The sequence below is a fragment of the Equus asinus genome, chromosome 20 (assembly GCF_041296235.1).
Source record: "Equus asinus isolate D_3611 breed Donkey chromosome 20, EquAss-T2T_v2, whole genome shotgun sequence".
Taxonomy (NCBI): Eukaryota; Metazoa; Chordata; class Mammalia; order Perissodactyla; family Equidae; genus Equus; species Equus asinus.
In genome coordinates this window covers 41,280,278-41,352,366 of record NC_091809.1, presented here as the reverse complement: position 1 = coordinate 41,352,366, position 72,089 = coordinate 41,280,278, and the positions used below count along the sequence as shown (strand labels likewise).

The 72,089-nt window shown below is 36.7% G+C and overlaps 3 protein-coding genes and 1 non-coding gene across 4 annotated transcripts; 3 read left to right on the top strand and 1 right to left on the bottom strand.

Annotated features, from left to right (window-relative positions):
• The first annotated feature begins 7,523 nt into the window (after nucleotides 1-7,523).
• LOC106832800 (olfactory receptor 8D4-like) lies at nucleotides 7,524-9,812 on the top strand. The gene is made up of 2 exons (XM_070491511.1): nucleotides 7,524-7,547; nucleotides 8,865-9,812. Exons 1-2 carry the CDS (start codon nucleotides 7,524-7,526, stop codon nucleotides 9,810-9,812), a joined length of 972 nt encoding a protein of 323 aa, XP_070347612.1.
• Nucleotides 9,813-42,468: 32,656 nt separating this feature from the next.
• Nucleotides 42,469-42,679, top strand: LOC123279188 (small nucleolar RNA U3). Its single transcript, XR_006517107.1, has one exon. It is a non-coding gene; the product is annotated as a small nucleolar RNA U3 (small nucleolar RNA).
• Nucleotides 42,680-50,221: 7,542 nt separating this feature from the next.
• OR4D5 (olfactory receptor family 4 subfamily D member 5) lies at nucleotides 50,222-55,690 on the top strand. The gene is given in 5 exon segments (XM_044753051.2): nucleotides 50,222-50,319; nucleotides 52,119-52,161; nucleotides 54,710-55,363; nucleotides 55,365-55,449; nucleotides 55,452-55,690. Coding segments are annotated over 5 exon segments (1,119 nt in total).
• A 4,471-nt stretch (nucleotides 55,691-60,161) lies between these two features.
• On the bottom strand, nucleotides 60,162-61,124 carry OR6T1 (olfactory receptor family 6 subfamily T member 1). Its single transcript, XM_014843693.2, has one exon. It carries the CDS (start codon nucleotides 61,122-61,124, stop codon nucleotides 60,162-60,164), a length of 963 nt encoding a protein of 320 aa, XP_014699179.2.
• Between the last annotated feature and the right edge of the window lie 10,965 nt (nucleotides 61,125-72,089).

Genomic DNA, 72,089 nt, shown 5'->3' with positions numbered 1-72,089 from the left:
TCCACTGACAGTCTGATAGGGGCTCCTTTATAGGTTATTCTCTTTTTTTTTCTTACTTCCCTGAGTATTCTTTCCTTATCATTCCTATTTGCCAACTTTACTATTATGTGCCTTGCGGTGGGTCTTTTTACATTGACAAATCTAGGAGATCTAACACCCTCCTCTACACACATTTCTCCGTTGATCCCTAGATTTGGGAAGTTCTCTTCAATAATTTCGTTAAGCACACTTTCTGCTCCATTTTCCTTTTCCATATTCTCAGGAATTCCTACGATCCTTATGTTCTTACTCCTCATTGAATCCATTATCTCTTGGAGATTTTCCTCATTTTTTTTAATTCTTAGTTCTCTTTCTTCCTCTGTCTGGCGTCATTCAGCCTGTCTGTCCTTGATTATGCTGATTTTCTCCTCTATGTTGTCTACACGGGCATTCAGGGAATCCGTATTCTGTTTTATCTGGTCCATTGTGTTTTTCATCTCAAGTAATTCTGTTTGATTCTTCTTTATGATTTCAATCTCTTTTGTGAAGTAACTCCAGAACTCGGCTTGTTTCTCTATCTTTCTCTCTACCTCATTGAGTTTTTTGATTATAGCTGCTCTGAATTCATTATCACTTAGTTTACCTAATTCCAAGTCCTCAGGACTTAATTCTGTGTCTTTATTGTTTTCCTTCTGGTCTGGGGCTTTTATAAATTGATGGATGGTAGAGGAGCGGTTTTTTCTCATGGTGGTAGAATTCAGTTGCAGTTACAGCCTGTCGCCACTAGATGGGGGTCGAGAGTGGTGTGTTAGCTCTCCGCATTGGGGCAAGATGGCTGCGCCCACTGGCTTCGCTGGGGGGGAGGGGCTGTTACTCACACGCGCTGGTCTGGGTTCAGATGAGTTCTGTTCTCTGGTCTCCCAAGGCCCTTGATTTATGGGGTCCCAGCGGACGGAAGCTTTCCCCCCGTCAGCGGGTCTCCACTGAATCAGCGGCAGGAGTCCTGGATGATCCCCCGGTCGTGTGGCCCCTCCCCCGCTCCCTCCTGACCCGCTCCCTCCTGACCCGCTCCGCAGCCATCGCAGACTCCAGGGGAGGGAGCGATGTTCTCTCCTACCGTTCCAGCGGCTCCGAAGGTGTAAAGCTAGGTTTAAGATCTCCGCCTTCTTGGTATTGTAGGTCTCTAACGAGCTGGCATTATGTTTATCCTCTGAAATTCAGTTCTTCCAATCTTTTGTTGTATTTTGGAGGGGAGAGAATCCCGGGTCAGCTCACCCCGCCATTTTGCTCTGCCCCGCCCCAATTAGCATTTCTTGGATAAACATCTAGCAAACTACAACTGGAAGGCCCTATGTAGGCAATGTGTCTTTACTCCACACCCCACTGGCTGTGGGCTCCATTAGGGCTAAAGTAGCAGAGTCTGGTGGAGGAGGAACGAATACCAGAGCTCTCTGGTGGAGGCTGCCTCCCACAGCTGGATGGTGGTGGAGCAGTGACTCTTCCTAGTTGGGTATTTTCCATTATTTATGGTAGTGAGAGCAGGATTGGGAGGAGGTGGTGTGTGGATCCTGAGTTGCTTTCCAAACCTAAATGCCCCAACTAAAGCCTTAGAAAACTCTAGCTTGAAAAGGATTAAAAAGCAAACAAACAAACGAAAAAAACCCCAAGTCAAAAAAACAACCAAAAGAAACAAAACTTTCTCTGTAACTGTCCTAGCTGTATTTATAATTTTCTTATTTCCTCTACCTTGCAACAGCATCCTGAATCTTGACATTCAAAAGTAGGAAAGTGAGAACAGGGAGAGAATTGCACTCAAATCATTCTGTCTTTATTCTGAACACTTACATCTCTGGGTGACTTCTTGATCTGTATGTCTTATTTCATTATAGAAACTTTCCCAGAGGAAGCAAGTGATGGATATAGAGTCAGCAAAATCTTCTGTAGTTTTATCCCCAAAGCAGTATCTGAGTTTATTTTCACATCGGTGATTTCACTTTATCCCAATACCCCAAAGTCTGTATCCTTTTTTTGTCTAAGAATTAAAGAGAACTCCTGTTTAGGGGTACATGTACCTGATAACATTTTTTTCAGATGATTTTCCCATGCCAATGATGGAAAATAAATAATGTATATGTGTGGAAATGAGGATCAATGACTTGCTGGGCCCCTCAGAGAAAGGGTTTGATACATTAGGAAGGATTATTCTAAGTCAGATGACATGTTAACACTTGTGTATAGGGTCTCAGCTCACCTTTCAGCAATGATAAAGTTAGAACAGAGTGAATCAACTAGATTATCATCTTCCAGATTGAGAGGAACTCTTGTTATAAATAGAAAACCATTGCTGTAGCTTAGTCAACTTTGACTTATCCACATTACACAGAAGAATACCAATCTGCACATTTCTCTTTACCTTTGCATTATATTTGTTCATTTGTATTTTGCAATCAGCCCACCCCATATAATATTTGCATAAAACATTACAAATATTGTGAGTGCCAAAACAAACTACTTGTGTGGTGATGGGGCAGTGACAAAACACACACACCGCAATCAAAATAGGCTGAAGTGAGATTTATTTTACTAAACACTATTCAGAATATATATGATTCATGGGTTGGTAATAGGTGTCTTGACTAAACTTGAAGTTTTTTGTTTAGAATACTTGACTCCAGTAGACCTCTATGCAATAACCTTGCTAGGACATGTAGAAGTAGAATAGATGATTATCTATAATAGCTGACTTTAAGGATAAGCAAGAATATTGCACCGTAAGTATCTACTCTTCTAATAACTTAAACTTCGTCATTCATGACTCATTTGGTTAAAAATTGACCTCTTAGCACATTTCAAGTACACAATACAATTTTACAAACTAGATTAACAATGCTGTAGATCCCTAGAATTTATCTTATAACTGAAAGTTTCCGAACATGGTAACTATGAGGTGATGGATATATTAATTAGCTTGATGGGATAATCATTTTACAATGTGTATGCATATCAAACCATTACATCGTACACTTGAAATATGTACAATATTTATTTGTCAATTGTACTTCTATAGCTGGGAAAAAAGCTGATCTTATTTTGCAATTTTTCTAGTAAATGAACATCCTTCTCTATAAGTTAGCTTATTTTCACCTGGTTTTCAGGTCATGATTTTCTATCTAGGGGAGAACAAAGTATTCTGATTGAACTAGATGCCTGGTGGGGATGAGTTCATCTATATGTTGAATATCCCTTTGTATCCTCTCAGCTTAAGTAAATTCTCCCCACTTTTGAAGACACAGTTTAAAATCTACCCTTCCATAAAGACGATCTTTATCACTATAGACTGTAGTGATCTGTTCCATCTCTGAGCTCAAATGATACCTACTGCTTATTACATAGAGCAATGTATATGGTGTTTCATTCATTCAACAGTTTGTCAGAGCAAGGCGTGGGTTGGGTAATACTCTCACTAGATTGCAAGGTTCTGAAGGAACTAATGGTGAGTCTTCTTTCAGTGTGCCCAATCTGTGGTAGATGGCCAGATGTACTTAATATGTAAATAAATAAGAGTCCATCATTTGTCATTTAAAAATATACAACTGCAAATCTACCTCTACAGTTTAAAATACTTTCTGTGACAAAATTATATTCTTTTTCTCATCCACTCTACTTCTTTATCATTGTCTTCTAAATATATTCCTAATGTTGGGCTATACTAATTGCATTACTCTGGACATATGACTACATTTCGTGCTTAGACCTCCTTATGTAAGAAGAATTTGATAGGCCAGCTCAGGGAGAGTTCTTACAAACATACAGGCTGCTAAACCTCAGAGACAAGAAACCCTTGGGGACTACTCATCTTTATATTTCCAGACGTAAAATACTTGAACTGAGACTAGAAGTCACAGATTCATTTAGACCTGGCTCTCGTTAGCTTAAGGATGAAAAGGTACAATTAACCCATCTTTACTCCTAAAGTGATGAGGATAGGTGAAGAAACACTCAGCTAGCATTTCAGAGGATATGGTAAGTTTCAGAGTTATGATGTTAGCATCTTAAGGTATAAAAACATGTTCTAAAATCAACTCCTGATTGTCCACACGAGCTCTAGAGTTTTTGGCGTTTGCAGGTCCCTGAGCTACAGGAGTAGAGGGAAGAGGCCATGGGCATCCATCTGAGACTCCATTGTGCATTGCCCACTCGCCTTATCTAAGTACCTTAGAGTCTAATCTGTGAATTAATCTGTGAAGTCACAAGCTTCTAAAATAGTAATTATAATACTATAAATATATTTATAGAGACCTTACAATGCACAAAATGTGTTCACACTTATTGTCTTATTGAATTTGCATAAGAATACTTTAAAGCGTTTATTATTTTTTGCAGGATAAAATGTGAAGCTCAGAGACAAATGTTTCACTGTATATCTTAGAGTTCGTATTGAAAGTAAATATTATGAATTTTAGTTCATTGCTTTTTCTGCCACTTCTGTGGTAATGCTTTCCTTTTTAAAAAAGAGGCAACCATGATATGACAATTAAGTCATATTTAGAAAAACATATTCTAGACCTGTGCTGTCCAATACTGTAGCCACTGGCCACATGTGAGTACTGAGTCTTTGAAGTGTGGCTAGTCTGATTTTAGATGTGCTGTAAACATAAAATACATATGAATTTTAAAGATTTGTACCAAAAAAAGAATGTAAAATACCTTATTAGAATTTTTAAATCATTACATGTTGAAATGATAATTACATATACCAAGTTATAATTACATAACACCAAGTTAAGCTATAATATGAAAAATTGACTCCAACTGTTTGCTTTTACTTTCTAAAAAATGGGCTTATAGGACATTTTATTTTATTTAAAAATTTTTTTAAATTGTAGTAACATTGGATTATAACATTATATAGCTTTCAGATGTACATCATAATATATTTTGAATTCTGTGTAGATTACATCATGTTCACCACCCAAAAACTAATTATAGTCCATCCCCTCACATGTGAGCCTAATCACCCCTTTTGCCCTACCCCCCTTCCCCTATGGTAACCACCAATCCAATATCCATTGCTATGTGTTTGTTTGTTGTTGTTGTTATCTTCTACTTATGAGTGAGATCATATGGTATTTGACTTTCTCCCTCTGACTAATTTCACTAAGCATAATACCCCCAAGGACCATCCATGTTGTCACAAATGGCCAGATTTCATCATTTCTTATGGCTGAGCAGTATTCCATAGTGTATAAATACCACATCTTCTTTATCCATTTGTCCCTTGATGGGCACCTAGGTTGCTTCCAAGCCTTGGCTATTGAGTATAATGCTGCAATGAACATAGAGGTGCAAGTATCTCTATGCCTTTGTGTTTTCAAGTTCTTTGGATAAACAGCCAGCAGTGGGGTAGCTGGATCATATGGTAGATCTATTCTTAATTTTCTGAGGATACTCCATACTGCCTTCCATAGTGGCTGCACCAGTTTGCACTCCCATCAGCAGTGTACAAGTGTTCCCTTCTCTCCACATCCTCTCCAACATTTTTTGTTTCCTGTCTTGTTAATTATAGCCATTCTGACTGGAGTGAGGCGATACCTCATTGTAGTTTTGATTTGCCTTTCCCTGATAGCTAATGATGTTGAGCATCTTTTCATATGCCTGTTGGCCATCCGTATATCTTCTTTGGAGAAATCTCTGTTCAGATCTTTTGCCCATTTTTTAATTGGGTTGTTGGTTTTATTGTTGTTGAGCTGTATGAGTTCTTTGTATATTTTGGATATTAACCCCTTATCTGATGTATGGTTTACAAATATCTTCTCCCAATTGTTAGGTTGTCTTTTCCTTTTGTTGATGGTTTCCTTTGCTGTGCAGAATCTTTTTAGTTTGACGTAGTCCCATTTATTCATTTTTCTTTTGTTTCCTTGCCTGGTCAGACATGGTACTTGAAAATATGCTGCAAAGCTGGAGGTATCACACTCCATGATTTAAAAATATACTACAAAGCCATAGTAACCAAAACAGCATGGTGCTGGTACAAAAACAGATACACAGATCAATGGAACAGAATTGAGAGCCCAGAAATAAACCCACACATTTATGGACAGCTAATATTCGACAAGGGAGCCAAGAGCATACAATGGGGAAAGGAAAGTCTCTTCAACAAATGGTGTTGGAAAAACTGGACAGCCACGTGCAAAAGAATGAAAGTAGACCGTTACCTTACACCATCACAAAAATCAACTCAAAATGGATTAAAGACTTGAATTAAGACCTGAAACCACGAAAATTCTAGAAGAAAACATAGGCAGTACACTCTTTGACATCGGTTTTAGCGGCATGTTTTCAAGTACCATGTCTGACCAGGCAAGGGAAACAATAGGACATTTTAAGTTACCCATGTATCTATATTATATTTCTATTGTGCAATTCAGATTTAGACTCCAGCACTGTAAAATACTTTCAATTACCATGGTTTTAATAGTACTGTGTGGTGCATTGAAATGTTTAAAAACACCTTTTAAAATGACAAATTGCTTTTGAATTCCAAAAATTATATGACTTGAATCAGGTGAGTCAGTGTAGTAGATTATTTTGGAAGGCAGTCAGACAGACAACATAAAAAAATTTAGCTCTAGCCTAGTGGTACTTAATGTTTAGTAAATGGCTAAGTAAAGTAGTTGCTGGTTAGAATTGCTCATTTATATGTGGACTAAGATGTAATTTGTTTAACAATTCTTCCTACAAACACAAAAGCACGATACAATGTGGTATTATAAACTATTGGACATATATATTACACTGTCATGGAACCTTTGAGTCTACATTATAGGTGGAAACATACAGAAATGTGAAATTGTACAGTTCTATCCTTCACCCAAAAAGGCCCTTCTTGAGAAGATGTTTTCAAAGATGGGCTTTGCATGCTCATGTAATGCTTTCTGGCACAGAGAAGAAGCAGAGAGAGGGGTTCAGAGGAGAACACAAGAAGGAAGAAAGATGGTTTCAGCTTTAGGAGAGAATAAACTAAAATAGTGTCTCTTAAACTTAAATGTGCGTACCCGTCATGTGGGGATCTTGCTAAAATGTAGATCCTGATTTAATTGGTGTGGGTTAGGTTCTGAGATTGTGCATTTTAACAAATTCCCAAATGATGCTGGTGCTGGGTCTGTGGACTACACATTGAGTGGCAAGGTCATAAGGTATAGAAATGTTTGGGAAGTAGGAAGTATAGGAGAGAGAAACCTACCTGACTTGAATAGAGGGCAGAAGGGTGCAGAGCACTGAAACAGAACACGGAACACCGGCAGGATGGAAGACATTTCACTTTGATAGAGAGCCCAGCAGGAATTAGCTGAAATGACTGAAAATTGGATATGTGATGAGAGTGGTTATTCTGTTTGTGACACTCAGGAATATTTGAAGGCATGCATGAAAAGAGATTAAAAGTAAAAAACTGAGAATATGACTCTTCTTGAACATTCCTTTGCTATTTGCCTCTGTGTAGTCTCTGTGACTAGACTATACTTGTGCATCGTAATTGGTGAGGGATGAAGGGAAAGGAAGACTCCAAGGTATTTCAGCCACACGGTAAGGGCAATTGGACCATCTCTCTTTTGCACATGACACCCCTATCTCCATCTCCCAGGATGAGAGAAGAGCAGATACAAAAGTCACGTGTTCTCTAGAATTGGAAACCTGCTCAGAGAACATAAGGCTCTGTTGAGCAGCCCAACAATAAAAGAAAAATGGTGATATTTTTCAGAGATAAGACCTTGGTTGACCCCAGAAGAGGCAACTCCAAATTGTGTCATCTTTGCTCCTTCCTAGAGGAATTCTGGGTGGAAGACAGGAAGCACTGCATGGGAGTCTCTTATGGAAACACCAATATCTGCGTTGTTTGCATTGCCAAAAGTGGCAGCACTAGCAGTAGTGCATTAAGTTGTGCTCAATGGCCTTGATGGGATAGGTAGGCTTAGCCCAGAGGACAGCCAGAGATTCAGAAGGCAGAAACAGTTTTGGGAGGTCTCTTTACTGAAGTGTAAGAAGAATAAGCTTCCCACTTGGGAATCAACTTATAATTAGATTAAAATAAAACAAACACACAAACGCAAACACAATTTCCTAAAACATGTTCTGAGCCAAATATTGCTACAATATGCATTTTTAAGTTTGTATGTTATGTAGTCCTCTAGGATATCCTGAAATATCCTTCAGTTAAGAAATCTGTTTAACATTGTGTAACTCTGCCTGTCTGAAGTCATGTGATTCTGGGCTACTTATTTCATGTAACACCTTGGAACGAGTCCCTAGAATTTATAATATTCTCCTGAACATCCTGGAAAACCTTAAAGTGGAAATCACAATTGACCTTAACAATAGACATCTGCTCTGTAGGAATTCCTGGAGGCAGAACCAGCCCTAGGCAAATGTGTCATTAACAAAAGTATTTTCTCAGCATGTAGTCACTTCTTCTTTTTTAAATTTTTATTGAAGTAACATTGATTTTTAACATTATGTAAATTTCAGGTGTACCTCTTCAACTGATTTGCCTCAGAAAACCTCCCCGTTGGTCTTTAGCATTAGATCTATCTCTTACTCTGTAGTTAAATGCTGCATATTTTCCTGAAAGAATTTGAGACACTGGCAGGGATGGGAAAGTGTATTTATGGTTCCTATAGATTATGGATGTTTCTTACTCTGTTTTGTCTGCGTGCTGACTTTTGGTGGGCCAAAGTCCCTGCATATCAATGGAGGCACAGGCTTAGTGACAAGGGGATAAGATAACCTGGGATCATGTTTTCACAGGTAGAAATACCTGGGCTATGGGGAATTGGAGACAAGCTGGGATTCTCCCTGTCTGATTTGATTCTTTTCTCTCATCTCTACAGATTTCTCAGAGGAGAACGGCTATAAGAAATCACTCCAGGGTGACCGAGTTTCTTCTTTCAGGATTAACTGACCAACCAGAGCTCCAGCTGCCCCTTTTCTGCCTCTTCTTAGGCATTTATATAGTTACCATGGTGGGAAATCTTGGCATGATCTCCATAATTGGGTTGAGTTCTCAACTTCACACCCCAATGTACTATTTCCTCAGTAGTTTGTCTTTTTTAGATTTCTGCTATTCTTCTGTCATTACCCCCAAAATGTTGGCAGGGTTTTCTTGCAGAGATAAACCTATTTCCTATTCCGGATGCATGACTCAGCTGTTTTTTTTCTGTATTTTTGTCATTTCTGAGTGCTACATGTTGGCAGCAATGGCCTATGATCGCTATGCGGCCATCTGTAGCCCCCTGCTCTACAACGTCATCATGTCCCCTAGAGTCTGTTCCCTGCTGGTGGCTGCTGTCTTCTCAGTAGGTGTTACTGATGCTGTGATTTATGGAGGTTGTATATTAAGATTGACTTTCTGTGGACCAAATGTCATTAAACATTACTTCTGTGACATTGTCCCTCTGATTAAACTCTCTTGTTCCAGCACTTATATTGATGAGATCTTGATTTTTGTCATTGGTGGATTTAACATGGTAGCCACCAGCTTGACAATCATCATTTCATATGCTTTTGTCCTGTCCAGCATCCTCCACATCCATTCTAAGGAAGGCAGGTCCAAAGCCTTCAGCACCTGCAGCTCCCACTTGACAGTTGTTTTTATATTTTATGGGTCTCTCATGTTCACATATCTAAAACCTGCTTCCAGCAGTTCCCTCACCCAGGAGAAAGTGTCCTCAGTATTTTACACCACCGTGATTCCCATGTTGAATCCCCTGATATACAGCCTGAGGAACAAGGAAGTGAAAAATGCACTGATGAAACTCTTAAGAAGAAAAACATCATAATGAATAAACTATTTATTTATGTTTCCAGAATCATATGTCTGTCTGTCTGTATGTATGTATGTGTTTACGCACTGAGTCTTTAAAGATAATTTGAAGTGAGGTGAAATTAGATATACATGATTAGGAATATATATATCTGAAATTATATATATTCAGATTACTAAATATATTCACACATAATAAGATTAATAAAATGTAAGACAACTTTGAAAGTGAGAAGCAGCTAATATAATAAATTTAAACATTTATATCATTGCCTGTATTGAACATCAATTTTTACCTTTACTTTCTTGAATCTAAGCCAAAAAAGAAAACAAAATCATGGTGGACTGTATAGCCATAACAGAAAAAAAACCACACTAAATTCTTTGGTGAGACAGTCTTTCTTCTTCTTTATCTCACTCAAAAAGAGATGTCTCTTATGGATATTTACATAAAAAATATTGAGTAGAGTGATGAAATCATGACAACAATTTTACAATAATATGGAAGAATTTTTCTTGCTTGTTTCTTGTAAAGGGCTTAGGACCAATGTTCTATCAAAGTGGAATTCAGTGAAGAAGATGAATTCAGCACTGGGTTTAGCTAATATGATTTCAGTATTTGGCATCTGGTCATCTGAGGATAAGATAGCACATCTAAATGAAAAGATGATATTTATAAGTCTTACCTAAATATAATTTTTTTCAGCTTGATCAGTATAGGTGCAGTATTTTACAACTTTCTGTTTATTTATTTTTTGAGTGGTAATTTCTCTCTAGGCTGTAAATTAGGTGTCTTTAATTTCTTCCTTATAATATATTTTGAATTAAACACAATCAAAACGTTTATGTTTTTCAATAATAAACTCTTACACAATCAACCAACATGCACTGTGTGGAGAATGCAATGTGCTGATTAATTCACTTATTCAGCATAAGTTTATGATGGACACTATATGCCAGAACACTTTTAAGTGCTGGAATATTGTGGGGAATATGATAGACAAGGTCTTTACTTAATTTTGGTGGGTGGTGAGTGGCAGATAATACAGAAGTAATTCCTTAAACACACATGATAATTACAGATAGAGGTAAATGCTTTGAAAAAAATGAGGCATGTAAGGTTAATGGGATAAGAACAATTCTCAATAGATCTCCTTGAGGAAGAGAAATTTGAATGAAACCTAAAAGAAGAGAAGAACACAGATATGCAAAAACAGAAGGGCACAAGCAAATACAAAGTACCAAGGCTGAAACAAACCTGGCCATACTCAAGAAACAAAGAAGGCAGTATGTCTGAAGAATAGTGAAGGATGGGAAGGAGGTACCAAAGGAGGTTAGATAAGTGAGCAAATGCCGGGTCACGTAAGGAGTTCGAATCTTATTCTCAGTACAAAGAGAAGCCATTGGCATGTTTGTAAGCACAGTGATGTAATCTGTTATACGTTTAAAAATATCTTCTAGTTTTTGATAAGAAAAGACATAGAGTGTGTGTGTGTGTGTGTGTGTGTGTGTGTTTGTGTGTATGTTTAGGGGGAAGTTTTGATAGGGAAAGGAGGGACTATTGGCCAGAATGGACACTCGGAAAACACTTTGGGTCCATTACAGTTATCTTGGTAAGAGCAGATGTTATTTTAATTACAGTAATGGCAGTAGAGATGGAAAAAAAATGGATGGATTCAGTCACAATTCTGATTTTAAATTAATAAGGTTTGCTGTTGAATTCAAAGATTGACGCCTGGGAATGATAAATACTGTAAAATTAAAATAGAACTTAGGAAAACATAACTAATAAAATGCACCAAGATCAGTCAAAAGAAAATAACAGAAACAGATTATAAAAGCCTAAATAGTTGCAATGTTTGGGCTTCATAACTGAGTTTCAAAGTAGCCAAAAGAAAGATATTTTTTTGATATTAGAGTTGGTTATACAATTCTCATTACTGGAAAAAAGGAAGCATTCCAATTATTCTTGGCTATCAAAGTTTTCTTATAAAGTTGTAAAAAATCACCTCCAATTTCTTCCCCCTCCCTCAAAGAAACAAAAATAATTTACATAGAATTTATATATGCGTTACTAAAAGATGTTGGTAGGTAGAGCTTTTGAAAGAAGGAAAGTTGTATTTTTATATAAAGTATTTTTACCTCTTTGCAGTGTTTCTGCCTCATGGAATGCCTCTCCCATGCTACTGACAAGTTAGTTGAGCTTGGAATATTTTTCTAGTTAAAAGAAGATATTCCTCACCCATGTTTAGAAAGTCAGTTGAGAAAAATAAGAAAGAGGAGGTAAGAAAACAGGCTGAGCCAGGGATATATATGCCAGGGATATCTATCCACAATATACACTGGTTAAAGAAGAAAAATCATATAATAATCTTAACTGATGCAGAAAAAGCATTTGTCCAAACCCAACAACCATTCATGTTTATCAGCAAACTTGAGATAGAGGGGAAATGCTTAGTCGAAATTTAGGTATACATTTAAGTACAGTTGCTTCATGCTAAAAATTACAGAATGTTGATGAAAAAAGTCAAAGAAGATCCAAATAAATGAGGAGTCATATCATACTTATGGATTGGATGACTCAATAGTAAAGATATTAATTCTCCCAAAACAGGTTTTTTTTTTTTAAAGATTTTATTTTTTCCTTTTTCTCCCCAAAGCCCCCCGGTACATAGTTGTGTATTCTTCGTTGTGGGTTCTTCTAGTTGTGGCATGTGGGACGCTGCCTCAGCGTGGTCTGACGAGCAGTGCCATGTCCGCGCCCAGGATTCGAACCAACGAAACACTGGGCCGCCTGCAGCGGAGCGCGCGAACTTAACCACTCGGCCACGGGGCCAGCCCCCAAAATAGGTTTAATAGAATTCCCATAAAAGCTCAGCAAAGTTCTTTTTTGTAGACATTGATTTGGTTTTTCTAAAATTAATTTGGACAAGCACAAATGCTAGAATAGGCAAAACAATTTTATAAAAGAGGAATAAAATGAAAGGAATCTCTACACATTATTGAGTCCACTGTATAGCTATAGTGTAATCAAGACAATGTATTATTAAGAAAGGGAAGGCAAACAGATACATAAAACAAAGTAAAAAACTCAGAAATAGATCCACACAAATAAGGCCAACTGTTTTTTGACAAAAGTGCAAAATCAATCACAGAGGATAGACTTTTCAACAAATGGTGCTGAAGCAAATGGACAGCCATAATCAAAAAAAAAAACAAAAAAAAAAACAAAAAAAGAGAACCTTAACCTAATCTTCACTCCTGAAAAGTTAACTCAAAAGACAAGCTATGGAGTGAGAGAAAATACTTTCAAATCACACATAAGAAAAATAACTAGTGTTTAGAATATACAAACAACTTTCAAAATTTAACAGTAAGCTTGGGGCTGGCCTGGTGGCATAATCGTTAAGGTTGTGCGCTCTGCTTCAGGGGCCCAGGGTTCGCAGGTTTGGATCCTGGGCATGAACCTTATACACTGCTCATCAAGTCTGGCTGAGGCAGCATCCCGCATTCAAAAGACAGAGGGAGATTGGCACAGATGTTAGCTCAGGGACAATCTTCCTCACCAAAAAAAAAAAAAAAAAAAACAAACTAGTAAACGAACAAATAATCCAGTCAGCAAATGGGCAAAATACATGAACACACATTACCATAAAGAAAGTATTCAAATAGCAAATAAGCCATGAAACAATGTTAAACATCATTAGTCATTAGGGATATGCAAATTAAAACTCAGAGGAGATAGCAATACATACCTATCAGGAAGACAAAAAAAAAAATAATAATAATAATGACAACACCAAATACTGGCAAGGATGCGAAAACTGGGTAACAGATTGCTGGTGGAAATGGAAAATTTTATAGCCACTCTGGAAAGAAGTTGGGCAATTTCTTATAAAATCATGTGGCCACCATAAGACCCAGGAATTCCATTTGCGGGTGTTTAGCCTAGAGAAATGAACTTATATTTACACAAAAATCTGTATGCAAAGGTTAATAGCAGCTTTATTTGTAATGGCCCCAAACTGGAAGCAACGTAGATCTTTAGTGGGTGAATGGTCAAGCAATCTGTGGAACACTCATACTGTGAAATAGTATTCAGCAATAAAAAGGAATCAACTATTGATACATAAAACAAGTTTCTAGAAAATTATGCTGAGAGGAAAAGCTACTCTTAAAAGCTTACACTCTGTTACTCCATTTATATAACATTATTGAAATGGCACACGTAATAATGGAAAACAAATTAGTAGTTGCTAGGGATCATGGATGGGGGAGAAAAGGGTGGTAGGTGTGACAATGAAAGGACAACATAAGGGATCCTTGTGGGGTTGGGACTGCTCTGCATCTTGAAAGAATCAATAATAATACCTTGGCGGTGATATTTTATATAGTTTATTAAGATGTTATCATGCTGGAAAACTTGATAAATGATACATGTAATCCCCTGTATCATTCTTGCAACTGTATATGGATCTACAACTGTTTTAAATTTAAAAGTATAATTAAACTAAGATTGTGGTTGCTTAAAATTCTAATCAAAATGTAATAAATAATATGCTTCAGAAAAAATGTTTATAATTAAGGATATTCTGGTTAGTTGAGGTAATGCAAGCCACACAAATCTAAAACTCCCATCATTTCCTCCAGAAAACCAATGAAACATGACAAGAAGACCAAACAAAGCCATACAAAGCCATAGAACTATAATAAGATTTAGAATATTCAAAGTACATTTAAGCAAAGACATATACACCAGATTTGAGATTGCTATATCCTGTGCTTCTGTCACATGCCTTTGCAGAGAGCAGAAGCAGTTAGGAAAACGTTGCATGAAAGAGTAGAGATGAGCACTAGAAGCAGGACTAAAATTGATCTAGAACAACCAGAAAACGAAAGTCCACTTTATCTGTGAAATGCTAAAAATGCGTACCTGTAGGTTAGAGCACCGATGATAGTGAAGGAGTTTAACAGTGTGTGGGGGATGTGAGGAGGCAGTCTTGGGAAAGCAATACTCTGGAGAGAGCAGCTGTTAAAGGAACAGAAACTCTAGGGTGAATGGAAATACAAAGTAGGAGATAATTTATGATTCTATAAGCCAAAAAATGGAAGATCATAATCTTTCCATGTCCTCTTCTACCTTTCCTCCTGCCCCAAAGCCAGCCAGTGAAGAACTGTGCTTTGATACACTGACGGAAGAGGATTCTTTTGAACTAAGAAACTTGTTCAAACCCCAGATCACCAGACCTGTTTATGGTAATGCACAGGCACCAACCATTTTTATCTATGTAACAACTACTAAACAAGAAAGCAGAAAATGAGTCCAGACAATTTATATAGTAATAAGTCCCTCCCCTGTTCCAAAATCCAATGGCAAAGCAGAGAAAAACTGCAATGCAACACTTCAAATTAAGCTAAATTTCCTCAAACAAGGGTCTGGTATAGGAGAAACTACCTTAAATCAGAAATTCCATATTAAACATAGAAATGGATTTAAAAAAACTAAAATGAGAAGAAAACTCAGGAAAGAAATAAAAGAGATGACAAAATTGTATCAGAAATGAAGACTAAATAAAGGTGGTCAAGGAAGAATAGATTCAAATAAAAGTGTAATAATGGGATTGAAGAGGAGCAGGAAATCAACTAAGAGAATGAAAATTAGATAAATAAATATCTAGAAAGGGCCAGTGAGAAAGTGGTTGGAATGAAAGACAGGTGAAGGATATCCAACATCCATATAATTGCAGTCATTGAAAAAGATATACAAAACAATGGCCAGAACTAATATTTAAAGACATAATCTCAAAAAAATCTTTCCAAAACTAAAAGAAGACCTATATTTATGTATTGAAAGGGCTCAATGCTTATCGGGGAAGATTAACTTTCAATGATTCTCTTCCAGTAATATCTTGATACAGTTATAAGATTTTAAATATAAAGAAAAATCCTAGGTTCCTTAAGGCAAAGGAGAGAAATAACCTAAAAAGGAAAGAGAATTAGGCTGACATGAGACTTCTCAAAAACAACTTATACATCAAGACATGAAGTAGCATTTCAAGAGACTAATAAAAAAGCTGAAATGATGATTCTATATTCAACTAAGCATTCCTTCAAATATCAATGCTATTGAAAAACAGTTTTAAGCATGTAAAGAGTTCAAGGAATCCTATATCTATGAACTCTTCTTGAGGAATATACTAGATGATGAACATCACCCAATTGAGTGATCACTGTAGAAACTTTATTATAAATACTGATGATAAGTCTTTAATATATTTTATTGTAGACATAGGATAAAAACAAAGTTTAGGATGATGATAAAACAATAATTTGTAATATGAATATAACATATGTTATGTGTTTGTTCTGAAAAATCAGAAACAATACGCTAAAACAGAGGAGAAAACGAGAAAGGGGAAGAGGAATGTTGAATAAGCTCATTAATTGTTGTGTAGGCAATAGGCGATATTTAAGGAGTACCATTAAAAATTCACCATAGTTCAAAATTAAAGAAGAAACAAAGGAATAAGTACTTTAAAACAGTATAAGCAGAAAAAAAAAATACAGGAGGGGAAACTTGCCTCACCAAATATCAAAACATAGCTAAGCGTCTGTATTTAAAAAGTGTGGTACTGGGGCCGGCCCAGTGGCTCAGTGGTTAAGTTCGCATGTTCCGCTTCTCAGGGCCCTGGGGTTTGCCGGTTTGGATCCCGGGTGTGGACATGGCACCACTTGGCAAAAGCCATGCTGTGGTAGGCGGCCCACGTATAAAAAAGTAGAGTAAGATGGGCATGGATGTTAGCTCAAGGCCAGTCTTCCTCAGCAAAAAAGAGGAGGATTGGCAGTAGTTAGTTCAGGGCTAATCTTCCTCAAAAAAAAAAAAAGTGTGGTACTGACTTGAACAAGAAATCAGACTAGTGGAATAGAGTAGAAAGTCTAGAAATAGGCCAAATTACATATAAAGATTAATTTATGATAAAGATAGAATTTTAAATCGGTGGAGGAAAGATGGAATTTTTAATTGTATTGGGACAACTAGGTTTGCATTTGGAAAAAAATAAAATTAGATCTAAAATTAGACCTCACAATATATATAAGGATATTTAAACATAAGAAATAAAATGTGCAAGCATCAGAAGAAAACAGGTGATTTTTCTTTAAAATGAATTTATGGAATTTTTTAAAACTATGATTCAAAGTTTAGATACAACAAAAGAGTAGACTGATAACATGGCTCTCTAAAAATAAAAAGCACTTTTGCATTGGAAAAACACCATAAACAAAACATAAAATATTTATAACATATATCATAGAAAAAGTGATAATATCCCTGAGTTATAAAGAACTCTTAAAATTCAAGAAAAACGTTCGAAAACATGGTAGAGAAATGGACAAACAATTCACAAAGAAAAGATAGGCAAAAATGGTTCTTGATGTTCAATCTCACTAATGATAGCGGAAATGAATATTAAAACTACAATGAAATACCATTTCTCATATATAATATTGGAAAAAATCAAAACATATAACCACACAGTCTATGGTGAGGTTGTAAGGAAGCAGACTTTCTAATATATTGCTATTGGGAATGCAAATTAGTATAATCCTGTGGAGAGAAGATTGGTAATATCTAACAAAATTACCTATGCATTTACTTTTTGACCCAGTGATCCCAGTTTAAGGAATTTACCCTGAAGATGCACTCCAATAATGTGAAATTATATGAGATTATTCATTACAGCATTATTTGCAATTGCAAATATTGGAAATAATATAAATGTGAATACATGGGAAAGTAGTTGAATAAACTATGGTAATCCCACACAATGGAGTACCATATAGCTGTAAAAAAGAACAAAGGAAATCCTAACTGATGTGGAATTGCTATTCATTGGGTTCCTTGTAATAAACTTTATTTTTAATTTTTTAACTTTTTATTGAGATTATGATAGTTTACAACCTTGTGGAATTTCAGGTGTACATTATTGTTTGTTGGTCATGTTGTAGGTGCACCACTTCACCCTTTGTGCCCACCCCCAAACCCCCTTTCCCCTGATAACCACTAATCTGTTCTCTTTGTCTACATGTTTAACTTCCACATATGATTGGAGTCATACAGAGATTGTCTTTCTGTATCTGGCTTATTTCACTTAACATGATACCCTCCAGGTCCACCCACGTTGTTGTGAATGGGACAATTTTATCCTTTTTTATGGCTGAGTAGTGTTCCATTGTATATATATACACCATATCTTCTTTATCCAACCATCAGTTGATGGGAACTTAGGCTGCTTTCCCATCTTAGATATTACAAATAATGCTTCAATGAACATAGGGGTGCATGGTTCCTTTGGAATTTCTGATTTCAAGTTCTTTGGATAGATACCCTGTAGTAGGATGGCTGGATCATATGGTATTTCTATTTTTAATTTTTTGAGAAATTTCCGTACGGTTTCCCATAGTGGCTGCACCAGTTTGCATTCCCACCAGCAGTGTATGAGGGTTCCTTTTTCTCCAAAACCTCTCCAACATTTGTTACTTTTTGCTTTGGTTATTTTTGCCATTCTAACGGGTATAAGGTGCTATCTTAGTGTAGTTTTGGTTTGCATTTCCCTGATGATCAGTGATGATGAATATCTTTTCATGTGCCTATTGGCCATCTGTATACCTTCTTTGGAGAAATGTCTGTTCATGTCCCCTGCCCGTTTTTTTTTTTATCAGGTTGTTAGATTTTTCGTTGTTGAGTTGTGTGAGTTCTTTATATATTATGGAGATTAACCCTTTGTCTGATATACGATTTGCAAATATTTTTTCCCAATTGGTGTGTTGTTTTTTTCTTTCAATCTTGTTTTCCCTTGCCTTGAAGAAGCTCTCTAGCCTGATGAAGTCCCATTTGTTTATTCTTTCTATTGTTTCCCTTGTCTGAGAAGAAATGGTGTCTGAAAAGATCCTTTTAAGACTGATGTCAAAGAGTGTACTGCCTATATTTTCTTCCAGAAGCCTTATAGTTTCAGGTCTTACCTTTAGGTCTTTGATCCATTTTGAGTTTATTTTTGTGAATGGTGTAAAACAATGGTCAATTTTCATTCTTTTACATGTGGCTGTCCGGTTTTCCCAAAAGTATTTGTTGAAGAGACTTTCTTTTCTCCCTTGTATGTTGTCAGCTCCTTTGTCAAAGATTAGCTATCCATAAATGTGTGATTTTATTTCTGGGCTTTCAATTCTGTTCCGTTGATCTGTGTGCCTGTTTTTGTACCAGTACCATGCTGTTTTGTTTACTGTATCTCTGTAGTATGTTTTGAAGTGAGGGATTGTGATGCCTCCAGCTTTGTTCTTTTTTCTCAGGATTGCTTTAGCAATTCAGGATCTTCTGTTGCCCCATATGAATTTTAGGATTCTTTGTTCTATTTCTGTAAAGAATGTCATTGGGATTTTGATTGAGATTGCGTTGAATCTATAGATTGCTTTAAGTAGTATGGACATTTTAACTATGTTAATTCTTGCAATCCACGTACATGGAATGTCTTTCCATCTCTTTATGTCATCATCAATTTCTTTCAGGAAGGTCTTGTAGTTTTCACTGTATAGGTCTTTCACTTCCTTGGTTAAATTTACCCCAAGGTATTTTATTCTTTTTGTAGCAGTTGTGAATGGGTTTGTGTTCTTGAGTTCTCTTTCTGTTAGTTCGTTATTAGAGTATAGAAATGCTACTGATTTATGTAAATTGATTTTATACCCTCCAACTTTGCTATAGTTGTTGGTTATTTCTGATAGTTTTCCAATGGATTCTTTGGGGTTATCTATATATAAGATCATGTCGTCTGCAAACAGTGAGAGTTTCACTTCTTTATTGCCTATTTGGATCCCTTTTATTGTTTTCCTTGCCTAATTTCTCTGGTCCAAATCTCCAATACTATGTTGAATAAGAGTGGTCCCACCCTTGTCTTGTTCCTATTCTCAGATGGATGGCTTTCAATTTTTGCCCATTGAGTATGATGTTGTCTGTGGCTTTGTCATATATGGCCTTTATTATGTTGAAGTACTTTCCCTTTATACCAATTTTATTGAGAGTTTTTATCATAAATGGATGTTGAATCTTGTCGAATGCTTTCTTTGCTTCTCTTGAGATGATCATGTGTTTTTTGTTTCTCATTTTGTTAATGTGGTGTATCACGTTGATTGACTTGCTGATGTTGAACCATCCCTGTGTCCCTGGTATAAATCCCACTTGATCATCATGTGTGATCTTTTCAATGTATTGCTGTATTTGGTTTGCCAAAATTTTGTTGAGGATTTTTCCATCTATGTTTATCAGTTATATTGGCCTGTAGTTTTCCTTCTTTGTGTTGTCCTTATCTGGTTTTGGGATCAGGGTGATGTTGGCTTCATAGAATGTGTTAGGAAGTGCTCCATCTTCCTTGATATTCTGGAATAGTTTTAGAAGGATAGGTATTAAATCTTTTTTGAATGTTTGGTAGAATTCTCCAGAGAAGCCATCCGGCCCTGGACTTTTATTTTGGGGGAGGTTTTTGATTACTGTTTCAATTTCTTTACTTGTGATTCATTTATTCAGATTCTCTATTTCCTCCTGATACAGTTTGTGGAGGTTGTAAGTGTCTAACCATTTCTTCTAGGTTGCCTAATTTCATAGTATTCTCTTATAATCTTTTGTATTTCTGTGGTATCCATTGTGATTTCTCCTCTTTCATTTCTAATTTTATCTATTTGAGTCTTCTCTCTTTTTTTCTTAGTGAGCCTGGCTAAGAGTTTGTCAATGCTGTTAATTTTCTCAAAGAACCAGCTGTTTGTTTCATTGATCCTTTCTACTGTCTTTTTTTGTTTCAATATCATTTATTTCTGCTCTAATTTTTATTATTTCCCTCCTTCTACTGACTTTGGGCTTTGTCTTTCTGTTCTAATTCTGTTAAGTGTAGTTTGATATTGCTTATCTGAGATTTTTCTTTTTTATTGAGGTGAGCCTGTATCACGATGAATTTCCCTCTTAGGACTGCTTTTGCTGCATCCCAAATGAGTTGGTATGGTGTGTTTTCATTTTCATTTGTCTCCAGATAATATTTGATTTCTCCTTTAATTTCTTCAATGACCCACTGGTTGTTCAGTAGCATATTGTTTAATCTCCACATTTTTTCCCCTTTTCCAGCTTTTTTCTTGTAGTTGATTTCTAGTTTCATAGCATTATGGTTGGAAAAGATGCTTGGCATTATTTCATCCTCTTGAATTTGTTGATGCTTGCTTTGTTTCCCAACATATGGTCTACCCTTGAGAATGTTCCATGGGCACTTGAGAAGAATATGTGACCTGCTGTTTTTGGATGGAGTGTTCTGTATATAGCTATTAAGTCTATCTGGTCTAGTTTTTCATTTAATTCTACAATTTCCTTGTTGACTTTCAGTCTGGGTAATCTATCCATTGGTGTTAGTGGTCCCCTACTATTGAGTGTTGAGGTCCCCTACTATTATTATTATGTTGTTGATATCTCCTTTTAGTTTTCTTAATAGTTGCTTTACCTACTTTGGTGCTCCTGTGTTGGGTGCATATGTATTTATAAGTGTTATGTCTTCTTGGTAGAGTGTCCCTTTTATCATTATAAGTTGCCCCTCTTTGTCTCTCTTTACTTGTTTTACCTTGAAGTCTACTTTGTCTGATATAAATGTGGGGACACTTGCTTTCTTATATTCACTATTATCTTGGAGTATTGTCTTCTATCCCTTCACTCTGAATGTGTTTGTCTTTGTGGCTGAGATGTGTTTCCTGGAAGCAACATATTGTTGGGTCTTGTTCTTTAATCCATCCTGCCACTCTGTGTCTTTTGTTTGGAGAGTTCAATCCGTTTACATTTAGAGTGATTATTGAAATGTGGGGGCCTAATGCTGCCATTTTATCGCTCGTTTTCAGGTTCTCCTGCATTTCCTTTGTTTCTCATTCCATGAAATTTGGACTACCAATTCAGGTAGGTAGTTTTCTATAAAGGCTTTCTTCTTATTTGTAATTTGTGTCTCTATTCTTGTTATTTGTTTAGTGGTTACCATGTGGTTTGTATAAAACATATCATAGATGAGATAGTCCATTTTCTGATAGCCTATTATTTCCTTAGATTAAGCTGTTCCATCCCTTTCCTCTTTTCCTCCTAGGTTGTTATTGTCAGATCTTTTTTTTTCTTCTTGCGTTGTGAGTTTGTGGTTAAAATGACAAGATTATATTTATTCTTGGTGTTTTCCTTCCTATTATCTTTAATGTTATTCTTAAGCATTTGCTAACCTGTTCTGATGGAGAGCTGCAATTTTCTGATTTTGTCTTTCTACATATCTCTGTTGCTTGGGGTTTTGTAACCCCTTTCCTTTTTTTTTTTTCTCCCAGGTATGAGGGTCTTCCTGAGCATTTCTTGTAGGGTGAGTCTTGTGGCAATGAAATCCCTCAACTTTTGTTTATCTGGGAAAGTTTTTATTTCTCCATCATATTTGAAGGATATTTTCACTGCATAGAGTATTCTTGCCTGCAAATTTTTGTCCTTCAGAGTTTTGAATATATCATTCCACTCTCTCCTAGCCTGAAAGGTATCTGCTGAGAAATATGCTGACAGCCTGATGGGTGTTCCTTGGTAGGTTATTTTCTTCTCTCTTGCTGCCCTTAATATTTTCTCTTTGTCATTGACTTTTGCAAGCTTCACTACTATATGCATCGGGCTTGGTCTTTTTACATTGATAAAGTTTGAAGATCTATTAGCTTCTGTCACATGGATTTCCAGCTCTCTCCCCAAGTTTGGGAAGTTCTCAGCCATTATTTCTTTGAACAGGTTTTCTGCCCCCTTCTCCTTCTCTTCTTCTTCTGTGATACCTATAATCCTTATGTTGCATTTCCTAATTGAGTAGATATTTCTCAGAGAGTTTCTTCATTTCTTTTTAGTCTTAGTTCTCTCTCCTCCTCTATCTGAAGCATTTCTATATTCCTATCCTCCCAATTGCTAATTCTATCCTCCATATTATCAGCCCTACTGTTCAGAGAGTCCAGATTTTTCTTAATCTCCTCCATTGTGTTTCTCATCTCCAACATTTCTGATTGATTCTTCTTTATAGTATCAAGCTCTTTTGTGATGCAGCTCCTGAACTCGTTAAGTTGTCTATCTGTATTCTCTTTTAACTCATTGAGTTTTTAAATGATAGCTATTTTGAATTTGTTGTCATTTAGGTTATAGATTTCAGTATCTTTGGGATTGTTTTCTGGGTACTTGTCATTCTCCTTCTTTTTTGGAGATTTAATATAGTTTTTCATACTGAATGATGCATGGATTCGTGCCTCTGTATAGAGATAGAGTTTGTTTACTGCTTCCGCTTGCTTCTACTGGTGGGGAGGGGGCAGCAGCTGTGTAATCTGCACTTACCAGGATCCCTGTCAGCTGTTCCTGAACAAACCTGGGCCCCTCCTTGGGATTGCAGCGGCCCTGTGGGGTCTCCTGTCAGCTGTAGGGACAATCTCAAGGGGTCTTTGAGTTACTGGTGCCTGTTCTCACAGACCGCCTAGACAGGCTCCCTCCTTAGGGTCTGCAGCAGTGTTATGGGCTTTCACAGCAGCTGGGAGCTGGTTCACCTAGACTTGCAGCTCTGCCACCATCAGGTCCCACAGGATCTCACTTGTCCACTCTGTGCCACAGCAGAGCTATGATTATCTAATGCAGCCAGTGGTTAGCTCACCCAGCCACCCCACTTCTGCCCCATAGCCTTCCAACCTTTGTGTTTGGTGGGCAGGGCCTCTCCACTAAGGCCAACCAGAGACTTTCACTACAGCCACTGTGGGACCATAGATTATCCCCCTGGACCAAGGGGCAGTCATACTGGGGCTCTGGATTGTCATCACCTGTTTGTGCAATCCTGCTGGGTCTCCCTTTCCACCTCAGCACAGCAGGGCTGGGTGTGTTTAATGCAGCCAGCAGGTTGCTCAGCCACCTGAAACCCTTCTGCCCCAGGGGCTCCCAGTCTTTGTGTTTGGAAGGCAGAGCCTCTCCACTAAGGCCAAGTAGAGGCTTTCCCTGTGGCTGTTGTGGGACTGTGGATTTTCCCCTGGACCAAGGAACAGTGATGCTGGGGCTCCAGATTGTCACCACTCACTGTGCATTCCCACTGGGTCTCCCTTGCCCCCTCAGTGTTGCAGCAGTACTGTGTGTGTTTAATGCATCCAGTGGGTTATTTAGACAGCTGAGCCCCTTCTGCCCCAGGGCCTCCCAGCCTTTCTGTTTGCTGGGTGGGGCCTCTCCCCTAGTGGTGACCAGAGACTTTCCCCGTGGCCACTGTGGGACCATGGATTTCCCCACTGGACTAAGGAACAATCACAGGGGGCCTTAGGGCTGTAGTCACCTGTTTCCACAGTTGCGCTGCTGATGAGCACACCCAATCTTAGTGCCATGGTGGTGCTATAAGTGTATCAGCTGGGAGATAGTCGCTTGTAGGTACTAGACTGTCTGGGGGTCAGTGAGTTTTCACCTATCTCCACCTGCTCGCTGGGGGTGGTCCATTCATCTTGCAATGTATATCTGCACAGGTCTCTCAGGCGTCCTGAGGTGCTGTGTGGCTACCCTTTGTTGATCTATGAATGTACAATTAGTTGTAGTTCGAAGGAGGAGAGACAAAGAAAACTGCTCACTCTGCCATGTTGCTGACATCCTAAAGTGTATTTTTAAAAAGCCTTAGATATAGAAAAATTGAGAAGATAGCTCAGAGAGTTCTCACACTCAGTCTCCCTATTATTAACGTCTTACATTAGTATGGCATATTTGTTACAACTAGTGAACCACCATTGATAGGTTATTGTTACATGGAGTCTATACTTTATTCAGATTTCCTTAATTTTTACCTACTATTCTTTTAATGTTCCAGAATTCCATACAAAGTACCATATTACCTTATTGTCTGATGACAATATTGGGAGATTGCAATCGACAGTATTAGGGAATACTGGTCAGGTATTTTGTAGCATGTCCCTCAATCTGTATTTGTGTAATGTTTTTCTCATGATTAGACTGGGATAATGGGTTATTGGAAGGCAGACCACAAAGGTAAACAGTTATTTTTATCACATCATAGCAAGCATAAATACTATCAGCATGATTTGTGAGTGTTAATGATGACCTTGACCACTCACTGAGGTGGTGTTTGTCAGGTTTCTCCAAAGTAAAATTACTGCATTTCCCTCTTTCCATACTGTACACTTTGGAAAAAAGTTACTTTGTGCAGTCCAAAACCAAAGAGTGGGGAGTTATGCCCCCCATCCTTGAGGGTGGAGTATTTACATAAATTATTTGGAATTCTTCTGCAAGAGAGATTTGTCTCTATTTATTCATTCAACATTCATTCATTTGTTCACTTATTCATTTATTTAATTATTCAATCATTTATTTATATCAGTATTGACTCACGGATATTTCTTTTGTACTTTGGGTTGTAACCCAATGTTACTTTACGTTTTACTCCAGTTATTCCAGGCTTGGTTTGGCCATTCAGTTTGCTCCTGTGCTTCCCCGCCAATTTTGGTTACCCCATCAAAATTGATGCTCCCAATTTGACATGCCCACATCAATCTTTTTTTCGTCACTTTCTTATTTTCTGTCCCTACAAGATGCTCCAGGCTAATCTTGTACATTTTCCTTCCCAATCCTAGAGTCCTCCAAGGAGATCTGTTTCCTTTTATTGGAGAATGTATTAGAAACCAAGGTCTGGGCACCAGGCATGCTCATTGCTACTCAGTGTAGTATCGTTCAGACCCTTTCAGGTGACATATGAAAAAATGTGTTTTTATTCTAACCTATGTATATATTCGTATCTATAAATATTTCCATATATAACCATCTGTATCTATAAGTTAAACATAGGTTTATCTTGTTTCCAACTCTCATCCATTCTCATATGGATCTTTTTGACTTTCTCCTCTTGTTTATCTGTAAACTCACATTCAAACAGTGAAAAATTGGTTCCAATCATCTATTTCCATAATTGCTCTTTTCCAGTATACATGTACTGAAGTATCAGAATTGCTAACCTATACCCCATAGAATACAGTGTTCTAGAGTACAGAATGAGAGTGCAGTGCTTATGTGCAGTTCATTTGCTGTTAGACTTAGAGACTCCACTCATTTCCAAAAATACTTAGGTCAGCACCTTTGCCCCCATATTCTTCAGTGAAGTGGTTTCATACATTTGTAATAGTTAGATTCTATTGTCTGTCACAGTCTTCGTTCTTTTTTGGGATACCTAAACTCCTAAATGATTTTTAAAAATTTGCATACATTAAGGTTCACTCTTTGTGCTGTATCTATGGATTTTGACAAATGCATAATGTTTTTTATCCATCATTTCACTATCATGCAGAATAAAAATCCCCTGTGCTCCACCCGTTCATCCCTTCTCCCTCTTCCTGAGTCCCTGACAACCATTGATTATTTTACTATCTACAGTCTTGCATTTTCCAGAATATCATATAATTGAAATTATACAAGATTCAGCCTTTTTATTTTGGTTTCTTTCACTTAGAAATATGCATTTAAGATCCCTCCTTCCTTTTGTGGCTTAATAGCTCATTTCTTTTAATTCCTGAATAATATTCCAGTCTATGAATGCAGTGCAGTTTATCCACTTAGCTATTGAAAGACATTGGTTCCTTCCAATTCTTGGCAATTGTGAATAAAGTTGCTATAAACGTTAGCATGCAGGTTTTTTGTGTGAACATGGTGTTTCAAATCAATTGGGTAAATACCTAGGAGTGCAATTGCAAGATAGTATGGTAATATTATATTTAGAGTTCTTGCTGCTCTGTATGCTTCCCAGCAGTTAGTATTGTTATTATTTTTTTTTTTAATTCTACCTATTGTAATAGTCATGTGGTGGTAATTTGTTTTTTTTTTTTTAATTTGTAATTCCCTGATGTCAAATGATGATGGGCATCAGCTTATATCCTTATTTGATATCTGTATATATTCTTTGGTGAGACATCTTTTCAGATATTTTGACCATTTTTGCTTGGGTTGTTTGTTTTCTAATTGTTGAGTTTTAAGAGTTCTTTGTATATTTTGAATATGGATTCTTTTGTCAGATATATGTTTTTCAAACATTTAATCCTAGTTTGAGGTTTGTCTTTGGACTCTCTTAGCAGTGACTTTCACAGAGCAAATATTTTTAATTTTAGAAAAGCATACCTTGTAATTTTTTTCCTTTCATAGGTCATGTTTTGTATTGTATCCTAAAACACATTTTCAAACTCAAGGTAGTGTAGATGTTTTCCTATTTCTAGAAGTTTTATAGTATTTTTTTAATAATTAAATCTATGATTTATTTTTGTGCAGTGTAAGATCTGTGTCTAGATTTATCTGTTTCTCCATGTTGACATCTAATTGTTCCAGCACCATTTGGTGAAAAGATTATCCTTTCTCTATTAAATTGCCTTACTCTTTTATCAAGGATCTGTTAGGTATATTTGTGTGGGTCTATTGCTGGAGTTTCTATTCTGTCTCATTGGTCTATTTGTCTATTGTTGACCAATACCATGATGTCTTCTAGCTTTATACATTCTAAGTCTTAATCCTCCCCCTTTGTTCTTCTTTTCAGGATATATTGCTAAGTGAAGAGAACAAAGAGTAAGACAGTATCTATGATATTCTTTCTTTGGTATAAAAAGGAATTGGAAATAAGGAAAAATGTATGGACTCTGATCTACTCAAAAGTAAGAACTGGAAGAATAACTCAGAGAATGAATGGTTATGAGTATGAATTAGGTAGAAAGAACAGAAGAAATGGGCAGGAGGTTTAGTGCTCTCTGAATATACATATACATCATAAAGTTCTGATTGGGAAAATATCTAATGTTTCATAGATTCACAAAAGGAAACGAAATCAATAAATAAAGTTGGAGGGGAAAATACAAAATTCAATACAAACACAAATAAATAAACGAAACCATATTTTAAATGAAAAACCTGTAGACAATAAAGCAGGAATGCTAGTAGCCCAAGTAAACTTTGAATACAGTACACGGTACTTGGACTATATGTTCTCAGGTTAAAGAAAAAAACAGTTCTAAACAAATATTGAACCCTAGTTAGTAGGCTTCTTTCATATCAGAGTCATTTGTTACCAATTCTCAAACTACTCTGTACACTCTAGTATTGAATAGTAAGTAAATACATTGCAAATAATGGGAACCAAGTTTTTCACTGTTGGAAGGGAGTTTTAGATATGAAAAAGGGGAAGCATAAAATGAACAATATCATAATAGATCGAAATTGAAAATATCAGTGCAGACATGAATGTATACATATATATGAGCAGAAATAGACATAAACGTGTTTGCATGTACATGGATGTGCATGTATAAGTATAGGCATGTACATATATCTATTTTGTAACCCCGTCTGCTTAGAGGGCTTAAAGCAATGGCACTCCAAAGCAGTGAGTATACCCAGAGCCCAGATTTTACTTTTAAAATATCATTCCCAGTAGTTCTTGTCAAGATGGCGCTGTGAGAAGACGTTAAACTCACCTCTTCCCACGAACACAACCACATTACAACAATTCTTGGAAGAATCACCCTGGATTAAAAACTGAAAACTGGATAAAAAGAACACCCACGACAAGGGACAGTCCTGACGAAAACAGAAGAGGCAGTAACTCCGGCTGGAGAGGAAAAAAGCCACCTTTGGGAGCAGCGGAGTTTCTCAGCTGGCCAGGCGGGAGCCAACCTAAGGTATGCAGCCCTCCCTGGAGGAGTGAGGTCCGGAGCTGGGGCAATACTGCTATAACCATCCTTCGGACTCAGCCCAACTGAGATGGGGGTCTTACTGTCTGGCTTTGCTGGCTATTAACTGCAGCGAGGACACCCCAGAAAAGCTATCGGCTGAAAGCCGAAAAGATCTGGCTCTTAAAGGGCCCACGCACAAACTTACTCATTGCAGCAACATAAAATCACCAGAGAGAAGGCTGACTGTCCTTTGGTGAAACAAGACTCACCTGGTGGGCTCTGGGGGCTCCTTGGTGAGAGGAGGATCCTCTCCTGAGACTGAGACATTGTTGGGGGCCATGGTTCTGAGCTGGTCCAGGCGTGCTGATACGGACACCGGTGGGGGCCATTGAGGTGCGTCCCTTGGGCTGTTAGCCCAGGGGTCTGCCACACCCACTAGAGCACAGATTTAATCCAGTTCAGCCAGGGCAGGTAACCTGCCCTAGGGACTGGCTGCACCTAATAGCAAGCCCTCAGGCTACTTTTCAGCCTGCATTGACTGAGTGCCTTGATCCTCTACAGGCACGCAAGGGTGTCTGCCTCTGTGGGGCAGGGCGTGTGTGAGGACCAGGTGAACTGTGGGGGGAATTGGGGCAGAGGTGGGGGCCTCTGCAGTGTGGCGGTGGGGTATGCTCCAGGGGGTTGAGAAGTGTGCACGGACCAGGACTGTGTTGACAGTGTATGTGGTCCAGAGGGGGGTGAGGCTTATCAGTGGCAGAAGACTTGTGCTTCACAAATAGCCATAAAAAGGATCAGCCCAACCTTCCAAAGCCTGAAACTACTGAGTGCCCCATGCCAAGGGCTAGCCCCACTCAGCTGCACTCCTAAGAGAACTGACATCAGCCTTGTTGGCCTCAGGCCTATCACAACTGTAAGCCCCTGAGCCTAGCAACCAGCTACACTGGGTAGCAACCCAATTAAGAGGACACTTGCAATAAGAGTGATCTAATAGACATTGTAGCCAACAATGCTGAGGCCCCTCCAAACCAGATTTACAAACAGCTGGCCAGGGAAGGAAAGATCAGACTCCCTGGGTACCTGCAGTGGGATCAACCCTGCCACAGCAGAAGAATACAAGTAGCCCACAAAGGGGTCACTCCTGGTTCTTATGGTCTGGTGACAAGAGGGAAGCACACTGTTGGGCCTCATAAGGTATCTCATACATAAGGCCACTTCTCCAAGATCAGGAGACATAGCCGACTCACCTAGTACAAAGAAAATAGCACAGAGAAAGAGGCATAATGAGGAGGCAAAGGAATACTTTCCAAGTAAGGGAACACTACAAAACACCAGAAAAAGAACTAAGTGAAACAGAAACTAGCAACCTCCTTGACAAGGAATTCAAACAAAATATAATGAGGATGCTCACAGATATGCAGAGAAGAATGGATGAACACAGTGAGCACATCAGCAAAGAATTGGAAGATATAAAAAAAGAACCAATCAGAAATGTAAAATACAATACTTGAAATGAGAAATTCACTAGAGGGACTCAATAGCAGAGTAGAGGAAGCAGAAGAATGGATCAGCGAGCTAGATGAAAGATTAGAGGAAATCACCCAAGCAGAACAGAAAAGAGAAAAAAGAATTAGACAGAATGAGGACAGTGTAAGGGAACTCTGGGACAATATCAAGCATGCTAACATTCGGATTATAGGGGTCCCAGAGGAGAAGAGAGAGACAAAGGGGCAGAAAATTTATTTGTCGAAATAATAGAGGAAAATTTTCCTCACTTGAGGAAGGAAACAGACATCCAAGTTCAGGAAGCACAGAGAGCTCCAAACAAGAGAAGTCCAAAGAGGCCCACACGAAGACATATTATAATCAAAATGTCTAAAATTAAAGACAAAGAGAGAATCCTAAAAGCAGCAAGAGAAAGGCCACAAGTGACATATAAAGGGAAGCCCATCAGGCTGTCAGCAGACTTCTCAGCCGAGACCCTACAGGCGAGAAGAGAATGGCACGACATATTTGAAGTGCTAAAAGGAAAAAACCTACAACCAAGAATACTCTATCCATCAAGGTTGTCATTCAGAATGCAAGGAGAGATAAAGAGCTTCCCAGACAAGCAAAAATTAAAGGAATTTATCACTAAGAAACCAGTTCTACAAGAAATGCTGAAGGGACTTATTTAAGTGGGAAAGTAATGACCACAAATAGAGATAAAAGAAAAAAAATTATCAAAAAACCCCAAAACAACAACAAGAAAAAACAGGCAATAAAATCACTTGTAAGGTAAAAGTATAGTAAAGGCAGCAGATCAACTACCTGTGAAGATAATATGAAGGTTAAAAGACAAATGTACTAAAATTACCTATTTTAATGATAAGAGGGTAATGGATATACACACACTAAACAAAAGACTATATATGATGTGAAAAACATATAATGTGGGAGGAGGGGAGTGAAAAAGTAGAGCTTTTAGAAAGAGGTCAACCTAAGGAGTCTATCTACTCAATATAGACTGTTATATGCATAGTATATTAAATAGGATCCTCATGGTAACCACAAATCAGAAACCTATAACAAGCAGGAAAAAAAGTAAGACAAAAGAAATCAAACATATTACTAAAGATAGCCATCAAACCACAAGTGAAGAGAGCAAGAGAAAAAGAAAGGAACTGAGAAGAACTACTAAAACACCCCCAAAAAAGAAAAAGTGACAAAATGGCAATAAATACATATTTATCAATAGCTACTTTAAATGTCAATGGACTAAATGCTCCAATCAAATGCCATAGGCTGGCCAACTGGATAAAAAAACAAGATCCATGTATATGCTGCATACAAGAGACACACTTCAGACCTACAGACACTCACAAACTGAAAGTGAAAGGATGGAAAAAGATATTCCATGCAAATGGCAAAGAAAAGAAAGCGGGAGTAGCAATACTTATATCAGACAACATAGACTTTAAATCAAAAACTGTAATAAGAGACAAAGACGGGCACTACATAATGATAAAGGGAACAATCCAACAAGAAAATATAACACTTGTAAATATCTACGCACCCAATATAGGAGCACCTAAATATATAAAGCAATTATTAACAGACATAAGAGGAGAAATAGACAGTAACACATTAATAGTAGGGGACTTTAACACTCCACTTACTCCAATGGATAGATCATCCAAACAGAAGATTAATAAGGAAACACTCGCCTTAAAGGACGCATTAGACCAGATGGACTTAGTAGATATATACAGAACGTTCCATCCAAAAACCACAGAATACACATTCTTTTCAAATGCCCATGGAACATTCTCCGGGATTGATCACATATTAGGCCACAAAACAAGTCTCAATAAATTTAAGAAGATCAAAATAATACCATGCATCTTTTCTGACCACAAAGGTATGAAACTGGAAATCAACTACAGAAAGAAAACCAGAAAAGCCACAAAAATGTGGAGATTGAACAAAATGCTACTGAACAATGATTGGGTCAATGAAGAAATCAAAGAAGAAATAAAAAAATTCCTGGAGACAAATGAAAATGAAACCACGACATGCCAAAATCTGTGGGATACAGCAAAAGCGGTTCTACGAGGGAAGTTTATAGCAATTCAGGCCTACCTCAACGAAGAAGAAAAATCCCAAACAGAGAATCTAAAAGTGCACCTAAAGGTACTGGAAAAAGAACAACAAACAAAGCCCAAAATCAGCAGAAGGAAGGAAATAATAAAAATCAGAGCAGAAATAAACGAAATAGAGACTTAAAAAAATAGAAAAAATTAATGAAACCAAGAGCTGGTTCTTTGAAAAGACAAACAAAATTGACAAACCCTTAGCTAAACTCACCAAGATAAAAAGAGAGAAGGCTCAAATAAATAAAATCAGAAATGAAAGAGGAGAGATTACAACGGACACCTCAGAAATACAAAAGATAATAAGAGAATACTATGAAAAGCTATACGCCAACAAATTGGATAATCTAGAAGAAATGGATAAATTCTTAGAAACATACAACCTTCCAAAACTGGACCAAGAAGATGTAGAAAATTTGAATAGACCGATCACCAGTAAGGAGATCGAAACAACAATTAAAAACCTCCCCAAAAATAAAAGTCCAGGACCAGATGGCTTCCCTGGTGAATTCTACCAAACATTCAAAGAAGACTTAATACCTATCCTTGTCAAAGTCTTCCAAAAAATTGAAGAGGAGGGGAGGCTTCCTAACTCCTTCTACGAAGCAAACATTATCCTGATATCAAAACCAGACAAGGACAACACAAAAAAAGAAAATTACAGGCCAATATCACTGATGAACATTGATGCAAAAATCCTCAACAAAATACTAGCAAATCGAATACAACAATACATTAAAAAGATCATACATCATGATCAAGTGGGTTTCATTCCGGGGATGCAGGGATGGTTCAACATCCGCAAAACTATCAACGTGATACACCACATTCACAAAATGAAGAATAAAAATCACATGGTCATCTCAATAGATGCAGAGAAAGCATTTGACAAGATACAGCATCCATTTATGATAAAAACTCTAAATAAATTGGGTATAGAAGGAAAATACCTCAACATAATAAAGGCCATATATGACAAACCCACAGCAAATATCATTCTCAATGGAGAAAAACTGAAAGCTATCCCGCTAAGAACAGGAACAGACAAGGATGCCCACTGTCACCACTCTTATTTAACATAGTATTGGAAGTCCTAGCCAGAGAAATCAGGCAAGAAAAAGAAATAAAAGGGATCCACATTGGAAAAGAAGAAGTGAAACTGTCACTCTTTGCAGACGACATGATTTTATATCTAGAAAACCCTAAAGAGTCCACTAAAAAACTTTTAGAAATAATAAAGGAATACAGTCAAGTTGCAGGATACAAAATCAATGTACAAAAATCCGTTGTGTTTCTATACACTAACAATGAAGTAGCAGAAAGAGAAATTGAGAATACAATCCCATTTACAATTGCAACAAAAAGAATAAAATACCTAGGAATAAACTTAACGAAAGAGGTGAAAGATCTGTACACCGAAAACTATAAAACATTGCTGAAAGAAATCGAAGAAGACACAAAGAAATGGAAAGATATTCCATGCTCGTGGATTGGAAGAATTAACATTGTTAAAATGTCCATACTTCCTAAAGCAATCTATAGATTCAATGCAATCCCTATCAAAGTTCCAACAACATTTTGTACAGAAATAGAACAAAGAATCCTAAAATTTATATGGAACAACAAAAGACCCTGAATAGCCAAAGGATTCCTGAGAAAAAAGAACAAAGCTGGAGGTATCACACTCCCCAATTTCAAATTATACTACAAAGCCATAGTAACCAAAACAGCATGGTACTGGCACAAAAACAGACACACAGATCAATGGAACAAAATTGAGGGCCCAGAAGTAAACCCACACGTTTATGGACAGCTAATATTCGACAAGGGAGCCAAGAGCATACAATGGAGAAAGGAGAGTCTCTTCAATAAATGGTGTTGGGAAAACTGGACAGCCACATGCAAAAGAATGAAAGTAGACCATTCCCTTACACCATGCACAAAAATCAACTCAAAATGGATTAAAGACCTGAATGTAAGACCCGAAACCATGAGACATCTAGAAGAAAACATAGGCAGTACGCTCTATGACATTGGTCTGAGCAGCATATTTTCAAGTCCCATGTCTGACCGGGCAAGGGAAACAAAAGAAAAAATGAACAAATGGGACTACATCAAACTAAAAAGTTTCTGCACAGCAAAGGAAACCAGCAACAAAACGAAAAGACAACCTAACAATTGGGAGAAGATATTTGCAAACCACATATCAGATAAGGGGTTAATATTCCAAAATATACAAAGAACTCATACAGCTCAACAACAAAAAAACCAACAATCCAATTAGAAAATGGGCAAAAGATCTGAACAGAGATTTCTCCAAAGAAGAAATACAGATGGCCAACAGGCATATGAAAAGATGCTCAACATCATTAGCTATCAGGGAAATGCAAATCAAAACTACAATGAGATATCACCTCACTCTGGTCAGAATGGCTATAGTTAACAAGACAGGAAACAACAAATGCTGGAGAGGGTGTGCAGAGAAGGGAAGCCCTTGTTCACTGCTGGTGGCAGTGCAAACTGGTGCAGCCATTATGGAAAGCAGTATGGAGTATCCTCAGAAAATTAAGGATGGATCTACCATATGATCCAGCTATTCCACTGCTGGGTGTTTATCCAAAGAACTTGAAAACACAAAGGCATAAAGATCCTTGCATCCCTATGTTCATTGAGGCATTATACACAGTAGCCAAGACTTGGAAGCAACCTAGGTGCCCATCAAGGGACGAATGGATAAAGAAGATGTGGTATTTATACACGATGGACTACTACTCAGCCATAAGAAATGACGAAATCCGGCCATTTGTGACAACATGGATGGACCTTGAGGGTATTATGCTGAGTGAAATAAGTCAGAGGGAGAAAGTCAAATACCATATGATCTCACTCATAAGTAGAAGATAAAAACGACAAAGAAAAACCACATAGCGTTGGAGATTGGACTTGTGGTTACCATTGGGGAAGGGGGGAGGGGGGAGGACAAAAGGGGCGATTAGGGTCACATGTGAGGGGATGCACTATAATTAGTGTTCGGGTGGTGAACACGATGTAATGTATCCAGAATTTCAAATATGATGTACATCTGAAAAAAATAAAAAATTAAAAAAATAAATAAATAAAAAAAATAAAATAAAATGTCATTCCCAAATTAAAAGAATCAGAGTTCTTTAGAGAAATAGCTGATTCCAGGTTTGGGGCAAAGAAGTACAAGATGAACGTGTAATCTCGTTTTGTCCTACAAAATGATGACTACTTGCAAAAGGATCCTACCAGAAGGGGCTTCCACTGGTCAAATCTGGGAAAACTTGAGAATTAATATATGTTATTTGTGAAGATATGTTCAATAAAGTCACCACAAACAGTGAATTAGTGAATTCTGAACTAACAGCACTATAACTTGTGTCAACACAGCCAACAGCACTGTAACTCATACCTTAACAAAGTTTATTTAACGCATGAGTTTTCTCCGTAAGGCACATCACAGCATTTTTGCACTTAGAAACACTAGACAGCACTTAGCTCTATGCTAGGGAACATTTTAAACAGTGAAATAACCAACAAAAAGCAAAAAAATGTGTCAAAGATAGCACTAAACATACCATGAAAATAGCATGTGTTTATATTATGAGATCTGAACCAAGAAAACACCATTGCCTTGTTTGACCTTAGCTAGGAATGTGTGTCGGGTGACCCCGGTTTTTTGCCACTCTGTGCATGTCTGAGATTGACCACAGAAGCACTAGGAGTATTGATTTGTGGCTTAAAAGTAAAGTTTTTGCAAATATGTAATCCACAAATAATGAGGATTAACTGTAATGACAGACAATAAAGGATTTTAATCGTTTGAATAAAATAATAGTTCAAGTGTTTGCAATAATATAAATAGATAAATAATATGTAAATAAATAAACATATAAATAAATGAACACTCTTTCTTACAGTAGGAAGCCAATTAATAAATATTGAAGGAATAACAGAATTAGAAAATCATCATTTGTAATCATCATAATAATTAATTTATATAATAATTGTCAAAGGCTGTTAAAACTAGGGAGTGAAATTTTAAGGAGATTAGTTGTAGTATATCTTTCTAGAAGATTCTTCTCAATTAGAAAGAGTAAAATAGTAGCTTTACAATGGAGAAACGTGGTTGTCCTCACATTAAACAAATGATGATAGTTAATATCCCTGGTAAGGGGCAAATCAACAATGTGTGCCCCTGATACAATTCACTGAGAACAGGAAATTGTTTCTATTCTATTCCTACCAAAGGTGTATAACCTGACTCCAACCCTGAAAAAATACCAAATGACTATAAATTGAGAGATAAACTATAAAATTACTGTCCCGTACTCTTCAAAAATGTCAATTGTGTGAAATTCAAAGAAAGTCTAAGGAGCTATTCTTGGGAAAAGGATACTAAAAACATATGGTGACTGCATACAATAGACGATCTTAGATTTTCTTTTGCTATAAAGGACTTTTTGGGATAATTGACAATGTCTAAGGAAGGTCTGAGATTAGACAATGTATTTTTTTTGTATTAACTCCTTAATTTTGAGAATTGTTCTTTGTTTATGTAAAAGAATGTCCTTGTTTTAGGAAATACAAATGAAGTATGTAGAGGCAAAGGGGCATAAATTGTTTCAGAAAAATACAGTATGATAGATAAAGACAGAAACAGAAAATGATAAATCAAATATAGCAAAACATCAATCCTTGGAGAATCTGTATGAATATATATGCAAATTTTCTGGGTCTGAAACTATATCAAAATAAAAATTAAAATAATTAAAAAAATCATTTCAATAAAAATACTAACAATGTGTATAATGTAGTTATTATCATGTTTAGATATAAAATGTATGACAACAATAATATAGGGGAAAAGAGAGAAAAGATATGTATATAGCTGTAAGGCTGTTACATTACACAAGAAGTGGCATAATATTTCAAGGTAGAGTATGATGAATTAAAGATTAATACAGTATACATCAAAGCAGCCACTAAAACTTAAAAAAAAAAACAACCCAGGAATATCTAGTAAGTAAAAATGGAAGACTAAAAGAAATTCACTTAATCTAAAAAGTGAAGAAGGAAAAGAGGGGACAAGAGAATAACAAAAATGATGGGACAAAGAAAACAAGCAACAAATAGCAGATTTAAACCTATTATACCAATAATTAAATTAAATGTTAATGATCTAAAAACATTTGAAAGGCAGAGATTGTCAGTCGAGATGAGAGAAACAAGACCCACCTATACTGTCTAAAGCAGTACTGTCCCAGAGATTTAATGTGAGTCACAGGTGTAATTTTAAATTTTCTAGTAGCCACAATTAAAAAAAGAAAAAATAAAGTGTTGAAAATGATTTTAATAAAATATTTTATTTAATCCAAAATACCTGAAATATTTCAATATGTAACTCATTAAAATATTAATGTTATTAATGAGTTATATGTTCTTTTTTCAGTATTTGAAGAAATACTAAATTTGAAGATTTTTTCAGTTTTTGAAGAAAACTTCAAAATCCAGCATGTATTTTAGACCTAGATCTTTTCTCAATTAGGATGCTAAATTTTCATCAGAACTTCTTAATCTGCATTGAGATTTCATAAAATTTACAGTTGAAAAGTAGATTAATATACCCAAGGTGTTCCAAACATACTTTAAAGTTTCCTCTTGAGATGATGGAAATATCCTATATCTTGATTGTGGTCATGGTTATGTGGGTGTATATATTTTTAAACAAGCTGACAAACTCATTGAATGGTATGTTTCAAATTGATGCATTTTTTGGTCATTTAAATTTACCACAGTAAATGTCTAAAAAATAAAAAATATCAAATTTCTGACTCTAGGTAGGACATAGAAAGTTATAGCAAACCATCATTCTTGCTGAAACAATTAGAAAATGGAAAACAGTTGTAAAAATTGTATTAAAGACATCTAGGAGCACAATAAAATTAATAATATTTCTAATAGAGGTTTACTTATTAAGTAACAACAATGTTAACATTTTAAGTGAACCTTATGAGATGTATCTAAATACTCATAAGAAAAGTGATGGCCTAATTTTTTCAAATAAAAAATACAAATAAATGAACTAAGCAAGAAAATTTATGATACTAAAGAAGAAAGATAATACCCCAATCAAAGAAGAAAGAGAATAATAAATATAAAGCCTGAAATTAATTCATCAGAAAATGGAAAATCAAAGAATTGATAATAACGCTAAAGAGCCAATTATTTAAATGAATATAACAAGAAAACTGAAAATAAGAATGAAGGAAACAATAAACACACAAAACGGAAACAGGGAATGGATGATAAAAGACAGATTTTCAAAATAAGTAAAAAAAAATCTTGTACCTACCTCTCTACAATAACTTGAAAGTCTTAGTGAAGTGGACGAATTTTAAGAAAAATTTTACATTGATTCAAAGAGGAATTTAAAGCCTAAGCAAATTTAAAAAAAGAATTAAAGTTACGAAGAATTTCTTCCAAAGCAGGATCCAAGCCTAGTAAATATTATTGGAGAGTTCTATAAAAAGCATCAAGAAATAAATTTTCCAGAATGTAGAGAAACTTGAGATGGTCCCCAATTCTTTGGGTATAATCCTGACGTCAAAGTCTGCCAAGACAGCATGAAAGGTAAATTCTAAACTATGATTTTGCCAATGAATACAGATGTAAAAGTCCTAAAACTAATACTAAAACAAAAACAACAGCACATTAAAATTGCACCCAGAAATTTTAGAATCTCTTTATATTAAGGAATGTGTTCAGATGTGTTTCATATGAATTGATCAAATTAGAAAATATTGATAATCTCAATAAAACAAAGCAACAACCAAAAAAACCTTCAAAATATTTAATAATCTAGTAATAAAGTGATTTTACCTCAACAGATTAGAAAAGATATATAAAAAATTAAAATGTGAGAAAGAAGAGAAAGATGTTTTCTATCACCATTATCTAATATTTTTCTGAGTTTATGGCTAATTTCAAAGAGGTGAAATATATATGAACGTATTATTTAAAAAACAAGTAAAGCTAGGTCATACTCGTAAGAGAACCGACATAATTTTTAATGGAATGAAATCAATATTCTTGAAACGAATCTTGATATATATAGGAAAATAATATATTATAGAAATAATACAAACCAATGTCAAAGGGTAAGTTACACAATAAACAGAGTTTGAAAATTTAGCTCCTTAGCAAAATGTTAGCTCTTCACCTGAGAAACTTCCAGACGCTTTGTAGATTTAAACAGAAAATAAATAAAAGGACACAAACAAGAATAAAACCTAGGTACTGTAGGATGAATATTGGAACGCAGGAAGACTTTCTAAACATACAAAGCAAACTAAGAAATCATAGAATAGTATTCAAAAGACAAAAAAAGTGTCTTGACCACTAAAGAGTTAAGAACATAACAGTTTATAGAAATTATAAATACACATATGAACACATATATATATATATATATATACATATATATATATATGTTTTTTTTGGTGAGGAAGATTGGCCCTGAGCAAACATCTGTGCCAATCTTCCTCTATTTTATGTGGAATGCTGCCACAGTGTGACCTGACAAATGGTGCTAGGTCTGTGCCCAGGATCCAAACCTGTGAACCCTGGGCCACTGAAGTGGAGTGCGTGAACTAACCACTATGCCACCAGGCTGGCCTGATACATAAATATATTTTAAAAAATATATACCTATTTACATATACATACACATGCATATGTGCATGTAAATATGTGCTTATTTATATGTAAATAGAGCTTCTATTCTTAATAAATAACTCACAAAGAAGGTAAACAAGGACTACAAAACAAATAATGCAAAATCTGGGCAAAGAACAGAGACACCCCTATCAATACGAAAGTCATGAAAGAATTTTTAAAAGACAAAATAATTATTTATCCTCAATAATAGAAATGCATATTAAAATTAGATTTTTAGAAAATTCAATTGAAAAATGATGTAAAGATTGATGATACCTACTGGTGGCTAGAGTGTGGTGAGACTGGACATCTCACATACCTAAATTGGAAGAAATTTTCTGAAAATCAATACATAACAAGCACTCAGTAAAATTTTCTTATCTTTCAGGGATATGTTTTAATAACTTACCTCATTAATATGCATAAAATATTATCAAATACATAAGTGACCTTTAAAATCTTTAACAAGAATAATTTCCCAAAAGCAATAGTAGAGAACAATAAAGTCGGATTAAAGAGCAGGTTTGAGGTGGTTGGCTGAACTCTTACTTTCTCAGGGAACTGTTTTATTGATTTACTTTATACACTTAAACCTTTGATCTATATAGTAATTTAGCATAGTTATAAATTAGGATGCAAAAGAAAGATACAAAAAGAGAATTTTGGAGACAAATAATTGCAAATTTAATCTTTGAATTGTACGCTGTGGTATGGTGATGCAAAAAAAGCTCCAAGTTAGAAGGAGAGCAGATAATTTATCCTACAGGGATGCTTTACCTGAGTCATTGCCCCTCCTTGTATGTGTGTTTCCTTTCTGGTTTTGTTCAAACTTGCCATATGAAGATTAGCCCTGAGCTAACATCTGCTGCCAATCCTCCTCTTTTTGCTGTGGAAGACTGGCCCTGAGCTAACATCTGTGCCCATCTTCCTCTACTTTAGGTGTGGGATGCCTACCACAGCATGGCTTGCCAAGCTGTGTCATGTCTGCACCTGGGATCTGAACCGGGGATCCCCCGGCCGTGGAAGTGGAACGTGAGAACTTAACCGTTGCGCCACCAGACTGGTCCACAGACTTGCCATATCTTTGTATTTAGATTATTATTTTATTGAAAGAAAGAGCTTTTTGTTTTGATGATTATGCCCATAGTTTTCTTTTGGGGTGGTGCTGAAGTGGGAGAGGGGTTTTGCTCTTTTGACTCTCCATATTTTTCCTTGTTATAGTGTCTTTTGTTGGATTCTTAATTCATATATTTTCCTTTTTATTTTCAAATATAGAAAATTATGATTATAGTTTTCTTCTTACTGCTTTGCTGACTGCCTGAAAATTTTTGATATATAGTACTCTCACTATTATTTTCTAAATATGTTTAAAGTTTACATTTGAATTCTTAAACCAAAGAGTTAGTTAAAAGATATTTTTAAATTTCTTAGTGGATGGTTGGTTTTGCCTACTTACTCACTGCTAATTTCTAATAATATAGCATAAATTCTTCCATTTAGAATTTGTAGAATTTTTCTCTGTGATATTATACATGGGCAATTTTTAGAAAAAAACCATGTCTATTTGAAAAGAATATCACTTTCTGTTTTTGAGACAACACCGTTTTATATACTTATTAGTTTAAGCTGGTTAACTGTGTCATTCAAATTCTCTATAGCTTTACATATTTTTTGTTTACATGATTTGGTAGTATCCAACATCTGTATTTACCATTTATTTTTTCTTGTAATTTTAATCTGTTTTTCTTTATGCGTTTTGAAACTAAATTGCTAGGTGTATAAATCTCCAAGACTGTTAGATCTTCTTGTCACATGGCACTTTTTTCAATATCTATTGATAAAATATATGCTATTAATCTTATTCCATCTGTCATTAATATTATCACAATTGTTTCTTCTCAGAGAATTGCCCTGGTTTATATTTTTCTAGCATTTTCACTAATTAATTAATTAATTATTCCATTTTGATTTACTATTTTTATTTAAATGGATGAATATATAAGTTATGAGAAACTTGTCTCTCCAAATCAGCTCACTCTCTTTGTCAGTCAAGAGAAATATTAGCCCTAACAGATGGACCAACTCATTTTTCCTTAACATTTCTGGCTCAACAAACAAAATGCTGCAGACATTAAAAGAATAATGAAAGTGTATTATGTGCAACTTTATGTCAATAAATGTGACAATTTAGATGACATGGGAAAATTCCTTGAACTGATACAGAATTTTAAAGTCTTGATTTATTGTTCATGGTAGAGTCAACTGTGGTGTAGTATTCCAGTGCCCCTTGAGATTAGAAGATGTTCAAGTGCTTAAGAAACCTACTTCCCAGCTGAAATTTCAGCGTGATAGACTGTCAGGAAACAGCATGTTAACTTCTACTGTTTAAAGAATTGCTGGCAATTTTATAGGTGAAAGTAGTCTTTTGAACATTGATCTTTGACAGACTCATCATGCTCTGTATATTATGTAATGTGTTTTAAAGGCAAGTAACCTGAGAAAAATGTCTCAGTCAGTATAACACAGGTGGTTTCTATAACTTAGCAAAGGTGTGGCAATGTGGTAAAGACCATATTTTCAAGGATAAGTTTTATAATTCATTACTAGCCATGTATTCCACTACTTAGCATGAGGGAGAGACAACATTCTCTCCTAAGAGTGAAGCTGGCCTTTGGGTTACTTTACTGGAACTGATGTTAACCATTGGTAGTCATTCTGCCTGCTCTCCCTACTCTGATCCAGAGAATGTAGCAGGGAAGATTGCAGTCTGAGTGAGGACCTTCAGACTATGGTTTCTTAAGAGAAAGTGCTTTTGGTAGATTCTCTGCCCCTTCTTCTACTCCTTAAATATGGCTATGTTAGTTGAGTTTGTAATTATATTCCTTTCTTCATTCTCTTGTTTCTAACAATTAGTTTTCTTTGACCATCATTGATACAGTCTAGGAGACTTTGGTGGTCAGATGCACTTACACAATCAAACATACATCTGGTTTTACTTGCCAGTTTGGAACTTTGAGGATACTGAGAAGTCTAAATTTTCTGATGAGGTACCACCTTTTACAAGGACAAGCCTAGGTTTCTGATGAGTCATTTGTGCTACATTTGAAAATATACTGGACTCCTCTATTTGGTGAAAATTTTTGTCTTCATTTTTGAGCAACACTCAGGTGCACTTCTGGGTCATCAAGGCCTACACAGCTGATGCTCTTCAGTTGGAGTCACTTTCTTGTATGCTGTTTTCCTCTTTCTTGGCTTACTTACTCCACTTACTGGAACATATCCATCAGTAGGTTCTTAAAAACTTTTCTGAGACCTTGAGTTCAGTCGTGCACCACATAAGGACACTTAGGTCAATGATGGACTGCATATACAATGGTAGGCCCATAAGATTAGTACATATAGCCTAAGTGTATAGTAGGTTATACCATCTAGGTTTGTGTAAGTACACTTTATGATGGTCACACAATGATGAAATTGCCCAATGATGCATTTCTTAGAACGTAGTCCCCTCATTGAGCAATGCACATCTGTATCTGAAATGTATTTTTCCCACCCTTCCTTTTGAATAATATTCTGACCAATTTTAGAATTTCAGGATAAAAGTCATTTTCTATTGGAATATTGAAGATATTTCTCCATTGACCTAGCATCCAGTGTTGCTGTTAAGAAGTTCAAAGCTTTCTGATTCTTATTACTGTTTTTTGGTATTTTTTAGCCTCTGGAAATCTTAAGAATCTTTACTTCAACCCAAGTATTTCAAACTTTTATGAAGATATGACTTAGTGGGTCTTTCTCCATTTGTTATACTAAATATTTAGAGGACCCTTTTAATCTGAAGATTTTTAGTTCAGTTTTTCATTTTACCCTGTAAAAATAATTTCTTTATCCCAATTTTCTCTCTTCTCAGCTATTTTCTGGAACTCCCATTAATCAGGTATTGGGCTTCCTAAATTGATTCTGTGATTTTTGTATGTTTTCTCTCATATCTTTCCTTTCATTATTTTCCACAAGTTTCTGGGATATTTTCTTTACTTTATTTTTCAAACTTCCAAGTAAAATTTTTAATTTTGGCTATCAATTTTAGTGTTTGGGTCCTTTGTTGTTAGCTGATTGGTGTTTTTTTTAACATTCTATTCTTGATTTTTAGTTATTTCTTATTGTCTCTCTCTGAGGATATTATACACTTTTTGAAGTTTCCTTTGCTCCCGGCATGATCTTTGTTTCCTTCTAATTTTCTTTTTCAGTTTGTTTGTTTTGCTCTCTTTTATTGGAGGTTTTCCCAAGTGGTGATCCTTGGCTCTCTGCTCACATTTTTAAATGAGACAATGAAAAGCTGATTGGAAGCTCTGTGATCATGGATGGAGTTCTCTCCTGATGAGCTTCACTTCTGAATTATAGGATGATGATCCAGCCTTTCGTGACCCCCCAAGATATCAGTAAATAGAAATCTTCTTTCCCTTGAGTCTTCAGTTTCTTCTGTGAAAATTCAAGGGGGAAACACACTTTAAGTAATTTAAGGCCTCTCTTGATCACTTAAGGCTACAAAGATCTCAGATCTGTCATGTGTACCTTCCATACTTCTGGACAGTCATGGTAAAACAAACCTGAACAAGCCCAGGTGCCTCACATGTAATTCCTGTGGACTGCTTTTAGTAGGCTACTACAGGACTATCTACTTTAGATTTGTTTTAAGTAATAATATCCTTAAACTCACAGGTTTAATATACTAGCTAATATTTCCAAATATACAAGAATATAAGTAGATACTCAAAAAAATAATTTGTATGTAGCATTTAAAAGATCCACTAGTGATTCTTGTGCCTTGCCTTTGGAAACACTGCCCCAGGGTAGAGTGACTAAAATAGCTCCAGATTTATGTCTGCTGGGCCAGATTCTAAGCCAAGTTGCTCTGATTCTCTATGTCTCATTTTTGTTATCCATAAAATTTGCGTAAAAAGAGTGTCTATCTCATGAGTTATCATGAAGAATAAGTGAGTTAATATATGTAAAGCTCTTAGTAAGTGCCTGGCACAATATATAAGTTCAATACTTGGTAACCATCATTATTATTTATTAATAAGTCTAACCTTAAAAAACCTATATCACCTTTCCATTTATTTAGGTATCCTTTAATTTTTTTCCAGCAATATTTTGTAGTTTTCATTGTAGTGGGTTTTCAAGTCTTTTGTTAAATTCATTCTTGAATATTGTTAAGTGAAAAAATTTAAATTTCATTTTCCAAATGTTTTCTCAACATTCAAATGCATTTTTTATATTGACCATGTATTCTATGGCCTTGCTAAATTTATTAGTTCTAATAGTGTTTTTTATTCCTTATAATTTTCTCCATGAACAGTTGTGTTGTTTGACTTTTTTCCTTCCAATCTTTATATCTTTTATTTCCTTTATATGGATAAGAATGTCTATCAATTCTTTGTCCTTGACCTCAGGGAAAGTATTTAATATTTCACTGTTAAGTGTAAGGTAGGCTATAGTAGATTGTTCACAGGTACCTCTCATTAGATTGAGAATATGCCTTTCTATTCTTAATTATTATGAGTGGATGCGGAATTTTGCCAAATGCTTTTCCATACCAATTGAAATGATCATACAATTTTCTCTTTTATTCTATTCATATGGTAATTTACATTGTCTGCATTTTTAATGTTAAACTATCCTTGCTTCTCTGAGATAAATCCTACTTTGTCACGATATTCTGTCATATAATTGTCACATACATCAAGGATACATACTGTCAACATGACCTCACAGTTGATGTTACTGTAATCACCTGGCTGAGCTACTGTTTTTCAGATTTCTTCACTTGAAACTTCCCCACTTTCCATACTTTGGTAGAAACCCCGTATGTGCAGTTTATACTGAGTGGGAGTTTGCTTCACTTCCTTAAGGATAGAGTATTTACCTAAATTATTTGGTATTCTTCTTCAAGAGAGATGTATCTGTTTTCCTCCATTATTTATTTTTCAGTCATTTATTTATATCATGTATGTTTATTTTGTGCTTTGGGTTATAATCCAACTCTACTTTATTGTGTTGCACAAATTGTTTCAGTTTGGCCATTGGGAACTTGTTCAGTTGGCTCCTGTGTCTTTTTGACATACCTCATCAATTTTTTTTGAGCACTTCCTTACTTTCTGTTACTACAAGATGCTCCAGGCTCATCTTTCATATTCCTACCCCAGTCCTGGAATCAGCTATTTCTCAAAGGAACCCTGGTTCCTTTTGTTGGAGAATGTATTTGAAACCAAGATCTGACTGCTAGGTGTGCTTTTTGCTACTGGAATATCATTGCTTCTAGGCACTTTCAGCTGACAGAGCAAGAAAATATATGAGTGTATACTTACCCATGTGTATACACTTCTATAAATATTTCTTTATGTAACCATCTGTATCTTTATTGAGATAAATGTGAGGTCATACTAATGTCTCCAACTCAAGTCCATTACAGCATGAATCATTCTAGCCTTTTCCCCTTGTTTATCTGTAAACTTACCCTCCAACAGTGAGAAACCTGGTTCTCACCATCTGCCATTCACTTAGGTAATAGTTCACTTCTAGTATATACCTAATGTGGTACCAGTAGCATTATCCTATACCTCTGTGAAACTACTTTATCACCTAGAGTACAGTGCCTTCATATAGTTGTTTGCTTTTAGTCTTATAGACTGCACTAATTTCCGTAATTACTCAGGTCAGCACCTTTTCCTTTGCCCTCTGCAGTGAGGTTGTTTCCTATATTCGTAATACAATTAGGTTGTTTTGTTACATTCTGCATTTCATCTTGGAATCCCATGACCTCCTAAATAATTTTTTAAAATATTTGCATACATTAAGGTTCACGCTGTAATGCAAAAGTCCATGAGTTTCAGCAAATGCACAGTGTCCTGTATCCACCATTACGGTATCAAACAGTAGTTTTACAGCCCTAAAAAGCCCCCTGTGTTTAGTCTATTCAAGACTCTTTCTCAGTAAACACATAATAACCACTGAGTATTTTATGTAAACATCTGTATAATTTTGCCTTTTCCAGAATATCATATAGTTGGAATCATACACTACTTAGTTTTTTCAAACTCGCTTTTTTACACTTAGCAGTATGCACTTCAGATTCATTCGTGTCATTTTGTGACTTGATAGCTCAAGTCATTTTATCACTGAATAGTCTTCCATCATATGGATGTACTATAGTTTGTTTATCTCATCACCATATGAAGGAGATCTCCTTTGCTTCCATATTTTGGTGATCATGAATATAGCTGCTCTAGACACTCATATGAAAGTTTTTGTGTGGGCATATGTTTTCTAATCAGTTGGATAAACACCTGGGAGTGTGACTTGAATTGTATGTCAAGACAATGTTTAGCTTTGGAAGAAAATGCCAAACGGTCTTCCAAAGTGACTGTGTTATTTTGCATTCCCAGCAGCAGTGAATCATAGTTCCTGTTACTCTGCATCATAACCAGCAATTGATATTGTCAGCTTTTTGGTTTTTTAACTTTACTCATTCTAATTGGTGTGTAGTGATATCTTTGTTGTTTTACTTTGTAATTTCCTAATGACAAATGATGTATAACATCTTCTAATATGCTTATTTGCCACCTGTATACCTCCTTTGGTGAGATATCTGTTCAGATCTTTTATTCATTTAATTGGATTGTTCGCTTTCTTGTTGAGTTTTAAGAATTCTTTGTGTATTTTGGATACAAATCTTTTATTAGACATGTGTTTTGCAAGTATTTTAGCACAGCTGTAGTTTGCCTTTTGATTTTCTTCACAATGTCTTTTGCAGAGTAGAATTTGTTAATTTTAAGAAAGTGAAACATCCATTATTTTTCATGGATTATGCTTTTAGTGCTGCATTTAAAAACTCATCACCAAACCCAAAGTCCCATACATTTTCTTTTTCTAGAAATTTTATAGCTTGTATTTTACATTTAGGTCTATGTTTCATTTTGAGTTAATTTTTATGAAAGGTATAAAATCAGTGTACAATTTCTTTTTGCATATGGACATCCAATTGTTCCAGCACCATTTGTTAAAAAGACAATTTTTTTCTCCATTGAATTTCCTTTGCTTCTTTGTCAAATATCAGTTGTCTATCTTTGTTTTTATCCCCCCTGGAATATTTATTATATTCCATTGCTTTATGTTTCTATTTTTCTCTAATATCATGCTGCCGTGATTATGGTAATTTTATAGTAAGTATTGAATGAGTCACCCAACTTTGTTTTTCTTGAGTATTGTGTTGGCTATTCTAGGTTTTTTGCCTTTCTGTGTTAATTTCAGCTAGACAGTGGGATAGTGCCTCAACCGCTCCCCCTTTCCTGTCTTAGCAAGGGCTGAAGGGTGCTGTGTGTTGTGGTAGCAGGTTAGGTGGACCGTGTAATAATGGCATCTGCCAGCGCCTCTGTCTCTGGAGAGTTTCAACCGTCCCCTGTCCCTCCAATAGATGATTTTAGATTAACAACTGAACCTTCTTCGCATATGGTGTAGGCACTTTTCAAACTGCTGCTTTTGCACTGGATCCCAGGGCAAATGAGACCGCGCATGAGCCCCTTAAAAGTAGAATCTGTTTCCTATAGCACTTTGGGTTACTTGGATGTCAGCCCTGTTGGTATTCTGAGCCAGACGTTTTGGGGGCTCTTCTTTCAGTGCAGATCCCAAGGGATAGGGTACCTGGTGTGAAGCACTAATACCTCGCTCCTCGGTGAGAAGCTCTAGGATGGTGAGATCCCTCTCTTTGTGGGTCCCTGTGCCAGGGGAGTAAGGTTTTTGGTGAGACCCTGTCACTGCCTTTCTTAACCATCTCAGTGTGGTCCTTTCATCCTTTGCTGTAGAGGAGCAGTTCATTTAGCATCTAGTTTTCAGATCTTTTCAGAGGGAAATGATCCTTATGTAGCTGTGTATTTGGTGTGTTCATGGAAGGAGGTTAAGTTCAGGATCTTCCGGTGCTGCTATCTTTGACCCTCTAATACTCTTATTATTATTATTATTGTTATTATTTTGAGGAGATTAGCCCTGAGCTAACATCTGTGCCCATCTTCCTCTATTTTATATGCGGGATGCCTGCCACAGCATGGCTTGATAAGTGGTGCATAGGTCTGTGCCTGGGATCCCAACCAGCAAACCCCTGGGCTTCGGAAGTGAAGTGGGAGAACTTAACTGCTATGCCACTGGTAAGGCCCCTCTAATATTCATTTTTTAATTGGGTTATTTGTCTTTTTATTGTTGAGTTGTACATGTTTGTTGTATATCTTAGATACAAGTCCCTCGTCACATAAATAATTTGTAAATATTTTCTTCCATTACATGGGTTGTCTTTTCACTTTTTTGATGGTAGGTTTTGAAACAGAAAAGTTTTTAATTTTTATGACATTCAATTTGCATGTTTTTTCTTTTGTTGCTTATGCTGTTGGTGCTATATCTAAGATGCCACTACCTAATGCAAGTTCATGAAAATTTATGCCTGAGTTTTCTTCTAAAATTTTACTCTTCTAGGTTTTACATTTAGGTCTTTGATCCATTTTGAGGTTTTTTTTTTTTTTGTATGTGTATGTATTGTGTAAGGTAAGGTTCTTCATTGTCTTGCACGTGGATATCCAGTTGTGCCAGCACTGTGTTTTCCAAAAGAATATTCTTTCCCTTTGAATTGTCTTGCACTTTTGTTGAAAATCAATTGACCATTCCTGTGAGGGTTGATTTCTAAACTTTCAATTGCATTCTAATGATCTATAGGTCTATCTTATGACAGTACCACTCAGTCTTGATTCCTGTAGCTTTGTAGTAAATTTTGAAATCAAAATGTGTAAGTCCTCCTACTTTGTCCTTCTATTTGATGATTGTTTTAGCTATTCTGAGTATCTTGAATTTCCACATGAATTTTAGAATCAACTCTCAATTTCTGCAAGGAAGCCTGGTGGAATTTTGATGGGGATTGTGTGAAACTGTAGATCAATTTGAGGAATTTATACTGCTTTTTAAAAGATTTTCTCAGTTACTCTAGGGTTTCCAACATACATTTTTAACAAATCTAAGTCCACCTTCAAATAACACTATGCCACTTCACCTGTAGGTACCCTATAACAGAGTATTCCCAATTCTTTTCTCCTCATATGGATTGAATTTTGTCCCCCCCCCCAATTCATACGTTGAAGTTCTAACTCCTAATGCCTCATAGTCTGATCATAATTTTAGAGTCTTTACAAAAGTAATCAAGTTAAAATGAGGTCCTTGGGGTGAACTTTAATGCAGTATGACTGGTGTCCTTGTAGAAGGGAAAATTTGAAGACTGGCACACATGCAGAGAATGCCATGTGAAGATGAAGGCAGAGATCTAGGTGATGCTGCTACTTGCCAAGGATTGCCAAAGATTGTCAGCAAACCACCAGAAGCTAGGTGAGAGGCAAGGAACAGATTCTCCTTTACAGCGCTCTGAAGGAGCCAACCCTGCCAACACCTTGATCTTGAACGTTTACCCTCTAGAACAGTGAGAAAAACTTTTGTTTTTTAAGCCACGTTGTTTGTGGCACTTTGTCCACATTATGGTGGCTCCACATTATGACTGGATTCCCATCCCTTATGACGTTGCCATCATTCATTTTACTTATCCATAACTCATTCATTTACTTATCTATAACCCAATGTATTGTTATTTTTCTTAAACAGTTATTGATCAATTAGGAATAAGAAAAATTTTAAAAGTTATTTAATCTTCATTTATTCTTTCTCCCATACTCTTCCATATTTTAATCTTTCCAAATTTCTAATCTATATCATTTTCTTTATCCTCACAGAGCTTCTTCTAGCATTTCTTGCAGGGAAGGTCTGCTAGTAATGAATTCTTTCAGTTGCTATTTGTGTGAGAAAGTCTTTATTTCTCTTTAACTTTTAAAGAATAATTTTGCTGGGTTTAGAATTCTAGGTTGGTGATTTTTCTTTCTTTCAACACTTTAAATATATCATCCACTTTGTTCTTGCTTGCCTGGATTCTGATAAGATCTGCATGGTAATTCTCATCTTTGTTCCTCTAGAGTTGAGAAATATTTTCCTCTGGCTTCTTTCGAGATTTTTCTCTTTGGTTTTGGTTTTCTACTATTGGATATGATGTACCTAGGTACGGCTTTTTTGGGTGTTTATCCTGTTTTGTGTGCTTTGACCTTCCTGGATCTGTGGTTTCATGTCTATCATTATTTTTGGAAAATTCTAAGCCATTATTACTTTGGATATTTCTTTTAGTCTATTCTATTATTCCTTCTGATATTCCAATTGTGTATATGTTGGACCTTTTAAAATTATTCCAATGTTCTTGGATGCTCTATTCTATTTCTCTTTTCCAATTGTACTCTCCACATTTCAGTTTGGGAACATTCTATTGAAAGCTTACTTTCAAGCTCACTTATTCTTTCCTTGGCTGTGTCCACCCTACTGATGAGCCTATCAAAGACATTCTTTTTTTTTTTTTTTTAAGATTGACACCTGAGCTAACAACTGTTCCAATCTTCTTTTTTTTGTTGTTGCTTTTTCTCCTCAAATCCCTCCACTACATAGTTGGATGTTTTAGTTGTGGGTCCTTCTAGTTGTGGCATGTGGGATGCTGCCTCAATATGGCCTGATGAGTGATGCCATGTCCACTGCCAGGATCCAAAGCGACGAAACTCTGGGCCGCTGAAGTGGAGCATGTGACCTTAACCACTTGCCCATGGGGTCAGCCCCAAACACAAAGTGGGCCATAGTTTGCTGACCCCAGGTTTTTGTTTTTTCCTGTGGAAGATTCAACCTGAGCTAACATCTGTTGCTAATCTTCCTCTATTTTGTATGTAGGTTGCTGCCACAGCATGGCCGCCAACAAGTGGTGAAGGTCTGTGCTTGGAACCTGGGCACCGAAGTGGAGCATACTGAACTTAACCACTAGGCCACAAGGCTGGCCGCTCAAAGACATTCTTGATTTCTGTTTCAGTGTTTTGGATTTCTAGTGTTTCATTTAGACTCTTTTATAGAATTTCCATTTCTCTCCTTACATTACCAATCTGTTCTTGCAGGTTGTCTACTTTTTCCATTAGAGCCCTTAACATATTAATCATAGCTATTTTAAATTTCTTGCTTGATAGCTCCAATATCTGTGTGATATATGAGTCTGATATCTGGTTCTGTTGCTTAGTTTTTCTCTTCAGACTGTGTTTTTGCTCACCTTTTAGCATGCCTTGTAATTTTTCTTTGAAACTAGACATGATATACCAGGTAATAGGAACTGAGGTAAAGAAACTATAGGGTAAGAATTTATTTTAACTGGTCAGTAGTAGCACTGTATTTGATATTTGCTGTAGCTGTGGGTGTCAGAGGCTTCAAATTATTCTATTGTTTCCCCCGTTGACTTTAGGCTTCCTTTAGTATTTGTTCTTAGAGAGTCTGTGTCTGGCTGCTGTTTAGCTATAATTCATTATTACCATACTGGAACCCCGTTGAGGTGGAGGTAAGATTCACGAGGAAGGGGAAGCATTCTACAACTTTGTGACTAAATCTCAGTCTTTTAGTGGGTCTGTGTCCCTATACTCACCCCTTTAAGTGATCCACCAGGGCTATAGGGGACTGGAGTGGGAGAAATGCCCTTTACCAAGGTGGGATATGACCCTAGTAATGTATTTTATCCTGGAGAATGGGTATCTTTTTTGGAGAATTGTATGGGCCAATTTCACAATTGTTACTCCTGCCCTCCCCCTGCTAGTGCCAGGAGAGTGTGTTTTTTGACTCTCCACTATGAGAAACTAGTAGGGTTCTTGGGGAGTAAACACACTAAAGTGTGGGGCCTCCCTAAGACTGAAGCCCTCAGGCGTGTCCCGCTCTCAGGTTTCAGCAATTCACTAAAATTGCCATTTAAGTTCTCCTCCCACTTTGTGATTCCAGAGGCTTCTGCTCCTGGTAAGCAGCTCTCCACTATGATCCTCTCTGCTTCACTTGTCTCTCCAGGTTTTGAGGTGGTGTTTCTCCCTGTGAACTCAGTTCCCTGATGGATCCAAGAAGTCAATGACTTTCAGTTTGTTCTTGTTCTAAGGATAGGTGTATCAAATTCGAAGCTCTTCCTTTGTTGAAGCTAAAACTGATATACAACTTTGTGTATTTGAAATATTTCGTTAAAATTAAAACAAAATAAATACATAGATGTTAACAAAGAAAATCAAGGAAGCATGTGTCAAGCATGGCAAGTTCAAGAAACTTCAAGTGGTTTGGTGTGCAGATCATAGTGTATGTGTGAGAGGTCTGTGTATGAAATAATGAACCTGGAGAGGTGGGCAGGTGTCAGAAGGTGCAGGTCCTCTGCAGAGCATGACACATTGGAGTTGCATTAAATCATTTGTGTCTTATTCTTTTAAAATCCTTAGTGTTTAGCATAGTGCCTAGTAAATGGAAAGTGCTTCTTAAATGCTTATTGAATGAAGAAAGAACAAAGGAAAGAAAAAATAATTGAAAAGTCATACATAAAATTAAGTTAAATTTGGGATGATACTTTACATTTCTATTAGGGGAGATGAAGAGATTCATTCTAGGGATCTTATAAGTAGCCAGCTTTTTCAATGTCTTTTAAAATAAATACATGGAAATATCCCTTTTATTTTTAAGGTTTTCAAATGTTGAGGCAGCTTTGCATTTAGGTAGTGATTTTTTTTTTTTTTTTTTTTTGGTGAGGAAGATTGTCCCTGGGCTAACATCTTTTGCCAATCTTCCTCTATTTTGTATGTGAGATGCCACCATGGCATGGCTTGATGAACAGTATGTAGGTCCATGCCTGAGATCTGAACCTGCGAACCCTGGGCTGCTGAAGTGAAGCATGCAAACAACAACTACATCACTGGGTTGGGCCCTAGATAGTAATTTTTAAACTTCGATTAATATCTATGGCATCCTCTTGCTGCTTCTCATATGAATGAGAAGTTATTCTTTGGATAATGTCCCTGAAATTAAGACTGATGATCAAACTCTTCGGGGTGGTTTGATATTCTAGTTGCCCTTCCTTATATTTCCCTGGAGACTGTAGTTTCTCTGGGCTTCCCAGAGCCATGGACAGGAAATTTTTCTTCCATATATTTTCTCATCTAACTTTACAGAAACAGTAGTTCTTTACTACCCTTCTAAAGTGCAGGAACAACGTTTTCTATTTGCTTCCCTTGCCCATGACTTTAGCATCATCCTAGGGCTGAAAATTTATATGCAAAGTAGATCTATCTCTCTGAAGTAGGTGAATATTTTTCCAGGGAGTGAGGGGAAACTTGCCCCTTTTGTTGTTTGGGGTTGTAAATGAGAAATCTGTCACTTCCTGGAAACTATGTCTAAATACCTGGCATGTGGGAATCTATCAGATTTTCTAAATAAAAGCCACATAAAGCTGGAAAATATTAAACACAGTAAATTTTGCGGACATTTTGGCTAATCTGTGTCATAGATGAGGGAAGTGAGGATTAGAGAATTTCAGAAGATTGTTCCTGTTTATGCAACTAGTTACTGGGAGAATTGAATTAGCAATATTTCCTCTACATACCACTTTTCAGTTTTTGCGAGTGATTATTTTTGATTTTCATAAACCGTAAATAGTGTCAGTGCTATCCTGAGTTTTATTCTCCTGGTGTTTGATTACATCAATATATGATGATCAAATGCTTGGTGTCCTATAGAACCACTTAAAACATTCTTCTTATAGTAAATGAAATAGGGGAGAATTCCCCATAGACGCAGAGGCAATTATTTCAGAGAAGCTTGTGGATCCTGTGATGAATATGTCCATTTTCCCTAGCAGGTTCTCTTGCCAGGTCATATCAAGCAGGTGAATCCAGCAAATTATTCCCAGGTGACAGGTTTTGTCCTCCTGGGGCTCTCTCAGGTATGGGAACTTCGGTTCCTCTTCTTCATTGTCTTCTCTGTTATGTATCTTATGACCACAACTGGAAATCTCCTTATTGTGGCCATAGTGACCTCTGATCCACGCCTGCACACAACCATGTACTTTCTCTTAGGGAATCTTTCCTTATTGGACTTTTGCTACTCTTCCATCACAGCACCTAGGATGTTGGTTGACTTGCTCGCAGGCAACCCCATCATTTCCTTTGGTGGCTGCCTGACTCAGCTCTTCTTCTTCCACTTCATTGGAGGCATCAAGGTCTTTCTGCTGACTGTCATGGCATATGATCGCTATGTCGCCATTTCCCAGCCCCTGCGCTACATGCTTATTATGAATCAGACAGTTTGTGGGCTTCTCATGGCAGCCTCCTGGGTGGGGGGCTTCATCCACTCCATTGTACAGGTTAGACTGATTATCCAGCCGCCATTCTGTGGGCCTGACAAGCTGGACAACTTTCACTGTGATGTGCCCCAGCTGATCAAATTGGCTTGCACAGATACTTCTGTCTTAGAGCTTCTGATGGTGTCTAACAATGGCCTGATTGTGTTTTCTGGCCCTGATGTGTTTTCTGGCGCTCCTAGGATCCTACATAGCACTGCTAGTCATGCTCCAAAGCCATTCTCAGGAGGGCAGCAGCAAGGCCTGTCCACTTGTGCCTCTCATATTGCTGTGGTGACCTTAATCTTTGTGCCTTGCATCTACATCTATGCAAGGCCATTTCAGACATTCCCCATGGATAAGCTGGTGTCTGTGCTGTACACAATGGTCACTCCTATGCTGAATCCTGCATTCTATACTCTGAGAAACAAAGAAGTGATCATGGCCATGAAGAAGCTGTGGAGGAGGCAAAAGGACCTTCTTGGTCCCCTGAAGCACTGACCCCCAGATTAGCAGAGGCAGGAACCTGAGAATCTGAGAGATGCTTCAGTATACCAGTCTTCCTGAGAAGACCCACAACATAGCTAAAACTATTTGTCTACATCTTCACTATTGTTCTTAGTTTCAGTCAAGTTCTTGTAATCTGAACTTTTAACCAAGCCAGAAAGTGGAATGAGTTCGAGCTTCTCCCAAGTGTCTTTTAGAGAAAAAGCCTCAAGTGCTATGCAGAAATGATGTTTGGCTCAAATGGCACTTTCCTAGATGAACATGATGTTGGTCCTGCTGAGAAAGTTCCAACTGCAATATACATGCAGGTGGTAAATCTGGTGTTTCTTTTCTGATACTGCTTTTTAAACACAAATACATTTGTAGAGCTCAAAAACAATTACAAAGTTCCTGGAGACAGGAGGAACCTGGAGGTAAAAATAAATGTTGGGTGCTGAGTTTTTATTTCAGGAGGCTGATTGAATTTAATGTCAATGAAGGGAAAGAGAATTATCTTGGGCAAATTACTTTTTCCTTTACAGTTTCTTAAGGTTATCATCATCATCATCATCATCATCTAAATAATATTATTAATAGCTTATTATGCGTCAGGCATTGTACCAAATGATTTACGTTTATTATTTATTTTAGTTCTTTCAATATTCTTGTGAAGTAAGTATCTTCATTTTAAAAACAAATCAATTGCAGCTTAGAGACATTAAATAATTTATTTAAGGCCCCAGAGCTTGTTTCTGGAATCCAACACTGATCTATTTAACTTTGGAGCCCAAGTTCTTGATGATATCTAAAATTCCTTGTAGCTACTAAGGGTCATTATCTCTTTCTGAGTTTGTGCCAGTTAAATTGGTATCATGGTAGATATGATACTTTAAATTGATCTTAGCCTAGTATGATTGGGAGAGTCAGATAGACTAGATATTGGAATATGGGGACTTGGAGTAAAATACCATTTGTGGACAACAACTGAAGCCAATGAAGAATGCAGAATTGGGTTATAATGTGGGAAGGTGGATTATCCTCTAGTCCCTAAATAAGAGTGGTATCAGATAATACATAAGTACCCTTAGCATCTCTACTTCAATTTAAGAGGGTATGGAGAAATGGTCATGGCCCTCTCTTCCATACTCTCTCTATTCCTCCACAACACATTAACTCCTTGATCCAGATTCCTGCATCTTCTATCACCAAATTAATCAGTTGTCTTCTTACCTGCATCAGAGGATTTTTATCTGAAATGTACTGAAGAAATCAGTATACATTTATCCTCACTTCTGTACCTAGGAGTTAATTTTAAAATAAAACAAAGCAAGGTTTTTTTTTAACTTGTTGAATGCTATTTAATCAATCAGATTTAATCAATCAGTGATACTCTCCATGGATGTGTGATGTGAAGAGGATGACGCTTTACAAATATATCTGCAATTAAGTTATTACCCATAATTTATATTTTAGTAAGTAAATTAGTATAAGCAAAGATCCTTTCAACAATAAAATCCAGCTGAGAGGGAATGTCTAGTATACAGGACCTAGGGCATGGGTCAAACTCCAAAGAAGACAGGCATAGGACTAGAGAAAAGGGAGTTGTGATATTGAAAGAGAAGATATGACAGCATAGAGCAAACACTTGAGCTATTTAAAGAGAATATATTTTAATGGGAAGAGAATTTTGGAATCAGAAGATTCAAGTCAGAGTTCTCTTTCTGTGCAGTTTAATTTGGGAACAAGAGTCTAATTCTCTCCAGTATACCCTGAATTTGTAGCAGAGTCACATGTTTACTTATACAAGTCACATGTGCAAATAAAATGTAGCTTCTTTATTTTCAATAACTGGTATGAAATTCTGCACAAGTACCATCCTGCTGAATAGTAGGGAAAAAGAGCTAAAATGTAAACAAGTCTAATACACTTACTTCTATGCCTAAAATGAAATAATTTCTTTTAGTAAATGGTCATTCTCTTCAAAAAATAACTCAGTCCCTTAGGATTCTGCCTTCTTCTTCTTTCCAACTTTGTCCTCTTTTAAAGTGGTGTCGAAATGTATACAGTAGGAGTGCAGTTTACTCGACCCCAAGGTGATGAAGGAAGACAGAGACCTCAGATCCACACAGTGTCTTCTGGGTGCTTGGTGGTCTCTGTTGCAGTGTGGCTCACCTGGGCTGCTTTCTGCACTCATGACTGGATGTGGGAGTAATTCTATTTCTGAGTGCTCTTCTGACTCCTGATGATAAAGTCTGTCAGTGATATGCTCAAGGTCTGGTTTCTCTTTTTTCTCAGGGCTGAGTGATGCTCCCATTCTAGCCTAATCTCTTGTACTTTCTACCGTTCCTCAACCAAGTCCTTCACCCCAAATATTGGCCCCTCAAAATGTTAAAAACCACCTAATGCAATCTCTTTATTTTACACATGAGGAAGTTAAGTAAAAATGAGAAAGCCATTTGTTCAAGTGCACAGGGCAAGCAAGTTGGAACAACAAGAATTTGTTTTGATATCTAGTTCCGTACTGTATTTACCAAACAGTGCATCTTAAAGTATTAAGAACAGAGCTGCACTGACTAGCTCAGGCTCATTTTTCCAGTCTCATGTCTTCCTTCTCTTTGCCCCACAATCTATCATATTGTGTTTCTTTCAGTTTCCTGATTATGCTCAGGGCACCTCTGAGCTTCGTACCTGCAGAAGTGCTATAGAAAACACTCAGCACCCTTCTAAACCTGGTTTAACTCCTGTGATCTTAGGTGAGATATCACTTCTTCTGGGAAGCTTTCACTGTCCCCTTCCTTGTGTATTAAGTACCGTTCTCTGTGTCCCATAGAATTCTTGCTTTCCAAATTGTAGTACTTTATTAACCTGGTTCTACTGTAGACTGTAAGATCTATAGGAAAGAAGAGTATTTATCTCATCAACTCTGCTTCCAAATTATATTTGCATTGTCCATTTTTCTCAACCACCCCTGCGATTCTAAAGTCACAACTAGCCACATCTGTCATCTAGGCTATGCAATAACTGCCTAGATGATTTTCTAACATCCGCTTTTGCCTCTTTCTAATCAACTGTCCCAGCAACAACTGATTGATCTTTTAAAATATGATTTGATCACTCTCTTGCTTAAAACTTTTCAAAGGCTTTTACATTGCCTTTAAAAAGGAAGAAAGATCCACATAAACCTGCCTGAACTGATTGCAGCCACCTCTCCAGCTCTGCTCCTCATTTACATTTGTTTCTCTGAGTCCCTCTTTTCTTACTGGGAGTCTTCGCAAATACTACTCCCTCTTCCTCCAGAATCCTCCTATCCTACTTTTTGTCTGGCTAGCTCCTGCTCAATCTCAGGTCTCATTTTAAAGGTCACATCAGAGATGTGTTCCCTGATCCTAAATTCAAATTATTTGCCCTTATTAGTCCCTCTAACAAAACTCTACTCTTTTCTCAAAAGCATTTATCAGAAATTACAACTACCTACTGACTTATGCATTTAGGGATTTTTTGCCAGCCGTCACAGCTACACTATAAATTCCATAAATGGAGAGTTATTGCCACCTTGTTTACTACTGTAGACCCAGGGCCTAGCTCCACAGCCTAGATTTAGGAGCAGCAGAGGAACCTCAGGCGCTGCATTGAGGAGGCATTTACTCTCAGGTTTGTGCACAGTCTGACCCTGCACTTGCACGACCAAGTAAGAGAGTGTATCTCTTTAAAATTTATACACTAAAAAGCTTCCTTGGCTCACTCTAACCCAATCCCTGCCTAGCCCAGTGCCTAAATATATTAAATATTTAATAATATTTCTTAAAGGAATAATTGAATGATTGTTACCTTATTAGTGTCTATTAGGTAGAATTTGACTTGAGAACTTGGGATATTTAAATATTTCGTTGGTCTCAGCACTCCTCCTTTATGAGACTCCTGCCGGAGCTGCTAGTCACATAAAGAACAGCAGCCAATGAGGATCAAGAAACCATTTATTACTGCAGCCAGAATTTGATTTCCCAATATGGAGGTTCTAGGTAATCTTGTTTGTCACACTCAGTCTAGATGGAAGGCCTCAGAAGGCCTCTTACTCCTCTCTTGTCTCCATACCTGAATCTCCAGATTTTAGCATTCCCTGATTGGCTTCATGATACAGGATGGTGAAGCAGTAGTAAGTGTGCTTAAGAGAACCCATGACAAAGAAGAGGAGCAGCCAGCCTTCCTGCACAGAGGCCCATGCTCACCCATCCCAAAGGAAATGTGTCCTAACCAGCATTAGGAATTCAACCAGCTGGTGCAGCATTCTCTGTGGGGAGGTGGAAGTATAAGGAAGGTTGGACAGAGAAAAATGAAGGCTAACTTTCATATTTCATGTTGTATATTTATGAAAACTATTCTCTTATCTGAGAAAAGTGCAGGGTACTGTCTGAGTGATTAGTTTTTCAAATACATTTAAAAAATTGAATAAATTGTTAATCTCCCAATCTAATAGGACTATTTTCTTTTACTTGTGACCCTTATAGTCTCTTGCAGCCATGTGTCTGTGCCACCTCAGGGCATCTCTCAGGGCTTGCTTCACCTTATCATTGCGGAGACTGAAGATGAACGGGTTCAGTAGGGGTGTGATGATACAGCTCAGGACTGAGGCAGCTTTTTTGAGCAGCATGGACTGAGCCTCTGAGAGACGGATGTAGAGGAAAATGGAGCTGCCATAGACGATGATCACCACAGTAAGATGTGAGGCACAAGTGGAGAATGCTTTCTTTCGCTTGGCAGCTGTGGGGGCCCTGAGAACAGTGGCAAGAATGCAGGCATAAGAGACTGAGGTCAGTGCCAGTGAGCCCAGTAACACTGATGTGGAAAGCACAAAAGCCACCAGCTCCAGCAGGCGAGTGTCCCCACAAGAGAGTCTCAGCAAGGGCCAACTGTCACAAAAGAAGTGGTCAATACCATTGGGGCCACAGAAAGGGAGGCTGGCCATGAGGATGGTGGGGCAAAGGACCCAGAGGAATCCAGCTAACCAGGAGGCCAGCACTAGCTGGGAACAGATCGGACCACTCATCAGCGTCTCATAGTGTAGTGGTTGGCAGATTGCCAGGTAACGATCTAGAGCCATGACAGCTAAGAGGAAGAAGTCGGTGGTGCCTAGGAGGAAGTAGAGGTAGGACTGGATGAGGCAGCTGGCAAAGGAGATGGAGTGATCCCCTGTGAGGATGATGACAAGCATCTTGGGAACCACAACAGACACAAGCAACAGCTCCAGGAAGGACAGGTTCCACAGAAAGAAGTACATCTGTGTGTGCAGGCGTCGGTCCACCCAGCTGAGCCCAATAATTAGCAGGTTGCCTGTGGCTGTTACAACGTAGGTCACCATCAACCCCAGGAACAGCAAGAACTGCAGGATGTGGCTACTGGGGAAACCCAGAAGGACAAACTCTGTTACCTGAGTCCAGTTTTCAGGGCTCATCTCCAGTCAACTGCAGGAGAAGTGAAACAGACCTTTGTAAGTGGGTCCTTAGCCACCAATCCTCATTTAATCAATCAGTAACACAGTATTGAGTACCTAGCATTTCCTTACATTCTGAGAATACATAAATCTATCTTTGTGTCTGCAAGTGACTTACAAGGACAGAAACAATTATGATATCAGGCAGCATATCGATAATAACATGGATGATTTTGAACACTAATTGTGTATTAGGAAATTTATATGTGTATCTCCTCTTGCAGCATTCCTTAAAGATAGGTATTACTGTTCTCATAAATAAGGAAAAGATGACTGAAGAAGCTTAAGGAATTCTTCTATGATCAAATAGGAAGCAGATTGTAGAGGCAGGACTTCATGCCAACTTCTGTGGCTGCAACGCAAAAAAATACTTCTGTTTCACTTATGCTGGATACCACATGAGCAGTGTGGCTTTAGAAGAATTCAGAAGAGTGGAGGGGTCAGAGAAGACCTGACTGAATAAATGCACCATGAACACAATCTTATCAGTATCAAGAACTCTTCTTTTAGTGTTGGTGGTCTTCTGTGTATTGGCTTAACATAAAATGAGAGAATAAAAATCTGGGCTTTCAGTACCTGTAGAGATTTCATTTTCCTTAACCAGTCAGAGAACTACATGGAATTGAACTGTGCAAAGCCCCAGTGCTGTCATAAGGTGTTTCTTGTGTTTTTTTGTTGTTGGTTTTACCAACACTTCCTTCTATAGGTTACAAGAAATCTCTCTTCCTAATGTAACATTTATTAGCCCTCTCTCAACTTCAGGTCTGCCAACATTCTAATGGAATAAGATGAACAGGAAGAGGGAATGCTATCAAAGGAAGAAGGATGTATCAACTTGCCTCTTCAAGTTTTGCTTGAATTTGGAGATATGTTCATCTTGCCCTGGGAGCTTTTGCCATCTTGTAAAGTTCATCCATACGTTTTGAAAGATGGATTTCACTAGACATCTTGGTTCCAGATTTCTTTTCTCACATCCAGCACCAAATACTCAGAATTACATAGATCCTACCTGTCAATTAGGGAAAATGTTGGAAAATATTCTAAGACAAAAAGAATGTAAATTACCATCAAGTTACTTTGTTTAATTGACAAGGAATGAAATTTTGAGAGCTGTGGCAAAATTTAATCCAGGATCATCTATTATCCCAGACTTCCTGCATTAAAGATGGGGAGCACAAATATTTTCTCAATTCTGTCTGAATCCACCTTAATGAAGATTATGAGCTGAGGCAAGGGATCCTGGTTCCAAGGCTGAAGGAGAGAGGTACCCAGGGCATGTTCTGTTTAAGTGCATTTTGGTAGGAATAAGTCCTGGGATTTAAGTGGCTAGATAATAATAAAGCTTCATTCTGCTAGCCTAGAGCTTGTATCTCCAAAAATCAAAGAAATACCTCAATAAAACCCAGAAAAGGATGCTAGAGCACTATTTTAGGATAACACAATTGTTTCAGATAAGAAATATGTGTCAACTGTGGCTCTTTCCAAAGTGTCAGGTAAATATTATGATTAAAAACAGCTTATAAAGTCTAGCTGTCAAAAATTTAATGTTAGCTTTTAGCTACTATTATAAATATAGACACTAAAGTCTTTATTACACATTATTCTATTGAGTGTTAACCTGAATGACTACATATAAGTTCCTGAATAACTTCATCAGTTGGCTGGCTGTCTCTTTTTACTTCAGATAACAACAATATAATCCCAGCATACACATGGTTAAAATTTTATCATTTTGAAGTTCAAAATAATCTTGTTGGTTGACCTAATCAATGTTTAGGAAGACTTGCTTAAAGTCACGCAGTGAGAAATTGTGTTATTGTTGGAAATGGTTTCTTGTTCTCATACACTTTGCACTAAAAACACTGCTTGGCAAGATGAGAATCAAGAAGGGAATTAGAGCTATGAGGGACACACACACATACACACATTTTTATTCAATCTACACAATGACTTAATTTACATAATCAAATAGCTATTATTATTATTCTTTTTACAATTGAGCAAACTGGAACACCACAGGTTTAAGAGACCTCAGAGGTAGAACTAAGACACACATTTAAACTTGTCAGACCTTGATGTCAAACCACAGCACTAGTATACATGGCTATTTGAACAAGAAACTTGAAGCTGACAGGGGGAAAAAGGACAATGATTTGGAATGCAACAATCTAATAACGCCTCATAATAATAACAGCTTGCACTTAGTGTGTAGCTACTATGTGTCAGGAACTTTCTACTCATTTCTTGTTAAATTTCTCAGCAACTATACCAAGGTAACACTACCTTCATCCTACAGGCAAAGGAAGTAGAGTTAGAGAGATTAAGGACCCATATCAGGTGAGAGGTAGCGTTAGGGATTAGAATTTAGAAAGTCCGACTTCAGAGCCTGCACTTTTAATTGCTAAGCCATAATGTCTTAGATGAGAAAGAGTTTGTGACTATAAATTTGATTTGATATCAACTTCCAATTGTTGCCTTGCTTCGTTTGTTGGCTAATAATAGGAATTCTGCATATGGAAATTAATTATTGTAGTTTAAAACTTTGATCCTGAAAAAATGAAAATATCCCTCAAGATGTGTGCTATACTGAGCCTTATCCCACAGGCTTTCAACTCTTCCTCCAGAGCAATGGAAGGTAGGTGTTCTGACCCCAGTCATCACTCTCCATACCCAGAAGATGGCCTCCCTTCCCTGAATACATCATAGAAACTTGTCCTCCCTGTCCTTCAAGTTCTATCACAGGCTGTGCTGCATCTACATCGTGTAGAAAGTGACATAGTACTTTTTATACACAAGTACTTTCCTATTTTATCAATCCCAATAAGAACTCCCTCATGGCATTATACATTTGGGGTATTATACTAAATCTTGATGGAATCATCAAAACCCTCCTATTTCCTTTCTGGAAGATGGGACCTTCCTGCCAAGGCATATCATAAACTTGTACTTATCAGATCCTTTCACAATCCCTTCATCCACATGGGTCATTTGGTCTTGGAAATTTCTCCTGGGCCAACTGATGTATGTCCATGTGTATGTTTAGTCCTCCAAGCCCTGTTAACCTCTCATTCAGTGCTCCTCTCATGCTTCCCTGGGCCAAAGCCTTCTTAGCCTACTGGGAACATATTTGCTTGGTTTGTTTCTCTTTTCCCCTCTTTAGATATACTACTAGCATCTCGAGGTTTGAATAAATTTTGCTCCTTATTAATCAAGGGTAAACCCAGGCTTAAGTAATTATTTCCAAAGAACATGGAAAACCTGCATCAGAATCATCTAGTTTGTTTCTTTAAAATACTGATTTCTAGACTCTACCTGTAAAACTGCAATCATTCTCTGGGATTATGGCCCAGGAACATAGATTTTTAACAATTTCTCTGGGTTATTCTTAATAACATTAAAGTTTGAGAAATACTGGATTTAAGGAGTAAGAAGAGTGTTAGACAGGTTTGAATGTGATTAAGGAAAAAGTCAGAAGTGTAAGTTAGGGGTAAGTTGTAGGTAGGATATAGAAGAGCCTAGAAATGGGAGGCTTAGTTTTCTAAACTAAAAACATTGCCAACTTTCTAAGGTGGTGGTAGAGCTAACTTTACAGATGACCCAGGGCAGCAATAAATCTAGGCTTCTGAATGCTCACAACATTCCTATGGCTCTCTCATCCTCCAATATGAGCATGGATGTGGAGAGATTATTCTTTTCAGATGTGGGCTAAGTACCCCCATACAGGAGACATTAGATATAATCATGAACACTTTGTACCGAGTATTCTACCAGGTGCTGGAGATAGAGTGTTGAATAAGATGATGAAGAGCACATAGTGTAGTAGGGGTTAGATATATGCAATTCATAAATTCCGCTAGAATTCACTTAAGGCCATGATAAAAGTAAAATCAAAGTCTTATGGGGGCAGAGAAGAGAAAGGTACAAATTTTGTTTGGGGGCAGCATGGAACATTTCATAAATTTATTAACATTTAACTGAGCATTTAAGGATAATTTTGTCCAGATCGAGAATGAATATGAGTCTTTTAAATTTAAAGTGACCTAAAGTACCAAAACCTTCGAGTTTTTCAATAGGAAAATGAGATTATAAAGATTAAAGATTAATAACATTATTCAGTCTTGATTATCAAACTACTCTTTAAAATGCATTCATAGTTATTATAAAGGCATATTCCACTTTAAAGATTGAAAGACCAGAGCATACTATTTGTTGAGTGAAAGAATGATTTGAACCTAATGGACTTAAAGGTTCATAGGAGTATAAGCTGAGTTGGCTCTGGAGAGAGAAGAAATTTAAACGTTATCTTTGGATCCTTCCCATCTCTGCTAGCAGAGCCATAATACACCTATTATATGGTATTCTTGTCACAAAGTGGTATTAATTGTCACATAATCTTATTAATGTTAATTTTACAAGAGAAGTGAATATTTTTTAGTTATTTTCTTCTTAATAGAAGTAATTTGGTTCTTAAAGACTTTAAGATATATAGCTAGCACAGTAATTGTGGAATGAACATTGTCCTGAAATTGTGCTATTTTGGGCAGAGTACTTTGTCTTGTGCTCTCCCAAATACAAGAGGTTAACAATACTCCTCTATATACAAAACTTGATCTTTATATGAAACTTCAGTGAGAAGTAAAAGGATAAAGTTTTCCAAAAGCTGGGGGCTTAGTATTTCAGGCTTTAATAAAGGAGGAAGTTGTTAGTTTCATTATCTGAGTATCCAAAACATAAAAATCAGAGCTTCCTATAGTGCAGTACCATATTTTGTTGGTTCAAGTGTTGATCTATGTATATGGAATTAAACAGGAGGAATGAGAACACTCTCTTCCTATCTTCCCTCAGAAAAACAGAAATTGCATTGGTATCTACAGTGAAATGTACCATATTTTTCGTACTCCAAATCTATATGCCTTAAAACATCTATAAACAAAATTAACTTCAACAAGTCTAGTTTAAGTCAGGAGTAAGAATAAATTTTGAATATACAAAGTTGTCTGAGATAGGAGACTGATATAAGTTGGCTCTTGTACCTGTTCCAATACTGCATTTCTTCAGCTTCTTCCCCTGCCCAGTTTGAAGAACGTCCCTCAGAGGACCAATCTGGCTCCTGTTTATGGTCAATGGAGCACACAGAAGGCTTCTTGCATCAACAGGTCTTTTTGCTTCAAGTAATACCAAGCAAAACCCCTTTGCAGTGTTCAAAAAGACGTTCCTATAACTTTGCTTGATTATTTCTTCCCACACCCAAACAATTAAATTTACTTTAACTTATTTTGAACCTTCTTTGAAATCCCAAAAGGGAACAACTTTCATCCAACTTTACTAAAAATAAGCAATGTAATTAGTCCTTTGAGGCTACAGGGGGTGAGTTGTTTGAGATTTGTCAGAAAATGGCAGCCATAGCTCTTTACCCAAAAGATAGAGCTATCTCTTGAGTACAGGGTACAGGGTAATGTGCTACTGCATTGAAACTTTGGGAAATTCTTTGAAACTATGTAATGACTCAGTGAGACCTAGGGTATCTTGACAAAGTAATGAAATTATAAATTTAAATATATATTTATACGTATGTAATCAGCACTAGTAACAAAACAAGCCCTATTTTTGATAAATACTGGATGTTGAGTCCCACAGCAGTTATGGCGTATATTAGTTACACGAACTTGAATATGTTTGTTAAATTCTCTGAGCTTCAGTTTCATCATCTGCAAAATGGATGTCACAGGGCTTTCAAGAGAATGGATTGTGTATAATTTGCACCAAGGTGGTCAATGGAGATTAGAAAAATCATTTGAATCTTGCTCATCATCAAGTAGATAAAAATTCTATTCTCATTTACATCAATTCTATAAGTTCAAGTATCTATTTTTCTCTGTCTATTCCACCCTTCATCCCCCCAATAAATGATGAACTTGAAGCTCATCAAAACAATACTGTGACCTGATAAAAGCCTGCATCTTTCTAGGTGCAGTTCTACTGAAAGATTTTGCACATTCTGGAGCATGAAGTGAGTTGTGACTAGTATTGGCTTAACAGAGATTCAATAAAAAATCTAAAGGACATATTTGAAAGTTCTATTGATGGTTGTCTCATCTTGGTTAGAATTCAGAAATATAAAGTCATGTTAAACTATGTGTTAGTGATTTTTATTTGTAGTAAATTGTGTCTTTCCTCTCTCCTTGAAAACAGGAAGTATTATTCTATGATATTCTTAGGGGTTCACATGCTAAAGAAACCATGGTTTAAAATATACAATAGAAAAGAAATAATTTTTCACTGATCAGAATTATCTGTCTAGAGAAAAATTTTCAGATTCTACGATTCTCAAATCTTGTCTTGTTAACTTAGACAGAATGATGAGGTCAATAAAAGCTATTCACTTTTAATAGGGGAAAGAGAGGTCAGTGAGGAGCAAGCCTTGTCTGATTTTCAGGAATTAGAGGAAGTGTGCACCAAGAATGTTGGATACTGTGGTAGTCACTGTGGATGAGCTCTTTCCACCTTTATTCATGCTCTCCAGTGGGCAAGATCCACAGAGTCCTGGAAGTCAATCTTGGAGCCCCAGTCTAGAATCCATTTCCTAAGCACATTGGTGATTTTATAAACACTTAATTCCTTGTAATTCTCCTTGCCTAAAAGTTGTAGAATTATTTCTGTTTCCTTCACTGAAACCTGATTGATATAAATTCCAATTAGAGTGGGACTTCTATGACCTAGGGAAGATCAGCAGTTCATCCGGAGGATGTTTTTTTGACTAACTGGACCGCAAAGGCTTCCCTCAAAGGAACAGTACAAGAAAAAAAATGGGTCCAAATGGGTTGCTGAATAATACACTTGATGATATCTACCTTCATTCTAAGAAAAATGACCTCATGTGACCATATTTCTTCTTTGAATTGGGATGGGATATAAGTCTGAAGGGAGATAATTGATATAATTGCTATCTTTTCCAAAAAATTGATTTCTTTTCCTTTTCTTTCTTTCTTTCTTTTTTTACATGCCTATTTACTTTGATTAATCCATGCAAATAAGTCAGGGAAACCAGAAATGTCTATTGACTAGCTGAGTTAGATCAGAAACTACTGTATAATATTAAATTATCCTATAGGATGTTGCACAAATTGAGAATATATGTTGAAGTATGTGAAGATTTTCTTTGACAACTTCAAGATCCTTTTCTGGAATCTTATCATCTTCCTCCTAAATAAGATAATTTATTGACTTTTTAAATACTCTAGTGAAGCTCTTCTTATCCTTTCCCCTTTATAAAAATTTACCCTCATTTGTTATCTGAGCAAGGTTTATGCAAAAAAGAGTGGATTACAGGCTGTGCCATATCACTTTCAGAGTTACTAGCACCTAAAAAGAAAAATCAGAGGTTAGCCTAAATGAGTGCCAGATTGGTAAAATTTCAGGCAGCTTTAAAAATGAATGAAAGGATAGCTTACAGTGTTGGGACATTTGCACGGTGGCAGGATTGTGCATCAAAACCAACAACTCAGATAATATATATGTTATCTGAAATTATTAATAAAGTTTCAATTTGATTGCTAGTAGAAACTGAGAGAGACTAGATTTGAATTCAGGTAGAATATGTCATCTAGAGATGAATTATTGAATTGCGCTTTTAGATTTTGAGGAAAACACAAATGTAATACATATATTAATAATACTTTAATAACAACAGCCATATTAGGAATATTAATACTAACACTAATAATAGTAACATTATTATTATGACAGCATAAATTTATTTCACTATTTGCTAAGTTTCAGTAAATATCCTAAGTTTTTTACATCATTACCATATGGGAAAAATGATATTTGAAGAGTGCTTTGAGAGTAGAATCTTATTTAATCCTCACAACAATGCTATGAGGTATAAATTACTTTGTGCCTAATTTATAGATTAGGAAAGTGAGTTTTAGACAGAGTAAGTAACTTTCATATGGTCAGGCAGCTATCAAGAGAGTGACATGAAATTTAAATCTGGTCATTTGATTCTAAGGGCAAAGCTCTTAACCACTTTATTACACTGTCTTCTTCCAGTGCTCACCCATTTCATAAATATCAGACATACATATAACCTGACTATAACAGCTGCCATTGAAAAACATCTATTGAGCACCCAGTCTGTGCTAGATCCTGTTTCCCAGTACTACAGAAATGCTTATTCTTTCTTCTCACATTTTCTGGAGGAAAAGCCTTTCTTTCTTCTCCACATTCTGGGAGTCTTGGATTTTTCCACTCTTTCCTTGTTTTCCTAATTGAGGAGAAATAGCTAATCTGAAGGGTCAGAGTCTAAAATTCATTGAGCCAATCATTTACCAGTAGGTGGACTACCGTGCTTCAAAAGCAAGAAGGCAACTCCATCCTTTTCTTAGGACCAGTTCATTTATCAATAGAAAAATGATACTTTTTGGCATTATCTCATCACTGTTACTCCCACAAGTTAATAGAATAGAACATGGAATCCTTTTCTCCCTTTGGGGGATGTCCACAATTTTCTTTTCATTTACAGTGGATCAGGCAAGAGGGAATAAGTTTGAGGCCTCATTTGGCCTTAAGACAAAGATGCATTTTTCCAATGTAATATTTGCTAGAGAGTTCTGCTTTCTGCAGATAATGGTTCCTTTGCCCCTTACTATACCTGATACATTCATCTTATTTGACGAGTGGCCTCTATGTATATTCTCCATTGATTAGAACTTACAGGAGAAGAGTGAATCTTAGGATGAGCTAACTTCTGAAAAAATTTCTTATGAATTCAAACAAGATATAGAATCACAAAATTGTGATATGTTGTTTGATAAGTTATATAAACAGGTAAATAAAGAGTAATTTAAGTAGACATAGGTGAATGATTATTTCTCCTAGTGGGTTTAGGAGAGACTTTCCAAAGTTGTTATTTTGTGCTGTGTTTTGAAAGACAGTTATGAGCCTGTCAGGTAGAAAGAGCTATTGGAGGTTGGAATGGGCATTGATGAGGGTGGGAATATTACTGGCCTTCCATATATGAGAAAATTGACTCTCAGAAATGCTAGTGACTCTCTTATGGTAATGCAGCTAATTCACAGTCAAGATAATAATATCGATTTTTTGAATTTGAGTTCAGCGTTTATTACACATTTCTAGATTGAGCCCCTTTTCAATAAAGATTAAGGTTTACCTTGTGTTATGGACTGAATATTTGTGGTTTCCCCAAATTCATATGTTAAGTCCTAACTCCCAATGTGATGGTATTTGGAGGTGGAGCCTTTGGGTGGTAATTATATTTAATGAAGTCATGAGGGTAGTGCCCAGAGGATGGGATTAGTTGCCTTATAAGAAGAGGTAGAGTCATAAGAGCTCACTCTCTGTGCACAGAAAGAAGAGGTCCTGTGAACACACAGCAAGCTGGTGGCTGTCTCCAAGCCAGGAATAGGGCCCTTACAAGGAACTGAATCTTCTGGCACCTTGATTAAACTTCCCAGTCTCCAGAACTGTGAGAAATAAATGTCTTCTGTTAAAGCCAACCAGTCTTTGGCATTTTGTTATAGTAGCCTAAGCTGACTTACACAACTTGGATATTGCTTCTGTATTTAAAAATAAGAAAGGCAATCACTACATAGAAAGGCTATGTAGGGCCTAGAAAACACCTCAGAGTTTCAATTTCAGCCCCTGAAGGGCTTCATTTTAAGAGTAATGCCCACATTATGAAGGGATTTTTACTAGGATTAAAGAGAAAAAGAGAGTCTCAACCTAGTAAAACGTAAATCTAAACCTACACAAAATTGAAGAGATATACCAACATCTTAACCAACTGCTACAACAAAACTCAATGCTCTTTAGAGAAAGGTAACAGAATCCAGGATCTCTATAACATGTTAATAACAATGTACAGTACACAATAAAAAATTACTAGATACACAAAGAAGCAGAAAAACGTGCTCAATATTAAAAAAATCAATAGATACACACTTACAGATAACCCAGATATTGAAATAAGCAGAAAATATATTAAAATAACTATGATAAATATGGTTTGTTTTGATATCTTATTTTTAAAATTGTTTTTTAAATTATTTTTTTGTTGTAGGAACGTTGGATTATAACATTATATAACTTTCAAGTGTATATCATAATATATTTTGAATTATGTGTAGATTACATCAGGTTCACTGCCCAAAGACTAATTAGAATCCATCCCCAAACACATATGCCTAATCAGCTCTTTCATCCTCCTCCCTCCCCCTGCCCTTCTGATAATCACCAATCCAATATCTGTTGCTATATGTTTATTTGTTGTTTTTATCTTCTACTTATGAGTGATATCAAATGGTATTTGACTTTCTCCCTCCGACTTGCTTCACTTAGCATAGTACTCTCAAGGCCCATCCATGTTGTCACAAGTGGCTGGATTTTGTCATTTCTTATGGCTGAGTAGCAGTCAATTGTGTACATATACTACGTCTTCTTTATCCATTCGTCCCTTGGTGGGAACCTAGGTTGCTTCCAAGTCTTGGCTATTATGAATAAGGCTGAGATGAACATAGAAGTGTCTTTATGCATTTGTGTTTTCAAGTTCTTTGGATAAATACCCAGCAGTGGAATAGCTGGATCATATGGTAGATGTATTCTTAATTTTCTGAGCAAACTCCATACTGTTTTCCCTAGTGGCTGCACTAGTTTGCACTCCCACCAGCAGTGTAGAGCGTTCCCTTCTCTCCACATCCTCTCCAACACTTGTTTCCTCTGTTGTTAATTATAGTCATTCTGAGGAGGAGAGTGAGGTGATACATCATTGTAGTTTTGATTTGCATTTCCCTGATAGTTAATGATGTTGAACATCTTTCATGTGCCTGTTGGCCATCGGTATATCTTCTTTGGACAAATCTCTGTTCAGATCTTTTGCCCGTTTTTTAAATTGGGTTGTTAGTTTTT

Coding starts and splice junctions, on each gene's coding strand:
- LOC106832800 (XM_070491511.1), top strand. CDS start 7,524: ATGAAGGGAAAGGAAGACTCCAAG. Junction 7,548..8,864: donor AGGGAAAGGAAGACTCCAAG/GTATTTCAGCCA, acceptor TCATCTCTACAG/ATTTCTCAGAGGAGAACGGC.
- OR6T1 (XM_014843693.2), bottom strand. CDS start 61,124: ATGAGCCCTGAAAACTGGACTCAGGTAACAGAGTTTGTCCTTCTGGGT.